The 64,279-nt window shown below is 37.5% G+C and overlaps 1 long non-coding RNA gene across 1 annotated transcript; it reads left to right on the top strand.

The window, feature by feature from the left end:
• Nucleotides 1–5,729: 5,729 nt before the first annotated feature.
• LOC115410100 (uncharacterized) lies at nt 5,730–23,622 on the top strand. The gene is made up of 3 exons (XR_003934054.1): nt 5,730–5,742; nt 14,270–14,273; nt 23,498–23,622. It is a non-coding gene; the product is annotated as an uncharacterized LOC115410100 (long non-coding RNA).
• The last annotated feature ends 40,657 nt before the right edge of the window (nt 23,623–64,279 follow it).

Below are 64,279 nucleotides of genomic sequence, written 5' to 3'. Positions count from 1 at the left end.
TCTAACCCAGAGTGTCCTCTGCCTTTGTCCACTGGTAACCAGGATAGGCTCCCATAACCAGTACATAGTATACGCAGTATACGTACTTATTTTTCAGTCATCATTGCGTATACCCTCTTCTAAATCCCCCTGATGTGCACCATTCAGTTGTATCTGCAGCCAAATTGCCCGTTGTTTCCCTCGGATGGTGAAGCTTTGACCCGCCCTACTCTGCCTCTAATTGGCTAGTACTTGGTGCCTTCACTGATTAGATTGGTTAACTTTAGGCACGAGGACTGATGAGCCAATCAGAGGCAGAGTAGGGCGGGTAAGTGCCACCCCAGCTGATTGACAGTTTACTGCACGTCTCATTGAAAAATGCGCGACTATTGGAAATGCGAACAAGAAAGGCAAAATAAACATCTTTCAAATGAGTGACACATATTGAGAGAACCTACTTTAATGGAATCCAGAATTCTGAGGTAAGTTTTAAGGTGGTTTCAGAACGAGTCAATGTTTTAAACTACTGGACATATGACTGCTCATTTAGAGGAGAGATTTTATCACCAATAGTTAAACTTTGTGAGTAGGCTAACGTTATGAAAGGCTAACATTATGAAAGGCTAATGTTATCCTATGTTTGCCTCATGTTGAATACATTTTCACTCATGCAGCTGCTTGTGCGACCAGTAAAACCTACAAACTGCTCCCAATCAAGTCATGATCATTTTATAATAGTGAGCAAACACTACAGATGGATTTTTGGGTATACTAAATAAAGTAGTCTGACATGTCACTGTTTCTAAAATTGTGTTTTTCTGGACTATTAAAAAAAAAAAAATAGAGTATACCCACTTCTCCAGGGACCACTTCACCACTGCCCAGAACCCTCTCAAGGACGAAGTGGTTCAGAATCAATGAATGAATGAATGACATAATTGACATTGTAATTTAATTCATTGTGGATGTTTATTTAAAGTCTGTTTTGTGTGTGAGAGCAACTAGAAGCACACCAGATATGTTCTATTGTTCATTAATGCACTAGTAGGTTCATTGCTTAATCTAAATTGTTAATCTAAATTGCTTATTGGTTGTTTGTCTCTATATGTTCAGGTTGTTATTGAAAATGAGAATCAGTTCTCAACTAACTTACTTGGTTAAATAAAATAAATAAATAAACAAGTGGTTCCAGGCACAACAAACCCCGCCCCTCATGAATCTCATGCATTGTAGCTTATTTTGGCATCGATCCATCTGATGTCATCATGTCTATGCATGTGCTGATGTCAGTATAGACATAGACAGCATAGACACGTTCCAGCCATTATAAGGAAATGGGAGAGAAAAGATCTTAAAAATTACTAAAAAAAAATTTATCTTTGACCTACTTTTCCCAAAATGTAATCAGATCTATTCTGAGTCACTGACAATCTATAAGCCCAGTTTGGTATGAATTTAACCACTAGTTTTGCTGTTAAAGTGTTAACAAACATACAAACCAAACCAAAAACAATACCCCTTGCCTCACCTTCAGGGGCAGGGTAATAATTAAATTAGAGCAAATCTAAAAAAAATAAAATACTGATTTCACAACCTCATTTCCTGGCTGCCTTGGTGGGGGGGCTTCACAGGTACTGGTAACACAACACATGGAACCCAGATCCCATGTGAAATGATCCAAAACATGAAAAAATAAACAAAATGTGTCGGAATTGGCTTGACCAGTGCCAGACGAAAAAACCATAAATAAATAGAAATGACATCACATCCTACAGAACAGAAAAACTTGCAAAAGTCAAATGAGGTCAAGAAGCATGAGGTACATATGATTAACAGGTTTTAAAATGATTTATGGATATTAAATGCAGTGCTTTTCTACGTCAGCAGATTTTTACCAAGTGAACAACCACAGATGGTCCTGAGCCTGAAGGTGGATTTGATCAACTGTACCGATGCTCCGTTTGACCATTAAACTGACAGGCTGTTCCCAATGGATATAGATTTACAGCACACATACCAACCTCTAGCAAAAGATAAACATTAAAATATGTTTTCTCTGTGTATTTTAAGTGCCCTCTCAGCTAATTCTCCAATATTTTACTGGAAAAACATCAAGCACTGGCCTCGCCCACTTGCTTTTCTCAAGCTCTGAACTTCTTGGCATGTCTTTCGAGTTTCTCCCAACAGGGGCTGCGAAAACAGGCATTAGCATACGTGGGAGGGGAATTTTTTCACATTACTCAGAATCAGATAGCATGCAGCAAACCGTGACATAATTTTATTTATAATGGCTGGAGGCCGAGCGCTGTATAAATGTCATATCCTTATATCTGGGCTATCTGCTTGTCTGCCTGTGGAGCATAAAGAAAGCAGGCCTGGAGGTGGACTGTGCAGGTCTGGTTTGGGCGAGGACTGACCCACAACTCCTAAGAATGTAAATGTTGTTGTAGTTTTAGCCAAACAATCTGATTGGACAATAATGCACTTCAGCTATGGCAATAATTCCCATGAAGCACAGCTTGCCGCGCTCAACTTTCCAACTTCACCCTGAAAGACCCTAACCTCCACCAGTGACCAAAAGCATCTACTGATCTAAAACTTCTGATCCACTAATTCTATCAATCCATGTAAATAATTGGTTTGAAATACAGTTTTTCATCTTTCCGTGGTCATCGGATATGACCCATTTGGACCTTCAGAGGCTCTGTAGTTACCATGGAAACACTATCATCTTCTACAACACAGGTGTCAAACTACCAAAGCCAGCCTGCCAAATGGTCCAATCCGACCTGTGGGATGAAATTGTGAAATGTGAAAATTACACTGAAGGTATTAACAATCAAGGGTTTCGAAATCAGTTTACTTCAGGGTCCACATACAGAACAACTGGATCTGAAGTGGGTCTTGTATTAGTATAAAAAAGTAAAATTACATGAAATTTGTACATTTACAAACCAAAACATGAATAAACTGAATAAATATGAGCAATCTGAAATGGTTTAAGAAAAATAAGTATAATTTGACCAATGTTCTGCCCAAATGTTTAGTGTATGTATTTGTAGATCCACTGTGATCTGTCAGTTGTAATGTACATGTGGGTGCTTCTATGAAACTGGTCTTAAGAACAGGACATGGGGCTAAAAATTCCAACCAGAAATAACTAATGTTGTGAAGCAGGTTTGGAAGCACTTTGGGTCTATTTAAAAAAGAAATATTTCCTGAGATGAAAGAGAAACTATTTTTCAGATAAAACACATTTTTATATTATTTTACTTTATATTTAATACAAAAATCTGTATGTAACATGGTCAGAAGGACACGAAAATTACACGCTACTATTTATATCTCTTTATTCTCTCACAGGTACATTTTGGGAATTAAACTAATTATGCAAGGCAGAGTGTTTCACAAAAATGACCGCTGTTGCAAAATCATTTGCGATTTATATGCGTTTAAATGTTCAGGTTCTGCATGTAACACTAGTGGACACAATGGGTTCCACACCAAACCTGGAATGAGACTGATATTCATGAAAAACCCATGTGTCTGGGTTAGAAAAACCACTAGGATCAACACATTTAACACAGTGTCTTTATTTATAGTATATATATATGACCATTTACAGACATGTTTTCAGATCTAATGCAGCTTTTCATGTCCCAGTTTTGGTCCTATTTTTGGACTCAGTATTTGATTTTGGGATCGCTCAGTGCAAGAGTACAATTTTTTTTTTTGTTTGTTTGTTTTTGCATTTGTCTGAGGTCATCATTAGGTCCATCCTGGGGGGAAATATTTCTACATTTCTTTTTTATCATTAGGTCTAAAAACCTGGAAAATTGCCAGATGCCAAAATGTACCCAATTTCATAAAAGCACCCATGTATAAATGATAAACTGAGGTAGAATGTTGTTAAAATTGCACTTACTTTTCTTAAAACTTTTCAGGTTGTTCATATTTGTTCAAGTACAGTTTGTGGTGGAAACATTTTCATATTGGAATTTTACTTTTTTCACTCTAAAACATACAGAAAACTTTGGAGTTGACAGTACTGATAGGTTCTTATCTTATTATTTAGAGTATTTTACTGGTCTGGCCCACTTGAGATCCTTTTAGGCTTTAAATGAATTAAAATTAAATTAAAATGAGGTTGACACCCCTGTTTCACCAGTAAAACCCATGGAGTTGGATCAATGACAGTGGATGGACACACTTGTTTTTCTGTTCAGTTATTGACATCTTTGTTGATAAAGTTACTTTTTCTTCAGTTTTTTTCTGCTTTTGACATAATGACCGTCAACTTTACCCTGAGCTTTAATGAACATCTACATGATCAGACAATTAAATATAGAAAATATATGATTTACACTGAAAAAAATGCAAAATAAGGAAGATAATATTGGTGATACTGGACACTCGGTTAATGTTCAGTTAATGATATGTGTTATTATATTGTCATTCTTTCTTCATTTTTTCTGTTTTGATACAATAACCTTTGAGTTTACTTTGAGTTTTCATGAATATTTACATGATCAATTAATTAAATATCGGAAAAAATACATGATTTACACTGAAAAAATGCAAAATAAGGAAGATAATATCACATTCAATGGTGATAAATCACTTAAGAAAGGTCAAATATAGAGGAAAAAATCATTTAGGAACTGACACAAAAGTAGCTCTGGGTCTTTATGGGTCAAGGTGAAATCAAAATCCAAATGTTGCTTTTTTTTCTTTCCATAAAACAGCATCACTGATGAGTAGGTAGATGAGGACTTTTACCGTCTACTCTTCTTGTGTCGTCAGTTTCCTTGTACTTTGCTTCTTCCATATGCACTTACACAGACAGGGTGAAACCTGGGCAACACATGTGTCTGATAACATCATTTGAGTTACGGATCAAGCCCTGCCTGCTCTGTGCTGCTTACGTAAAGCTGTAACAAAGCCCATTTAGACAAACAAAATGAGGTAAATTCACCAAAGCCATTTTCTATTTATGCGTAATTAGTCTAATTTCTTTATAAATGGTCAAGCAAGAGAGAGAGAAAAAGGCAGAGACTGCATTTTGTTTGGCTTTGTGGATTTAGATCTATTTGGATATTTTTCCTACATACACTACATGTATATTCACAATCCCACATTAACCCATAAAGACCCAAACAGCCACTGGCAACCAAAATCATCTACTGATCTAAAATGTATAGTAACCTCTTAACCACTAAACCTATTAATATGATAAAATAATTGGTGTGAAATGCAGTTTTTCATCTTTTCATGGTCATCACATATGACCCATTTGGACGTTCAGAGGCTCTATGGTTACCTTGGAAACACCGTCACCTTCTACAACACTGATTCACCAGTAAAACCCATGGAGTTGGATCAATGACAGTGGATGGAAACACTTCTTTTTACAGTCAGTTATTGATATCTTCACTGAAAAGGGAACTTTTTCTTCGTTTTTTTTGCTGTTTCTGATATAATAGCCCTCAACTTTTCTCCGAGCTTTTATGAACATCTGCATGATCAATGAATTAAATATAGGAAAATACCTGATTTTCACTACAAAAAATGTGAACAATAAAGATGATAATATTATAATAAATGGTGATAAATTATTTAAGAAAGGTAAATTAATTTAATTTAATTAAGGAAAATTAATTTTGGAACTGCCACTAAAGTAACACTGGGTCTTTATGGGTTGAAATGAGGTCACATGTAATTTAGTGAAGGCTCACTGTCATTACATTACACATATAAATGTATGTCAAAATGGAAAAAGTTTGAATATAAGAACAGACAGAATTATGTACAGAATGTACGCAGGGGACAGGCAACGCTTCACTTGTTCCATTTGCAGATTTTTTTTGCTTGAATTAAGCACAAAATCTTGAATCAAGCAAAAAAAAAAAAAAAAAAAAAAGAATCTTGAATTAAGCAATAAAATCTGCCAATGGAACAACTGAAAATTATCTTGGTAAGATTTCTTGAAATATGATTTTCAAGATCTAGTGCAGTGCTTCCAACCTTTTTTGGCTCGTGACCCCATTTTAGCATCACACATTTCTGGCGACCCCAGACATTCAAAACAGAGACTTTTTTTTTTGCTAAAATTAATTTGTTTTTCATCATGTAATAGTTTGCTATACTATATTGCAAATAAATGTTAATTTTAGAGGACATTTAGTCTGTATAGTGTATATTATCATGGACGGAGGCAGTAAAGCCAGGTGTAGATTACTGCACAAAGGGAGAATTTTATTTTCCTTGGTCAGGATATGTACAGTCAGTCCAGCTTGGATTTACAAGGCTGACAATTAATACTGAACAAAATCGAACTGAAATTATGAATTATGAAAGAGCTGCAGCATCTGAAACCGACCACAGTGAACATTTGACAGATAAACAGAACCACAGGGCTGCAGTTTCAGCTTCACACTTTGTCATGTCTTTTATGGATTGTGATAGTCTCTGTCAACTCACCATATATTTTTTATTAGTAATTTTATTTTTATTTTTTTTCAATTACTAGAAATTTCAGGTGACCCCATTGGAATTCCAGGAGACCCCAAGTGGGGTCCTGACCACAAGGTTGAAAAGCACTGATCTATTGTCTAAAAATAAGTTCTTATATCTCACTGAAAATGTACTATTTTGCTCATTATGTCTTATTTTAAGTGTGATGAGATATTTTGACTAGAAATTAGAAAAATACATGCAACCCAGTACAGAAAAATACCTAATTTCTCTCCTTTTATTTATTTTAATTCATTTGCACAATTCTATTTTGAAAAACATTTATTTTGAAAAGAGGAAGTGTGAGCCTCTCTCTCTACCTTTATCTTCCGGTTTTCATGGTCACGTTGGGTGATAATGACCTTCTTATTTGTTGTTAAGAGTATTTGTCCCGCCTTCCGAATAGTGGACGGAATCACGCATTAGCTTTTCGGTCTTTTGCACTCTGAGAATGAACGGAAAAGGCTGTTAAACGGTCCGTGTTGAAATATATGGCTCATCTTGTTGATGGGAGCACAAGCTAGAGAGGCTGTGTCCGTTGTGTTCGTGCCAGTGCTTCATCTTAGTGAGTTAAGACCATATGTTGCTAACGAAAACATGCTAGCGCCAAGCTGTTATTAGCATTATGCTAACGCTAATCGTGAGTTTACATTTTCAGTTTAAAAGCAATGTAAAGGTATTTCTGTTTAATGCATGGCTTTGTCAAATGAGATTTAAGTTCACAAAAGTCTTGCGAAGCACTTTTGCTTCTTTTTGCACTATTTTTGGTCCAATGTAATGTTTATTTTAATGCTAAATGCACAATTTGATAATTTACCATGTGAAAGCTTGCACCAATTCCTATGTAATGCTAAACCTAGTAGCACAGATAGGGTTTTACTTAGGGATGCACCGATACCACTTTTTACTAGGTCGAGTACGAGTACTTACAGTTGAGTACTTGCCAATACCAAGAACCGATTTGAGTACTTAATAATCCCATTCCAGTTGTTAGTTCCTTTTGTAAATGTGTTTGTTTTATTGTCGTTGTCATTAGTCTGACTGGAACAAAACGCTGCTACTGACATTTAATGTGTTGGAATGAGCGTTTCTCAATTAATCCACCAGGGGGTGCCGCTGCTAATTAACCATACTAGACAAATACCACGAAGAAGAGGAAAGGTTTTTTTTTTTGAAGAAGAAGAAAGTCAGTAATAACAAACATGGAGATGACAGAAGTAACACTAATGTGATACTAATGTTGCAGTGTTTAAGGTTTAAAAGCTTAGCTTCAGCAGGTAGAGGAAAGATAAATGAGCGATAAGTTTCGTTTTCACTCCCGCTGGCGGCGCTCTGCACCACTCCGTACCCCCAGCCCAGCCCTGGATAGCTGTCATAAATATGTCAGTAGTTTTTCACTAACTCACAGTTGCTCTTCGAACAGATCCTCTACCTCCATGGTTCCTGATGGTATTCTCCGTCTGGGTACACATCCGCCAGCACCATGGAAACGGATGGAATGTACGCAGAGGACGGACAGAACGTTCTGCCCATATCCGTCTGTGTCTTTAACGTTACTTGCAGTCAGCGTTACTTTTATCACCGTTATTTATTTTGACAAATCTTCACACTCCTCACACATTATTCCTCTGCTGCGTACCTGCTGCATTGAACTGTGAATGTCACACGGCCGTAAGTGGTATCGGTGCATTTGTATCGGGTTACTTTTATGAGTACGAATACTAGGGCTGCACGATTAATCGATTTTAAATCGAAATCGGATTTTTTAATTAGTACGATTTTTAAAAAAGGGAAATCGTAAAATCGATTTCATCTCTCTCGTACCTCCAGGCCGCGCGCTTGCGGGCTCCCGTAGGCTCCTCCTCCTATCAGTGACAGCGGTCTGTCACAGAAGTCTGTGTAATGACTGGACTTTAAATGTGTTATTGAGCCCGCAGTACTTATAGCAATGTAAGCCGTGGCTTCACGCACGGATCCCGCAACTGAAATAGAACTGTATGTGGATCACTCATCTTCCGTTGTCCCGGATCCGTACTGTACTGTCTTCTTCCGAACCGGGTCCGAGTCTCGGGGTCATCAGCCTCAGCAGAGGAGCCCACACAGCCCTGTGCCCACACACATCCACCAGCTCCACACATAGAATCCCTCCAGCGTGTCCTGGGTCGGTCTGTTCCATGCACGGATCCCCCAGTTTAAATAGAACCCCATGTGGATCACTCATATTAACGTGGTCAACGCACACACGCACGCACGCACGCACAACTGATGCCTGTCACTGACTTACATTGGTATCACTTCTGTGGGCCCAGATACCCAGGAAAAAACGAACAAACAAGAAAACATATATATATAAACATATATATATATATATATATATATATTTATTTATAATTTAGTCCTCTTACTTGCTAAATTTTTCATTCACAAATGTAAGTTCTGTTACACAAAACCAAATATTATTTATTTTTTGAAAGATGTTGAACTTTATTTAAAGCTGTTAGATAAATGTGGAAACAAAAAGGCTATAAAAAACATAAGTATTTGCTCTGATTTGGACATTGTATTATATAGTGTATTCCCCCTGACAAACTTCTGTTATTTTCTTGTTGTATACATTGTTTGTATACTCTACTTCATTCAATAAAGATTTAATTAAAAATAAAACTTCTGTGGGTTCATCACGTGATCCCATCACAGATTTGAGGTTAGAGCAGTGCCTTGCATTGTTGGCTGCTCACGAAAATGGCATGCTGACTTCTGTTGTCTTTTGTAGTTTTACCCAAAAATCGAAATCAAAATCAAAAATCGAGTTTTTAGAGGAAAAAAATCGGGATTTTTTTTTTTTCCAAAATCGTGCGGCCCTAACGAATACAACTACACACACTGAGTATCGGAGCCGATGCCCGATACTGGTATTGGATCGATGCATCCCTAGTTTTACTGACACAAGCAATGATTTTAAAGGAGAATATTGGAAACTATTGTTTTTCTTCCTCCTTGGTAATGTAATAATTTAGTTGTATTTCATTTCATGATTTACAAAAGTTTAAAAATGGTTATATAATCAATTTCATTGGTTGAACATATTAATCACAATTTCATGGTTGAATAATATAGGGATATAGAGAGGAATTTATTTGTTTTACATGGGTTAAAAAATAATTTCATGTACAACAGAGGATATTTTGAGTTATGCAAAATGCATAAAATGCATGTAAAATAGTGTATTGTTAGAATAGTAATATGATTTTTTTTTTTTAAAAAAGGTAAAACTAAGCTATAGCTATGAGAAGATATTGAAGAATTGACTTCATCTAGCTTTATGCAATACCATTATTGTTGTGCAGGCTAGGTTTTTTTTATGCACTTGCTGATAAAGAAAACCCTGGATTCTCTGCAGACGGAGATGGCGAGCCTGTGCCCAGAACTGAACCAAATCCTCCATTGAAGAGCACCATTCTGGTAACAACTCAAACTACCACCAGGAAAGAACAGAACTTTGACCTAAAAAGAGTTTTGACTTGACTAACAGGACAAACTAAAATATTGAGCTCAATAGGACTTTCATGGGGTTTTATTTCTTTGTATGTCAACTTATTGTCATTGTTAAATTGTAATCTGTTTTATTTCTTTATTTCATCTGTTTCTACAAAATAATAATGATCATTCTTGCTCATTTCCTGGCTTCAGCCATTTCAGTCCATACTCACTTTAGTTCCTATTGTAACCTTCCGAACCTAGCAACTGGTCTATACTTGTGAATTATCCTAAGCTACTAAACGTGAGTCAGGGATTACATACACTTGATTAGATTTTGATTTTTTTTCCTGTGTATGCCCTCATTCTCTCGTCACTTTAGGAATGACTCACAAAGATCAGTAAGGACTGAAATTGTAACTTCAGTGACCAATGTAGAACTGGACTATTATATTAAAACAAACCTGAACTTAGTCAAAGGCAGCCAACTCCTCCAGTGGCTGCCATCGTCTGTAGCTCAGGCTACTGCAGGATCATACAGGTCACAGGTGGTTACATGTCAGGCCAAGCAGCTCCAGATGTATGTCAAAGGACACCTCTCAGTTTCACAACTCACCTCCAGGATAAGTCAACACAGCAGGGAGAGGAAGGACAAATATGGCAATGATGGTAAAAGGAAACTGACTCTATTCTTTTGGTTTAGCTCTGATTTACCTGACTGCACTCAGGCGGTACATAGTCATGATTTTTTTTTTTTTTTTTTTTTATTAGCCCCGTTCTGGCACTGATTTTGTTCAGTGCTGGAGTGCTGTTACATGGTCGTCCTTTTATAATTCTTTCTAAACTGAAGACACTGTTGTAGAGTTGAAAAGATTAGTCGACTTGAGTCCATTAAAAAAACTAAATAAAAAACAATCATACTTTTCTTAAATTAATGCTTTGTTTCCTTAATTTTGCTGCTGTTGTGTTTCACATGGACACTTATTGTGATGCACAAGGCACCAGGACCAACACAAACAGAAGAAACAAGGACTAAAGGGCAGAAAATGTCTAGAAGTTGACTTTACTACATTGGAACCATCACTTACTCCTTTAAACTTTGAAGCTTTAGCACAAATATTATAAATATGAGTCTGTATTCGTTTCAGTTGGATGTTAGTTCGATGTTCATTTGATATAAGTTGAATTCAAATGTGTTAAAAACTGCTTTGTACATGTCATTGGACTTGATGTTGTTTATATCTATAAATATTTTTATGTATACTTTTATACTGTTATTTTTGTTGTTATTTCTATATAGATACATTTTTATAGTTTTACTTTTATACTTTTTGTGGTTGTTGTTTCAGCTTGTTCTGGAATAAAGGACAAGTTGTCATTATCAGACATGTCAGTTTTCTATTTTTTTTTTTTCACCAATTCAAATAAATGTTTAACCAAATCAAAGAAAGCAATCAATTACAAAACTAATTGATAGTTGCAGTTCTACACTGTTACGTTTCTAGTGTAATTTTAGTCAGTTTCTCTTTACTAGACTTATGTGACTCATCAGTCTGTGGTGGCTGTTGTCTGACTCTTCAATTCAAGATGTCCTTACACTGCAAATGATTTGGTTCTTACAATGATAAAAAAGATTCAGACGTGTTGGATAATTTATCTTGGTTTAAGAGTTAATTTCTTGTTTTAAGTGTCATAGATCTGTAGACATGCTTATTTCTAGATTTAACCATCTGAATTCAAGAAATCTTGTCAAGTGAAATGATCTAGCTGCATGGACAGATATTTCACTTGTTTTGAGTTCCTTTTTCCTCAGATTTAGTGTTTTTATCTTGTTTTTAGACACCCCTTTTATTGCACTGTACAATTTTTCCTCTTATTTTTCAATTGGAGACAGATGTGGAATGCAGCAGGACAGTCCAGCAACAGCTGAATGTGACTGTGAAGGAACGCTGTTGGACCTGATGCAGAATAAGGCCTGACATCAGCTGGTAGAAATAACTGGACTTCAGGAAAAAGATTTGAAAGACTTGAAAGATGTCTCCGTCTTCACATTTAGCTTCCCCACAGGTCAGTCAAGTGGACACTTACACAACCCCAGACCATCACAGATGCTACTTTTGTACCTTTCACTGATAACAGTCTGGGTGGTCTTCATCATTGGAAGCTGACATTTATTTTTCCTGAAAACCAGGGTCTCATGTGAGTCATCTGAGGTGAGCTCAGAGGTCCTTATATACAGAATAGATAGAGCAGTGTTTCTCAGCGGGGGTGGTACTGGCCTCCAGGGGGGCAATGGGACACCATTAGGGGGCGTTTGGAATGAGAAAGCGGCGAGGGGGCAGTGAGACCAAATTGGGGGGGGGGGGGGTGTTACTCTGTATAAGTGTCAATATCAAGCAGCATATCATGTCAATGGTAACATCTGTCGTAGCCCCCCCCCCCCCCCCCCCCCCCCCCCCCCCCAAGTCGACAACTTGTTTCAGAGGGGGGATGGACACGACAAGGAGGATAATGGTGAGCCCCACCCCACCCCCCATCGTAGGAGCTTATAATTTTTTTGCAATCAAATTTTTATTTTCATTTAACAAATTAAATCGAACAGAGGTATTTCAGGTTACACAATAGTACTGGAATGGATTCTCAGAGCAAGAATACGGGAGGCTTATGATGCTGTAAAGGGGTGTTTGTTCTAAAAGGGTTTGAACTACTGATATAGAGCTTTGTCCTTATGTAATACAGTTTGAAGCACTAATGGGTGCAGTGGTCATTTCATTGATGTCTAGTCAGTTAAAACATCAAAATTAGATTTGCATAGAGGCATAATTTTCACATTTTCATCAGCTTACACTGTTTGGGGATTTGTGTCACCTTAGAATCCATATAAAGAATGATTTAAATGTGTAAAGATCATTGTTTCTGTCTTTCTCTGTGTCTCTTTCACTAAACTGTCTAAATGGAATTCAACTTGGGGAAATTCCCTTTTCTTTGACACTCAGACGGCTCTGGTTTGTGTTCCTTAAGATAATCAGTGAATTCTAGAGCGGAGCTGAACCTGTAATTACAAGGGAAATTAGCAATAGGCAGTGATTTGTGTCTATATACAGCCCAGCTTTGACAGGGAGGGCGGGGTCACTCCAAAACACTTCTTACACAAGTGAGCCAGTTAAAAAGTGGGGGTTGGCAAGGATGCTGAACGTGCTTTATAATAACCCTCAGGCATTTATGTAATTGTATTACGGCTCAGTTGAAACTGTGTGTAGTGGCTGGGCCTTAGGGGTTTTCAGAGACTGTTGACACTTTATTTAGATCAGCAGAGAATGAATTCAAAGACATAGTTAATTTGCATCCTGTATTACTTTTTCTCCTCCTTAGCTTCCTACCAAATTACATCATGTGGACATGTAAAACATTGGTCATTGCTGAAACTCTGGTTGAGTTCATGCACAAAACCATGAAGTTCTCTTAAGATGCAACAAGAATTATGCCGTGACGCATGTAATCTTAAAGCCATTTGGCCCAAGGAGAGTCCATTGCCCAGAACTCAGTTGAAACACATTTGGTTCATGTGGTTTCGAAAGCTCAAACCGTTTTTAAATGCTCTGTGTTGCTGAATCACTACCAGCTGCCACAGCCATTATCCTGCCAGGTTAGTCACCAACTGATGTGTTAGTTGTGGGCTGTTCCCCAGGCTTCTGCGGCAGATACTGCAGGTTAGTTTAGATAAAGAAACGAGAAGGAAAATCAAAGTAATAAGCAACTAGACAGTCAAGACCCATACCCATATACAGGGTGTCTGTGCAGGTCTTGAAAGTCTTAAAAAGCATGGGTTTTTGAAACACTGTTTTCCAGACCTTTGAAAGTCTGAATCTGAAAGTCCTAGGCTACTTTTACACAGAGATCCCCAGTGTATAGTGTGATGTATAACTTATGTGTCAGAAATACCTCGAGTATAGCTTCTCAGCTAACCTCTTCAGAGTCTTTCACTGTTTCACAAATGTTAACATGGATAGAGTCCTCCACCCAAAGTGACAACCGCTTACGGATCCCTGTGTGGGGGTTGCACACGCAATATGTCATCAAAACATCACACTTTGGTTGCAGAACGGGAGGTGTTCCTTTTACGTAGCGTTCCAGAATCCTGATTCCACCTTTATCTCGGCTCTGTTACTACCTCCAGAGGTGTTCCAGAGCCGCGACAGAGGTGGGACCAAATGATCCACCATTTAGTTTACACAGACGTCGTTCTGGATTAAAGGTGAAATATTCCCGGAATGGGGGTGCTGTGGAAAAGGGGCTTTAGTAAAGTATGGAAAAATGTTTCTCTCATAGTTGAAGTTGAATTTTAGGGTATGCTCAAAGGTGCATAATCTTGTAAGATGAGAAATACACAAGGAAACGTAAAAAACTGGCTCTGATTTCACTAACTAGTCAGTACTGGAATGATTCTGGTGAAACTTGTTTGTGTGATATCCATTTACTTTTGTGGTTTTCATATGTTTTGAAAACGTTTGTCAGTAAAACATAATTTACTGGGAATTATGCATTCATTCATTCATGCAATTATTATAATGAACTTTTCTACTACACACAGCAGGTACAATCTCAACCCAAAAAAGTGGGAGCACAAGTATAAAAGTACATAAAGTCAAGGTCTGGGGGAAAAAACAGCAGTCCTGAAAAAGTCTGAATAATGAGCAAGCACCCTGCATATAGATTGTATCTAACTCACTACATAAGAATTAAGCAGGAAAATGGGATAGTGAATTAGCCCCTTTTCCACCAACTTATTTACCTGGGTAAAAGAATTCCTGATTGCTTTGCATTTCCACCGACACTTGGTTTGTGTTCAGTTAATGATGTATGTTATTAAATAGTCACTTTTTCTTCAGTTTTCTGTTTTGATACAATAACCTTTGAATTTACTCTTGAGTTTTCATGAATATCAACATGATCAGTGAATGAAATCTAGAGAAAAAATACATGATTTACTCTGAAAAATGCAAAATGCAGAGGAATTATTACAATAAATGGTGATAAATCACGTCAGAAAGGTTAAATATAGAGGAAAAATTCATTTGGGAGCTGCCACAAAAGTAGCCCTGGGTCTTTGTGCTTTAACGTAGACAATTTTATGTTTGTTGTCTTATTTTTCTTTGTTTAAAGCCATAGGATGACAACTTCTATGACACTCAAAGGATGAAAATGAAGTGAAAAGATTATATTTAACCTTTATTTAACTGGATAAAGTCCCTTTGAGGTTGAGATGTAAAATGCCATAATATGGTATTTTAGATGTTTTGTTGCACAACTAGAATAGCTGTTAGACATTGCTCTAAAACTTTTGTGTAAAGTCTGTCTGGACCACTTTAAACATGGATGGATTTTAATTTACACAAAAGCAGTCAGCTTCAAATAGCTAAAGTGAATTCACTAGAAACTGTTTTGGTGCATTTCCAAAAGGTAAATGTAGCGCATTAGAAGATCCCCTGTGTGTGACCTGCAGGTATGTGAAGGCCCTGGTCTAAACCTGGACAGGTGTACAGTTGTCTCCTATCCAACGGGGAAGCCCCAGTCGGAGCTAATGACTACTTCTATCAGCTGTTGGCCTGAGTCAGCACGTAATCTCCCTCAACCAAAGCAGATGATTGACACGTCAGCGCCCTTCCCCGTGAACCCCACCAGCCCGTCCAGGTGTGTGAGCCAGGTTAGGTTTGATACTGTGTGTATGTGTGTGTGGACGTGGATGACGCTCGCAGCTGCAGTGTCACTGACATCAGCTTTGAGTGGAGCTCTCTAATTAGACCTGACTGCCCTGTCATCACATACTGCTGTTAGTTACACCCCCCAGCAGCTGTCTCACCTACACACTCACTCACTCAGAGGTGCCCACACCCCACACAGGTGTCCCACAGCTTCAAAAATATCACAGCATGCAGACAAGACATGACAAAGGGTTTGTCTCTTTTCTGTTCCACTTTCATAGACTTACTCAGAAATAGTTGAATGTTTGATTCCTAGAAGGATCCATCTTCTGATGTCATATATTGATCTTCTCCAACTCTCTAAACCTCCAGATGCTGAACTCACCCCCATTTGACATCACGTTGAACCACCAATATTTCCTAAAAATCAAATCAAAGCTCTTATGCAGTTGGATCCACTTCTATATCAGTCATGTATTTAATACTTAAAGCAGTGGTTTCAACCTTTTTTGTCTCCTGACCCCATTTTAACATTTCAGGTGAACCCAGACATTTAAAACAGAATTTTTTGGGTTTTGTTTTTTCTTTTTTTGCTAAAATTGTTTGGTTTTTTTTTTTTGATCATGTAATAATTTGCTATACGATATTTCAAATAAATGTTAATTTTAGAGGACATTTAGTCTATATAATGTATATTATTCTGGACGGAGGCAGTAAAGCCAGGTGTAGATTACTGCACAAAGGAAGAACTTTACTTTCCTTGATCAGGATATATACAGTCAGTCCATCTTGGATTTACAAGGCTGACAATTAATACTGAACAAACAAGAACTCAAACTATGAATTATGAAAGAGCTGCAGCATCTGAAACTGACCACAATGAACATTTGACAGATAAACAGAACCACAGTGCTGCAGTTTCACACTCAGTTTGTCATGTTTTTTATGGATTGGGATTGTCTCTGTCAACTCACCATATTTTTTTATTAGAAACTTTTTTTTTTTTTTTATCAATTCCTAGAAATTTCAGGTGACCCCACATGGGGTCCTGACCCCAAGGTGGAGAAACACTGACTTAAATAGCGCCTTTAATACGTATCCAGCTCCACAGAATGACCAAACATGACCTTTGACCTGAACTCATTTGAATATCATGTTGGAAAATATAGCAAAATCATTAGATTGGACTTTTCAAAGCTAAAAGAACATTCTTGTCCACCTTGTAGATTCTATTGCATGAAATATGTTAAACACATTATATTTATATATCAAATAAGAAGGTTTGAAAATTATACATTACATGCAGAAGTGAATGGAACATCCAACTGATCACCTAAACGTGTTAAAGAAATATGAAAAAAGAATTGTTGCTTAATAAATGTAACATCTACTTTTGTTCCCATTCATGGGCTTTTTACTTAGTATTACAGACATCAGGGTAAAGGATCCATTTTGTTTCAGAGTCCTGCATCACTGGACTTGGTCCAAAATGATTTTGTACACATAATTATCCATTTTACTGAGCCACACACACCTATTTATAAAATAAATAATTAAAAGTGAGCAAAACAGATAGAATACCAGAACATGTCCTATAACATGTCCATAACAAGACAGAATAAAAGGGGAAATATCCAAACTATTGGTAACCAGTGGAACGTTTTCAGCAAAGGTCACAATCATGACTGGAACTGTGAGTCATCACATAATTGTAATGATCAGATCTGATGCATTTACATGTACTTCAGAACTGCCATAATCCCAAAACCCTAGTTTACATGTTTCAGTCCATTATTGGATTTCTTTCAGAGTACGCACGTAGGCTCCGTAGTTACTGTGGAAACTCCATCATCTTCTACAACACTGATTCACCAGTAAAACCCATGGAGTTGGATCAATGACAGTGGATGGACACACTGGGTTTATGTTCAGTTAATCAGAGATTTACTGAGAAAGTCACTTTTTCTTCAGTTTTCTCTGTTTCTGATAGAATAACCTTCAACTTTAATCAGAGCTTTAATGAACATTTACATGATCAGTGAATTAAATACAGGAAAATATGTGATTTTCACTGAAAAAACACAGAGTACAGAGGATGATATAGTAATAAATGGAGATAAATCACTTAAAAAAGATGAAATCTAGAGAGAAATCCAATGTGTCCTAGGTCTTCCCTGAGGTCTCCTCCCAGTTGGACATACCCGGAACACCTCCCCAGGGAGGCATCCAGGAGGCATCTGAAACAGATACCTGAGCCACCTTCACTGACCCCTCTAGATGTGGAGGAGCAGTGGCTCTACGCCGAGCTCCTCCCTCCCACCAAGATGTATTTTTTTTAAATAACAAATGAGATTTTGAGGAATTATTCCTGACCTTGATCTTTGACCTAGAATGATCACAAGGCCAACAATTTTATAATTAGTCATCGGGAATTTGCATGGATACATAAAAATCAGGGCAATTTTACTGAAGTCAAATCCAATCTAATCCAATCCCATTTTATTTATAACGCTCTAAATCAGAACAAGTTATCTTCCATTTAGATCCGGTCTAAACCAGACTCTTAATAAGCCAATTCACAGACACCAACAGAATCCTTTAGCCACTGTCACTTGGTGACAGTGGCTGGAAAAACTACCTTTAACAGGCAGAAACCTGGAGCAGACCCCGACTCTGGAGGATGGACGTCTGTTTAAGTGTTGGATGCTACACCAGCCAACCAGAGAGAAAACTGTCAAGACAAAGACTGACAAAGCCTCGAGTCATACCAGACTATTTCATAGACTGAAACAACTGATATAACATTAACCCATAAAAACCCAGTGCTACTTTTGTGTCAGTTCCCAAATTAACCCTTTCATGCATAGTGGTCACTACAGTGGACAGCTGTTCAATGGGGTTCTGTTGTATATTTATGGGTTTTGTTGTTTCAGTTCTATATCAGCCAACAGGGTGGACACTTACGCACCATCCCATAATACACTGACATTCAGACCATTACTGTAAATTTGCAGTTCTAGATAAACCTGATCTGCAGTAACATGTTTGAGTGTAAAAAAAATTGCTAATTGTTATTAGACTTTAATTAACTGTTTTGTTTTTTTAAACAAAAAGTTTTATTATTATTATTATTATTATTATTATTATTATTATTATTATTATTATTATTATTATTATTATTATTTTATTTATTTATTTATTTATTTATTTATTTATGCATAAGATCTCCATGCAGGTATGTTAAAATGTGAGAAAACATCAGATTAGTAGCATTAAATATGTTTTTATTTCACAGTTTTCAGGCAGTATTTCAGTTAATACATGTTTCTTTACTTCTAAAATTAAACGCGTTGTGTCAAACTGAGTGGATATTTTGTAACTCCATGAAAAATAGGTTCATAAAAATGTTTCATACTTTTTTTCATACCTAAAGAGGAATAAAAACACTCAGGAAAAAACAAATATTCATTAATGTTCTCAGAATTTATACATGAAAGGGTTAATTTTTCTTATATTTAACCTTTGTTATGTAATTTATCACCATTTGTTGAATAATATCTTTATTTTGTGTTTTCCCAGTAAAAATCAGGTATTTTCCAGTATTTAATCCACTGATCATGTAGATGTTTATAAAAGCTCAGATTAAAGTTGAGGGTTATTATTTTAGAAATGCAGAAAACCGAAGAAAAAGTGGCTTATTCAGCAAAGATATAAATCACAACTTGGGATGTAACGATTACCGGTATAACGATAAACCACGGTAAAATTCCCGACTTGTAGGATTACCGTTTAAATTCCAACTGTCATGATAACCGTGTTTGATTACCGCAGTTTCAACACAAACTTCATATGGAAAATGGTCAAATAATGGCTAAAAGGTGCCATCTCTAATACACACTTGTATGTTTGATGTTTTCATGTTAATATTTGAATGTTTCTGCCAGAAGAAAGTACATTGTGTCTATTATTTTATTTGGGTTTTTTTTGTTTGTTTGTTTGTTTTTTTCAAAATACAACTTGGTTATATTATTTCAGGTTGTGTATAAGTACTTTTTGAACATTCTGAGCACATTTCAACAATACCGTGATAATAATGATAACTGTTATAATTTTGGTCACAATAACCGTGATATGAAATTTTCATATCGTTACATCCCTAATCACAACATAAACCCAGTGTGTGCATCCACTGTCATGGATCCAACTCCATTGAGTTTACTGGTGAATCAGTGTTGTAGAAGATGACGGTGTTTCCATGGTAACAACAGAGCCTCTGAACGTCCAAGTGGGTCATATCTCATGACCATGAAAAGATGACAAACTATTTTACACCAATTATTTGCATGTACTGATAGGATTAGTGGATCAACAGGTATTAAACAGTTTAGATCAGTAGATGGTTTTGGTGGACAGTGGATGTTTGGGTCTTTAAGGGTTAAATGATAACAGATTAAAGGCTAACTTAACATTACTGCATATTGTAGTTTAAAGTGTACACATAACAGTTCTGATATTGTCTGATTTTAGAGAACCATCTAAGGGTCACATGGTTAATAAGTCATTGTGCCACTTTATGCATCACACTATTTCATTTGGTCGACTACAGTATTGAGTTGCAGTATTTAGTCTATTATCTGCCCTGCCATCCCACACTGTGCCCATCTTCCTATTCCCACCCACATAAAACCAGACTGTTGGAACAGCGAACGCCACCACTGCCAAGTCTCCTGACTGACTTCCTCCAAAAACACTGTAATCTTGTTTGTGCTGCCAATTTGAGGGTTAACGACACAACTCTGGTGTTTAACTAAAGGCCTTTTATCATTCCTCCACTGACCTCAATGTCTCCACGGGGACCTAATGATGACATCATTAACAAGCGCCCAGCGTTTGCTGGTTGATAATCCCTGAGATCATGTACTGTAAATGACGAGAGCCAATACCGACGGTGGGCGTGAGAGACAGGAAAAGAGATGGAGCGAAGAAGAGAGGGGCAGTGACAACAGTTAAAGACCGACTTAAAGTAATGCAATTCTGTTTGTGGTGCCCACGGCTTTGACAAATGACATTACAAAAAATTTAACAAGAACATTTCTTTCCTGGAACATTGTCTCCATTACTCTGGATAATCCACAGATGTCACTGAACTGTGAATTTCAAAATCCAGTAAAGTCTAATGATAATAGAAACCTTCAGTTACTCTGAACTACAGGATCCATAACAACAGACAAATATACAGTCCACTCCATGTCCAATAGGTGGATCTATAGCTGGGTTTCCATTACAGTTATCCGCAAAATAAAAGCGATATTTCTACAAGACAAGAATACAGGCTGCACTCAAAATCTAAATGTTCTCTTTGAAGAGATTTCCACCTGTAGAAAGATTAACATACATACAATAATGCAAAAAAACAAATGTAAAATAAAATAGAAAATAAACAAAACACTGGAAATGAACAGCATTAACTTTTCTCACATGTGCAAAATCTATTTTCAGTGTCAAAAACACCGCTTGAAATATTATGACACCTTTTCTTCTTCTTTTAGTGTCTGTTTCTTTTTACATTGGTACTGATGGATACACGAAGGAATCACTTTATTATTGACCCATTTATTTAGGATGACATGTGGATTCATATGGTGATGACACACTATCAAGTAGCATCGAAATAATTAACAATTTCCATCAAACGTATTAAAACAAAAGTAATGAAAATGGAACTGTAGAGGGCACCGACAATTGTGTTAGCCCTGATGTGTCTGTGGTCGGCGTTCTGAATGTATGATTTATTTTAAATATTCATAAAAATTCAACTGTTTGATCAATAGGAAACTATAGAAGCATATTACATTCACATAAAAAAATGGCTCTTTTTCTGAATTAACAGTATAATTTTCTTGTAATTATGAGAAAAAATAACTTACAAAAAAAAATTCCGCTCTATTTTTCTAAGTCAGTGGGACAGTGGTGCCTCTTTATCCAAGCAGAAGTTCTTCATTGTAGGAAACAACCATGCCCCGACTTCTACATTTAATTCAGTTTTATTTCAGTTTGGGTTTGAGACATTGGGAGATACTCATGTCTTTAATATGGAAGGGTATTGCATTCACATGAAAAAATTTTTATCGGCTCGGTTTTTCTGAATTAATGAGATAATTATCTCATAATTACGAGATAATTATCGCATTAATTCAGAGAAACCGAGCCGATTAAAATTTTTTCATGTGAATGCAATATGCTTCCATAGGAAACATTTCAGAACATGCTGATAGAATAGACCTTGTGCTTTCCTTAGACATCTGAGCATGCTCAGTACACCCCCGCCACCTGTGAAATGCGGGGCAAAAAACAATATACTCAATATAAAAATAGTCAGTTTAGGCTTTTGTTTTTGCACCATTTTCCTTATTATTTTTTGTTTTTACTGTTGTTTGAAGTGTTGTCGTGATTTTCCTTTTTTTTTTTTTTTTTTTACTGTTTTTACTGAGTTTTGACCATGTAACTGCTTTTTGGAGTTTAACCAGGTGTCAAAAAGCAGCTGGACTGATTTAGAAAAAAAAGATCCAAAACATAAACTACTGGGCCCAAATTAAAATCCTTGTTGGTGTTCACTGTTCCAGTTCACAGTTGATGTTCAACATCCTAAATCTCTTATTGATGTCCATTCTAGTGCCTTATTTAGTCCAAACCTGTCAAACTTCAATTCCTCTTTTTGTCTTTTTCTGTTATTCCACCTGTTTCGACCCTAAAACACATAGTAAAACAAAACCACAGAAGAAAAGGAACACAAGCACAAACTCACAGCAGCTTTAGTGAACCTGTAAACAGACACAGATTCACAGCAGCACCTTTACCTGGAATCATGTCTCAGGGGTTAAAGGGTTAAACCATTATTCAAGTACTTTATTCACTTGATCAATTCTAATGTACTTTCTCTGCACAGTAAATTTATTTAGGAGGCATCACTATAAAAGTTTCTGTAACAACACCAAATAATAAGATAATTGAACAGAAATATGTGCCGTCAAAATATTTCACTCAGACTCTGCTGAGTCTGAAAAGTCCCTTTTTTTTCTAACTGCACTGAATTCTTAAACTTTTTTGTCGTCTCAAAGGCAGCAGTAATTATTCATCTTAAAACATAGTATTTCTTTGCACTTTGCAGCCTATGTTACTACACCAAGATTAAAAACCTGTTCAAATCTACTTTCTTTAATTTGATATTCACAGCAGCATTTACCTGGAGTCATGTCTCAGGGGTTAAAGGGTTACATAACTCGTATCTGTTTTCTGCATACAGAACAGTCCACAACTTCTTTCTGAACTTCTTTGTTTGTTTCCCTTCTATCCAGTGTCTGAACATATGGCCGCTCCACCTGAATCTCCCCCCAACACTTGTTTCCAAACTTCCCACTCATGGCACATGTATGTTTATGGTGCAGTGAGTGGGATCTGTATCTATGGCTTGATGTGCACATGATTTTACCACCCAGTTCTCTTCGGATCTACACGAGGACGAGCTACAAGTGATGATTATTTTACTTCTGGAGGAGTAAAACTTGTTTATCTGACAATAAATTTAATTCCAGCAAACAGCCGGCGCCTGTAGAGTCGCAGGCCGTGTAAACCTCGACTAGATACCCAGCTCCTACCTGTTGCACAATACGGTTTTATTTATGCCTGTAATTATCCCCTTCCTGTTACAGACGTGCTGAGGCACACATCTCCTGCTGCTCAGTCAGCTGAGCTTTTACATGGGGCTGTACTACCCCCATCAGGCCTCAATAGGAACTGCAGCTTTAGAGCAAAATCTCATATTTAAGGGGCTCATATTTCTCTCAACTCACTTTTATTAGTCTTTGGTTCATTTATTTGTGTATTTGGACCCTAATGGTTCATACAGTTTGAATTTGAACCCTCCAGGTGCTGCAAAACTATATTTGTATTCATTTGGGAAAAATCGAGTGGATTTCTACAACCTGTTTTTAATTCCTGCTTAATTTGTTACATCTATAACTAGTTACATCATGACATTTACACATATAAGGTCCAGACTTCAGACGAACATTTCTCAGAGTACGACATAATTGTTTGTCAGCAGCAGCGGTTGTAGTCCATACTGAAAATGTGTCCAAACTTGGAGCCCATTACCTAAAATGTTCAGTTGTTGGTTGAATGGGACAGAGCAGCACAGTGTACAACCTGGAGGGCAGTGGCGTGCACAGACATTTAGAGGGGCAGGTCCTCAGCCAACGAAAAAGGGCACCCCTCTCCCGAGTTCGACAATCCTGATCTGCAGTGTTTTCATAAATATTGGTCCACAATAACTTGCCATCACTGTTTATTCAGTATTACACATATGTTAGCATTCTACAAAACAATGTACTGCTACTGCAATGGCCTTACACTTTTCACACTAAATAACTAGAAAAAATCAAAGTGGCTGAAGTGGCTCATTTGCATTTAAAGGGCCAGCGCTCCAAACTACCTTTCTGGTGTCATTACTCAGAAATAGGGTTGAAGATGGACCTGTGGAGTTGAGTTAATGAAGAATTCAGACCCAAGCAGAGCATTTACAGTTTATGGAGACCACGGGAAAATGTTGAAAAATGAAGAATTCCATTTTTTTTAAAAAAAGCAAAATATCACTCCTTTAAGATATGATATAGTAGAATTTGGATGAAAACACACAGGTCCAGGAACTTCCTGTAGTAACTTCACTTGCAGTAGGTTCACGCACATTTAATTGCACCTATGTTGGAATAAAGTAATACAAATTCATGGAATTCCAACTTGTAGCTGTTCTATACTAATGTATCCTACACTACTACATCATCATTTATCTGAGTGTGTAGGTAAGGATCTATCTGTACTTAATCCATTTTTTTTAATTTCATTTATTTTTCAACTTGTAAAACTCCAAAAAAAAAAAAAAAAAAAAAAAAGTGTACAGTAGCTTAATATTAGAGTCAGTCTCTGGGGTGCATTTGTTTTATTTTATGTCATATTGGTTGAGTTCACACTTAAATGTAACTTCCTTCTAAGCCTTTTCAAATTGATCTGTTCTGGTTCTAAAAAAAAGTCTTAAATAATGCCATAACAGAATATATTCACACTGTGGCCATTTTCCTCCCATCCTCCTCCGTGGAAATCACTGCCTTTTCACTGTTTTGCACTTTCTTGCCAACTGAAAAGACAATGGATGGCCAAAATCCAGTGGGATGTCAGACCATATTTCAAAGAAAAAGAATACATTTGATAACCGTTTGGTGTTACACAACAGATAACGTTAGTGTTCAGCCACTTCCTAACTAATAGTATGAAGTGATAGCATTATGTAATACATTAAAAAAAGGGATAAATTGCTTCTGAAATACCTGTTTTGTTGTTTTCACCTGGTGAAGAGCATGCAGAAACCTTTGTGTTGTTTGTAATCCTATTAAATGGTGACGTTAACACAGAAGTGATTAAATTGTAATATTAGCTGTGTTGTCATAGCAGCATAAGATCATTATTTTTATGCTCTGTGTCTTTGGTGTTCAATTAGAACCCACCATGAAATGACACCATAACCAATGCAACAGGTGTGTTAATAGTTACTAAAACTATGAACCTCATGCTTTTGTGTGCTGTTGTGCACTGAGCTATTGCATTCTAATTTCATTTTGATGCAAATCTTAATGACAACTAAAGTATGTCTAAGTTTATGTCTTTGTCTGCAAAATCCACATACCAGGTTAACTTCCACTTAGTTCACACATGAACCACTATTTTAACCCACGGAGACCCAGTGCTACTTTTGTGGATATTATAAAAACACATTTTCCCTCTATTTAACCTTTCTTAATAATATTATTACCATTTATTATAATATTAGCCCCTGCATTTTGTGTAAATCAGATATTTTCCTATATTTAATTTACTAATTATGTAGATATTCATAAAAGTTCAGATTAAAGTTGAGGGTTATTATGTCAGAAAACTGAAGAAAAAGGGGATTTTATCAGCAAAGACGTCATTAACTGAACATAAACCAAATGTCTCCATCCACTGTCATTTATTGAACGGGTGATAAATAATAGTTTTTTTTACTGATGAATCGATGTCGTAGAAGTTGGCTGTGTTTCCACGGTAACTATGGAGCCTCTGAACATTCAAATGGGTCATATCTGATGACCATGAAAAGATGACAAACTGTATTTTACACCAGTTATTTACACGGATTAATAGGTTTAGTGGATCAGAAGTTGTTAAACATTTTAGATCGGTAGATTATTTTGGTCACCAGTGGTTGTTTGGGTCTTTATGGGTTAAAATGGTAACGTAGTCTAATTGTAACTTAGCACAGGTAAATGACATTTGCTGAGGAAATGTAATGTATTTTTATTTGCATCACAGCCTGTCATTTTGTAGATTTTATCATTGTATATGTGTTCTACAACTACGGTTGTGCATTGGCAAGAATCTGGCGATACGATATAAATCACAATATTAGGACCACGATATGATATATTGCGATATATCACAAAAGTATTATAATATTTTTTGTTTGTTTTGTTTCTTCTTCTAACAGAATATTTCCTGGAAAAATGTAATTATACCAGAAATATGCATAAATACTAAACACATTTTTATTTGAGCAGATCAGGATCTAATGCTATAAAACAAAACTTTCCTCTGTAAAAACAAATTTTGTTATAAATAATACTAATAAATAAATAAAATTATGTTTACAGACATTACAGTTTAGAAGAGAAATAAAAGAAATACAAAAAAGAAAAAGAAGAACATGAACCTCCACCATATCTCCATTTGAATAAATACCTAAAAATATTGATACTGTACTTTTTACTTTCGACATAGTATTATGAAATGATATATCACGATATATTGTGGAACCGTTATTTTCTTACACGCCTATCCTACACATTTTTTTTTTTTGTTATAGGAGCCTTTAAATTCACTGACCATAAAGTTAGAATAATGTTTATTTGTTTGTTTTTGTTTGTTTCGTTTTATTTATTTATTTTTAGTTTTGATTATTATCTGGTATTAATATCTGGTAGGGTAAGTTGTAAATGGGTATTATCATATTTGTGTATATAGGAAAAAGGATGTGTGATATTATTATTATTATTATTATTATTATTATTATTATTATTATTGTTGTTGTTGTTGTTGTTGTTGTTATTATTATTATTATTATTATTATTATTGTTGTTATTATTATTATTATTATTATTATTATTATTATTATATTGATATTCATACAAAATAGTAATTGCTACATAGTGATCATAAGGAATAGAAATTGGGGTAGGAGTACATAAGTTTTTACTTCTTCCTACTCCTTTTTGAGCATGTATAATTTCATTTCATTTGTTTTATTTATTATTATTATTATTATTATTATTATTATTATTCATTTATTTATTTATTTTGTTGTTGTTTGCTTATCAATCATTTATGTACCAGTACTTATATTTTGTTGGTTGATTTTTGTTTTGACTTCACTTTCGACATGTTTGAAATAAAGATTTCATTCATTCATTCAATGTTGTTTTCAGACACATTTCTCTTTTTATTCCTATTTATACACATTAATCACCTTTAACCCGGTACAACGATTACACAGTGAGTCCCAGTTACACTTTATCTATCAAGAATAAATCACATTGTTTCAATCCTTTTATGAGAAATGGTAGAAGTATCTTTTTCCAACTTTATGGCCAACAGTGAACATACCTACACCTCTTCAAATAACTTCCCTTTTTTTCTCCAACAGTCCCATTCCTTTCACCCAACTCTGTATCTGACGGTTTTTCTTGCCTCTGAGATTAATTTCCATGATCTGTTGCCTTCACTTTAATAAATCAAATACTTGTACTCACTTGTATTTGAAATATCCCAGTATGAAGAAGGCACTTGTGCGCCTCACTCCACACTTCAGCCTGGCTTTGTAGTTTAACACGAAGCGGTGTTCAAAAATAAATTGAGTGAGTTTTCTGCCACGACACTCATTGTAAATCGTTGTGGATAGGAGCGATCAGAAAAGTGCCTGAGCTGCCTGGGTTTTCTCTCCCAGTAGTTGGAACAAAAGCAGCAACAATGCTCAAATGTGCTGCCAGAACGAAACTGCAGAGGAAAGCCGGAACAGATGTCTGATGGGAGAAATGCTGCGGGTTGTGCCAAACCTTCAGGGAATTTCACACTGACAGAAGACAAGAAATGTCAGAAATGAGAAACAGAGAAGAAAAAGGATGCGCTAGAAACTCACTAAGCGGCACATTTATCTCATTACACTGGAGATTGATTTGGTCTTGCAGGAGAAGTGCTGCCATTAGGCTCCAGTCAGGCCTTCCTAGTAGCTAATGTGGATCCACGTAATGGAGCTACTACGTAACTGAATGAGGTTAAAGCCAAATTTAGATACTGTGTCACTTTATCTGCTCAATACAAAGCCTAGCACAGTGGTTCCCAATCTTTTTTGGCTTGTGACCCCATTTTAACATCACAAATTTCTGGCGACCCCAGACATTCAAAACGGAGACTTTTTTTTTTTGTTTGCTAAAATTTGTTTTTGATCATGTAATAGTTTGCTATACTATGTCGCAAAAAAACGTTCATTTTACACGACATTAAGGCTATATAATGTATATTATTGTGGACAGAGGCAGAAAAGCCAAGTGTAGATTGCTGCACAAAGTGAGAATTTTGTATAGTCAGTCCAAAGGCTGCAAATTAATACTGAAAAAACAATAACTCAAACTATGAATTATGAAAGAGCTGCAGCATCTGAAACCAGCCACAATGAACATTTGAAAGAAACAGAACCACAGTGCTTCAGTTTCAGACTCACAGTTTGTCATGTTTTTTATAGATTGTGATTGTCTCTCACAACTCACCATATATTTTTTATTAGTAAGTTTTTATTTTATTTTTATCAATTACAAGAAATTTCAGACGACCCCATTTGAATTCCAGGTGACCCCACGTGGGGTCCTGACCCCAAGGTTGAAAAACACTGGCCTAGCAGGTGTCCAGTACCTATGTTTTCCATCATAACATGACAGTTATTTTACATTAAAACCATAGCCATGGAATCAACACGGATAAAAACCTGCATTTCAGATATTCATATTATTACATCTAAAAGTTAGTTTAAGGCAGGGGTGTCAAACTCTTTTTAGCTCAGTGGGCCGGACTAGTAAAATAATAACATAGTAATCTAAAAATAATCTGAACTCCAAACATTTCTTGATATTTTAGAGTGAAAAACATAAATTACATAAAGAAAATGTTTACATCTGCAAACTATCCTTTAAAAAATGTGAATAACTTGATATCTTTTATGAAAAGTAAGTGCAGTTTTAACAATATGTCTATAACTTATCGCAGTGGATCTAAAAATACACAAAACATTTAGCAACGGGCAGAATATTGGTAAAATTGCACTTAATTCTCTTAAGGCATTTCAAGTTTTTCATATTTGTTGAGGTTATTGTGAGAGGATAGTTCGTAAATGTAAACATTTTCATGTAATTTGACTATTTTTACATTAAAACAAAGAGAAAAAATTGTAGTTGTGATTATTTAGAGGTTATTATGATGGCATTTTACTGGTCTGACCTTATTGAGATCCTTTTGGTCTGTGTGTGACCCCTAAACTTAAACGACTTCCGCACCTTTGACATGTCTTATCTTCAGTGTCATTTTTACATTTCACAGATTCATCCCACTGGTCGGTTTGGACCCTTTTGGTTCACTGTTCCAACAGCAGCTCAGTCCCCATAGACTATCGTGTTCAAATGTCCAATCTTCCACCTGAACACAACACAAAATACTTTTGGTCTTTATTCTACTTTCCCCCTTTCATGACAAATGTATGAGGAGTGAATTAGAAACAAATCAACCATTTCCATTATATTAAGACTGAACTTCATTCTTACTTAATGTAAGGCATGGCTGGTGGGTGTCTGTCCACGTCCGTTTCTCAATAAGCGTTCTTGTCTGTTCTTCCGTTCTAATGATCGTCATCAGTCAGGGCTCAAGTGCTGTTCCAAATGAAAGTTCGCATAAACCAAGAACGCACTGGACTACCCGGATGTTGTTCTTGTCTGCTTGCTTAAACCAAGGATGCACTGGTTGGTGACTCTTGTAGACTTGGCTGGGAAATATCCCAAGATGCACTTCGTACTACTCTCGAATTCTACAGTGGCTTCTGTGAAAACTTATTTCAGAAATGTTTTATTGAGTAGATGACCGTGAGAGGCAGAATAGCGAGAAATACTTCTTCATTATCATGATGTGGGATTCAACGAAATTTCTTCAAGTTTTGAAAAAAACATATGAAATGTATAAATGACATGTAAATAGTAGTACAAATGTATTGAAATCAAATTGAGTGACATTGTGTTGATTTAAGGGAAATATATTTGGGAGCTGATGATCTGAGGTGCCAATAAGGGGGAGTAAACATGACAAATTCATGGGGCCCAGTATTTGTTGGGGGCCCAGTGGACATAGAAGTTGTGAAAATTTGATGTAAGATCTGCTGTATTGGAGAGGTGTAGAAGTCAGGAGGTGAACATTAAAAGCATGTTAAATTTCGTTTTCGTGATATCGTAAGTGACGTTCCAACAGATAGAGAAGATAGTCAATTTCAGTAGGGTCCACAACAATTATGCTTTTATCGATATCCCAGCTGCTGACAAAAATACAGCAGAGACAGGGCAGAAAGTTAGCAAGTACCAGCCATTTCAATTACAGATAGACTCACGTTCTTAGTTAGTCCGTTCTCTGAGATCGTTCTTACCAGGACCGTACTCCCAAACTTGATATAGAGAAAAGGCTCATGTCTTCTGTGTGGGCTATTATTGACGGCTGGCTTAGCCTAGCTTTTTTAGGTCAGACATTCAGAACTCCTGTTTATTGAACAAAACAGTTATTTTTCCTTACAGCCACCTCTTCTGTAGTTGTCTAAAATGAGTAATGAGACCAGAGCTTCATTATAAAATGCTGCTTGTCAGTGTAACTTGCCATCATTAGCTAATGTTAGCATTATTTCAGCTAGTGTGCTAATTAATCCAGCTAGTGTAAATGAGTTTGTTCATATATTACATAAAGTTGACTTTTCTGTTATCTGTTATATTTAACACAGCTGTATGTGTGAACAAATGTATTAAATGGCAGATGTTACTCAGTGGAGTAAACATGACAGTCTGATTCAGAGCGGGCACTTGTTTTAGTTAAAGTTAGCATTAGCTTGGTGAGCTGCACGTTTTGTGTAAACATGGGCACTTGTTTCCAAAAAAGGAGGATGTCAACAATGATCTCAAGGCCTCAAACCAGTGAGGATGACGTCACAGAGGCTCCGTCTACTGTTTATGTCTATGACTGTTTATGCTTGAACATTATATACAAAATACGAGGGGGCTTCAAAAAGAACATAGCTTTGACATGGTTTAAATCACATGGCCCTCAGTTTTACACAGATGGACTTCAAGGCTGGTATGAGTGCTTGCAGAACTATGCTGCCCTGGATGAAGCATATTGTATTGAAAAATAAACATAATTACTTAAACTGTTTTTTAAATCTATCCTTTTTCTACAAACTTTTTGAAGCTGCCTCATGTATAGGCCAAGCACCGGTAAACTTCATAATACAATCCTCTGATAGTCTTTTTCATGCAACTCTTTAATCCATAAAGATCAATGAATTTTTCTCTCTGTTTTAACTTTTCAGTGATTTCTCACCAGTTATGACAATACTATCCCGTGTGTTTCATGTTTTTTTTTTTTTCAGTTAAAATCAGGTATTTTCCTATATTTAATTCATTGATCATGTAGATGTTCATAAAAGCTCAAAGTAAAGTCAATGGTTATTATATCGAAAAAATGAAAACTGGAGTAAAAAAAAAAAACAGACTTTTTCAGTAAAATATATCATTAACTGAACATAAACCCAGTGTGTCTGTCCAGTCATTGATAGGGGTGTGTATTGGCAAGAATCTGGCAATATGGTACAAATTACAATACTAGGATCATGATACGATATATCAGGATATATCAGGATATATCATGATACTGTTAAAAAGGCAATTATTGTTTGTTTCTTTTTTTAAATGATTATTTCTTTTAAGAATTGAATTACACCAGAAATATGTACAAATACTAAACACATTTTTATTTGATCACAACAGGATCTAATGCTAACTCACAAAATGTCCCTGTGTTCAAACTTAAATTCTGTTTTACAGACATTACAGTTTAAGATCCTGTTCAAATGTTCATATTCTATTAGTTCAGAACTAACATCAGAATGTTATTTTAGTTCAATCCCAACAAAGGAACGAACATTATTTAATAAAAGAGTGTTAAATAATAAATAAAACATAAGCAAAAAAGAAAAACAAAAATGAACCTCTGCCATATCTGCATTTGAATAAATACCTAAAAATATCGATACAGTACTTTTTCATATCAGTACAGTATTGTGAAATGAAATATCACAATATATTGCAGAACCAATATTTTCTTACACCCCTAGTCATTGATCCAACTCTATGGGTTTTACTGGTGAATCAATGAGCCCATTTACATCCACACCAATACACTGATCATTATTCATTTTCTGGAATTATCAGATTATTCCAGTGATCATGTAAACAGTATAATCTGATCGGCTTTATCCGATAACAGCAGTTACAAGATTATGAGAAATCGGATTAACGCACTTAGATTTCTCCCCAATGCTCTGATGTCTTCATGCATGTATACAGGTTAATTTGATTGATTTATTTATTTAAAAAAAAAAAAATCTATATAAACCGAAGTTATGCAGCGACAACATGAGCCTAAGGAAAAAGGTGAACAAATTTTGAAATGAAATGAAGGATAGCAGTAACATGTGACCTATTTTGTTGCCTTATTAGCTCTTCCCACATTAGGACAGCTAATGCTGACACTGTAGGTGTTGCCATGGGCAACAATACAAGACTGGATGTTTTGAAAATGACAGGAAGTGTGCGTTTTACATCATAATATATGTACGTACTCCAAAAGAAATCAAATAATGGACTGAAACATGTAAACTAGGGTTTTTCGACTATCGCATTTCTGAAGTGCATGTAAATGGGTCGCATCTGATTATGGCAATTATCGGATTACTCCCAGTTATCGGATTTTTATGGTCATGTAAACAGGTTCAATGTTGTAGAAGATAATGGTGTTTCCATGGTAACTATAGAACCTCTCAATGTCATGGGTCATATCTGATGACCATGAAAAGATGACAAACTGTATTTTACACCAATTATTTACATGTATTGATAGGATTAATGGATCAACAGGTATTAAACAGTTTAGATCAGTAGGTGGTTTTGGTCGATGGTTGTTTGGGTCTTTATGGGTTAAACATATCTACAGAATAGCTGTATTATGTGTAATTTCCATATAAAACTTGAAAATATCCGTTTTTGAGTCCCAGTTACAGTTTATCTGTAGAGAAAAAATAATATTTTCAAGTCATTTCTTGACAAGATTTTATTACAACTTAATGGGCAACAGTAGGAAAGTAATACCGTTTTCAGATCTATTAATGAGGAAAGGGTTGAGGAAATAAGCATTACAGTTAAGACAAAAAATGCCACACTAAATTTCACAATGTATCTGCCATCATCTCCTCAGAACACTGTGATTTGACTCTTAATCGCTGAACAGAACATCTAAGCGTCACAATATGAACTATGTGCGTCTGTGAAAATCAGTTTGAATAAAACCAGGGCTCACATACTGTACTCTACTGGTTTTAAAAATGAATTCAAGAAACTTGTATGGTTTGTTTATATTGTTCTTGGCACTTTTTTCCCTTTTAACAAAACCAAGAATAAGTGGCGGGACGGTCTCTCTGAACTCTCAGCCAAGCTTGGATGTTAAAGCCAACAACGTAATAGGATATGGTTTGGGCAAATGTTGGCATTTTAAACCTTTGGACAAAAATCAAATGTCTTTTTTTTCTTTTTAAGAGGAATGAATCCTCCCCAAACTCCAAATACACACACACACACACACACACACACACACAAATCCAGCTGTTTCTTCCATGTCCCATATTATATGGCTAAAGACAAAACTGGTTGATTATATTTGGCAGAATTTTTCCTCTTTGTTCTGAATTTTGTGTAAAGATGTTATCAAGTGACTTTGTAGGGGTGACAGTGGTTCAGACTGAGTAGCTCTGGTGTTTACAGGCCATCTAATATTTTTTTACAATGCACTGATTAGTAAAAATTGAAGCCAGTTATTTTGAAAAGATACCGGCATTTTATTATTGTTCATAGAGGTACAGATAGAAACATTCTGCATCTGAAAATAAGATGTATTTTAGATCATGTGTCCAGCTATTTCATTAATGTTTGCACAATGTTCTCCCTCTTTTAAGGTTTAGTCTCCACCAAGAAGCATCCTCCAGGGCTGAAAAATGAAACCAGGAGTCAAAATCTGCAGGTTTTCAAAGGGTGTTGAGACTTTGTTCAAAAGTGAGGTAGCCCTTAGGAGTCTGAGTCTATTTGGGCTGTTTTTGAATGCTTTTAATTTGAAATGTTATGGACTAGAACACAGGTGTAAAACTCCGGTCTTCGAGGGCTGGTATCCTACATGGTTTAGATGTTTCCCTCTTCCATCAAACCTGATTCAATTAATGATCAGCTCATCTTCAAATTCTGCAGAAGCCTGATAATGATGTAACGGCTTCCAGGTGTGATGAAAGAGGGAAACATCTAAAATATGCAGGATACCGGCCCTCGAGGGCCGGAGTTTGACACCCCTGGACTAGAAGAACCAATCAACACACTATTCAAAAATATTAGAAATATAATAGAAACAAAATATGAGAAAAAGTATGAAAATACAGGGGGATAAATCTTAAAACTCTAGAGTTTACAAATCTGCATTTAATACTTTAAAAAAGTCTTTAAAAGGTATTACATTAGATATGGTGGGTCTTAAGTTCTCTTGCCATAAAGTTGTTGGCTGTGTTGTGTTTGTGTCTGTTAAATGTCCAAGCTGCAAAAAAAGTAACGTTAGTCGACTCGGTTCCATCCGTTCCAACCCGACAAATTATACTGAAATTAGGAACCAATTATTGGTAACATTGCAGCCTCGGTGAGAAATGATCACAGAACACTGAGTTCTGTTTACAGTATGTATGTAATATTCAATCTCTACTGATGGAAATAAATACATTTTCTCAAATTGTAGGAGTCATGAGTTTTTGCCAGTATGGCCATGAAATGGACATTAAATTTGGTTCTAAGTCGTCTTAAAAAGGTCTTAAAATGTCTTCACTTTAACCTGTAGGAACCCTGATTAAGAGAAATATGAGCAAAAAAGGGGACTGTATAAAGTGGTGGCAAGATAGATAATAATAATAATAATAATAATAATAATAATAATAATAATACAAAGATAAGTGATCGGATGCATAGTCAAAGTTTCAGTTTCCTATTGTGAGTTATTCATATATTTTTCCTTCCACTCCACTAATAAGACAGTAAGTGAATTCTGTCAGTAAATTTGCTAACAGTTAATTATAATACCTGGCCTCATAGAGTAAATTAGGACCAGTAGTTAATATTGGCATGCATTTCTTTTTGATTTTTAGGTGTTGACCATCAAGCACTAGTTATTGTGTTCACATATTACACGAAGAAATGACAGTTATGAATGATAACTGTATGTGCTCACATTTATTGAGGAGCTAAAATTACTTAAACATGACAGTCTTGGTCCATATGTTTTTTTTTTTCTAGGTAAGTTAGCACTGAAGTTTATCCCTTGTACTTTGCAAGCACAAAATGAAAGAAAAATTTGGTTGCCGTCTTGAGATTTGAGAAGAGCATGGGTGATTATGGAGGAGCTGATGATACCATAGTTTATTTGCTGTGAATCTAAATAATGCCCTTAACGCTATGAAACCATTTGTATCATATTTGCTACACCAGGCTCTGAGACCTCTACCTAATCAACAAGATCAATTCTTTCCTTAGAAATCTGTTGAATATGACCGATGACTGACGATATGTGTTTTCTACCCCCTGGTGGATTATCATCCTACTGCAGCCAGTGGAAGGGCTTTTTTTTTGTGAATTTTGTTAAAAGATCTAATAAACAGGGCAACACGGTGGTGCAGTGGCTAGCACTCGTGCCTCACAGCAAGAAGGTCCTGGGTTCGATTCCAACACCAGTCGACGGGGGGTGGGACCTTTCTGTGTGGAGTTTGCATGTTCTCCCCGTGTCTGCGTGGGTTCTCTCCGGGTACTCCGGCTTCCTTCCACCATCCAAAGACATGCACTGATAGGTTAATTGGTTAATCTAAATTGCCCATAGGTGTGAATGTGAGAGTGATTGTTTGTCTCTATAGCAGTGGTTCTTAACCTTGTTGGAGGTACTGAACCCCACCAGTTTCATATGTGCATTCACCGAACCCTTCTTTATTAAAAAAATAAAACATGATTTTTTTCAAATTCAAGACGCAGGCATATGTTTTACTGGTGCACAAAATGAACTGTGCATTAACATCACTGTGTTCAAAGAACAAACCCAATACAGTGCATGAGCTCACAACAAATTCCATACCTTTTCACAAAGACATGACCTTTTTTAAGACTACCACACTGAAATGGTTTTAATTTTTAACCTTATGTATTCCAATAAAGAACTTATTGTATTTATGCTATTTATCATTTTTAACATTTTAACACACACCCATCACCTAATTTCCATCAGGCTACAATAATAATGAATATTTACTGCAAATCAGTGTGACTTCTGCTTTTGCCTTTGACAGACCAGTTCAGAAATACGTGGCTTCACCTTGGCAAGTGTCACTCTCTGTCTCCATCCGCGACGGTGCGTCGGTCGTCACATGATTGTAACTGACCAGTGCGGTGACCGAAAAATGTAAACAAATGCTACACATGGCTGCCTCCGTGGTTAACAGGAGGTAGCAAAAGTCATAACAACGATGTGGAAAATAATTCGTCAGACGAGTGGAAGAGATTATAAACACTTCTGGACTGTGTTGTAGTGCTATAAGCAACAACAATACACCACATATATTGGATGTCAATCAGAGAAAGAGTCTCCGAAGCGGTTTGTGTACATACACGGACCTAGCCCGACACACACACCCGACTAATGAGTCTTGACCTCCGCCGAACCCCTGAGACTGACTCACCGAACCCCTAGGGTTCGATCGAACCCAAGTTAAGAACCACTGCTCTATATGTTCAGCCCTGCGATGAACTGTCGACTTGTCCAGGGTGTACCCTGCCTTCGCCCCTGTGTAGCTGGGATAGGCTCCAAGCGACCCCCGTGACCCTAGTGAGGATAAAGTGGGTTCAGAAAATGAATGAATGAATCTAATAAACATCTCAGTTTCAAAAAATATGACCAAGGGTCCTGTAGTCCAACAGCATATTTAATGACATTAATTGACATTCTGAAGGTCAAAGGTCATGGTACCAAATGAAAGCCCATATGTGACTTCCTATCTATCGCCAATAGTAATTATATCAATATCTTCAACTGTTTTCAAGTTATAGCACTTTGACATGTGTCCCATTATAAACCAATGGGTATTTTTAAAAATTAAGAAATTCATTCATTTGAACAAACTTGGTAGACCTTACCCCAAAGATGTGCCACAACAAATATCAAGTCATTTTGAAAAATTGTTTACAGACGGACAGACGACAAACAGATGACAACTGATACTGATAGTCCATTGGACCCTCGGGCTATTGGACTAAAAATTACAATTTTACAGCCAGTTTTTGATGGGTTAGGTTTTATAGAGTTAAAGAGATTTCTGAAAATATAGTGGAGTCAAGAATGATGGCGCCTTTTATATAACTGAGTCCTAAAAATATTGACTCCAGTATTCTGATGGGATCCTGTTAAAGTGTTTATGTTTATATATCATAGATAATGTGTTTTAAAGGAAAGCTGCAAACCAGGCCACGTTCAGTCTCTTAGCTGACTTTTGGAGCTGGATGCAGATTTTTTGGACTCACATCCCCAAAAACAAAACCACTGATTTGGCAGCCCTGTGCTTCAGTAGAACACTGTAGGAATATGCAGAAGTAGTGTTGACAACTGGCTTCAGGCTGCATTTTAGGAACAAATCGCAGAAGCTGTAACTATTGTACGATGCAGGATCAGCTGCCTCTGTGTGAGGAACCGACAGTAGAGCTCCATACCATAAATACAGAAGTGCGTCCATAAACACAAGTGAAGTGGACTTTAAAATAACACGGGTGCTGTCCTGCTATGTGACGTCCACACAGTAGGGCCCCGGACTCCTCTGTTTTTCTTGGACCAGCTACAGCCGTACACAGATGACCCCAGTGAACCGTAGAGTTAATGATGTGGTTTGTGTGCACAATTCAACTGTTCACTCTAAACGACAGTTTAAGTTTTGATGCTAAAAAGTTGTTTAACCCATAAAGACCCAGTGCTATAACTGTGGCAGCTCCCAAATGAGGCTCCCACTTTAAGTCTCTATTTCACCTTTCTTAAGTGATTTATCACCATTTATTATAGTATTATCCTCTTTTCAGTGTAAATCATATATTTTCCTGTATTTAATTCACTCATCATGTAGATGTTCATGAAAGCTCAGATTAAAGTTAGGGTTATTATATACATTTACTTTTATTGTTATTTATGCACCTCCATTCTACTGGAAAATTACATTTGTACTTGCACATTACAGTTTATTATTGCACCTTACTGTTAAATTATCCGGATTCCTGACCCAATTCTGTTTGTACTTACTTGTAATTTATTGTGTATAGTTGTGTTTGCTGTTGTGTTCAATTGTCCTTTTTTTACAATTGATTTTTTTTACTATGTCAAATGCTGTTGCTGCACTGTATCTATCTCTGTCCATCTGTCTATCCATCTATGAAACTGAAAAACTGAAGAAAAAGTGACTAGTCAAACTACATGGGTTTATTATTTTTTCTTCAGTTTTCTTCAGTTTGTGGCTTATTTTGTTGTTACTTAATTTTCTTACTCATTTTGTTCTTTTTATTGATTATTTTAGCTGTTTTTGTTCATTTTTTTGCTTAATTTATAATTTTTTAAAACTTATTTTCAGACCATTTTTTCTTATTTTTGTTGTTATTTATTATTTTTGTAATTTGTGTATGTATTATTGTTTATTTTATTTACTATTTAATATATATAATCCAAAGAATAAGTGTGTCCACCCATTGTCATTGATCCAACTCCATGGGTTTTACTGGTGAATCAATGTTGGAGAAGATGACAATGTTTCCACGATAACTACAGAGCCTCTGAACGTCCAAATGGGTCATATTCGATGACCATGAAAAGATGATAAACTGTATTTTACACCAATTATTTACATGAATTGATAGGATTATTGGATCAACAGGTATTAAACAGTTTAGAACAGTAGATGTTTGGGTTGTTAATGGCTGTTTGGGCCTTAAGGGTTAAAATACATTTTAACAACTTAATTATAGATTGTTCATGTAGACTGAAAATTACAAAATGTTCTGGTTCTAAATGTTCCTGTTTTACTGTGACTTGTTGTCATCTCCTAAGTGGACCGTAAGGTTAAAAACTAAACCAAACTGAAGAAAATGAAGAGAAAAACTAGACAAACCAATAAATAACTAACCTCAGTAACTGGTCCAGAGTGTCTCTTTCGGGTCACTTTAGCCGGTCACCGAGCCCAGATAAAGGAGGACGGTTGGAATTGAGACATTAAAAAAAGAATAGTATAGTATAGTTCATTTGTAGTTCTAAACATATTTAGGCTGTTTTTATTTTCCCTTTTTGTTTCTAACAATCTTACTCCTCTGTTCTACATCGTTCAATACAATTACATGAACATTTACAATTATACAAATTAGGTGATGTCATTCAGCAACCTCTAGTCACTTTTAGGACAAAGAATAGATAATTTCTTTACTAAGAAGTTGGAAACACTGGTTTAAGCTGTGACGGCCCCGCACCTTCCGGGCACTAGAGGCGCTGTCAGTTTCTGTTGCAGGTGGCGACGGCATAATTAGTGACACCTGTGACGGTCCAGCCCTGACTATATAAGCAGCTCGTCCGGGATGATCATTGGCTCTCTGGTTCTCGGGCTCTCTGGTTCTCGGGCTCTCTGGTTCTCGGGCTCTCTGGTTGTCTCTCTCTGGTCCGGCCTGGTCTACACGCTCTCTGTCTGGTCTGGTCTCGGTGCTGCTGGCTGTCTGGTCTGGTCCTGCTCTGCCCTGCTTTGCTCCTCCTGGCTGGCGTTTCTGCAGCATTCCGTGTTTTTGTTATTATTAATTTATTTAATAAATCTTTGTTACTTTTTCACCACCTCCGTCTCCATTCTGGTCACCACCTCAGAGCCGGGTTGTGACAAGTGGGGGCTCGTCCGTTTGGTTTCCTTGATCATGTGACAAGTGGGGGCTCGTCCGTTTGGTTTCCTTGATCACATGACAAGTGGAGGTTGTCCGGTCCTTGGTCCATGTGACAAGCGGAGGTTTGTTTGATTCATTCATTTTTTCATTAGCGGTAGTCTCAGCCGTGTGGGCGGAGACTACATGATTTTGTGAATGACTGGTTGTAGTAGTGTCCACGTGACGTGGCGGTCGGGTGTGTTTTTTCATTGTGCATGTGTGCGCAATCTGTCTGCTTTTGGAGACTTGAGGTGAGTCTGTTTGTGTGTAGAGCGAGCCGGATGTGTGTTTTGTTAATGTTCAGCTGAGTTTAAACTCTGAGCTCTGTTCATGTCCTTTCACACTGGTGTGTCGCTGCTGTCTGGTCCCTGTAGGTTCAGAGCGTCTTCCCCTTTGGAATTCGCTGGGGGGGCTCTTTCTTAGGTGGTGTTGACCGTGGGTAGAGCAGTTGTCTCGGGAGCACGTCCGATGTTTTAGTTGAAGTCGCCGTTTATCCGGTTGCTTCACTATGCATGCGGGATTCAGTGCATAAATACCCACCACCAGTAGACACCTGAAGACTAGGGAGGAACTTAGAGAAGTTTCTGCTAGGCAGCTAGAGGGACTGGCTGCGGTGGCTTTGAGGTGTGTTCTGGCTTTTGGCTCAGGAGTTTCAGGTGAGTTTTAGTGGTTTTTTCTGGTAGGTTGACTGAAAATGGCCTCGGTAGAGGATTTCCTGTCTGCTCCTTCAGAGGAGTGGTTAGACAGCTGTTCCAGAGAGCAACTGGTTAAAGTGGCTGAACATTTTGATTTGGATGTCGGTGATAAGCGGCAGAAAGTCGTTATGAGACAGATTATTAAAGGCAATCTGTTGGATTGCCTTTAATTCTTTAATTTTAATTAATAATTTAATTTTAATTTTAATTTTAATTTTCTTTAATTCGAAGGTTCTTCGGTCTAAGCCTCAGGTTGGCTTGACCGTAGATTCTGGTGCTGCGTTGGTCTCTGATGTGGGAGACGCAGACTTAACGTTTGAGCAGCGCAGGGAATTGCTTTTACTGCAGCTGGAGCTTAAACGGCTAGATCTGGATGAACGAAGACTGAGTTTAAGTCAGGGTAGTGGACCCGGTCCTACTCAGTCCTCTGAGGTTCCGCGTTTCGATGTGGTTACCAACTTACGTTTGGTCCCTCAGTTTTGTGAACGGGACCCAGACACATTTTTTTCTTTGTTTGAGCGAGTGGCTGACAGCTGGAACTGGTCTGACGCAGAGCGCACGCTGCTGCTCCAGTGCGTCCTGACAGGGAAGGCGCAGGAAGCGTATTCTGCTCTGAGTCTGGCAGAGAGTAAAGTTTACGGATCTGTTAAAAAGGCTGTGTTAAAGGCGTATGAGCTGGTGCCTGAGGCATACCGTCAGCGGTTCCGCACCTGGCAGAAACACAGTGGGCAGACTCATATGGAGTTTGCTAGAGACTTACTTACACACTTTAATCGGTGGTGTTTGTCATTGGGTGTTGAGTCTTATGAAGCACTATGTGAGTTGATAGTGTTGGAGCAATTTAAAAACACCGTTCCTCCACACATAGCTGTTCATATTGACGAGCGCAAAGTGAAAACTGTGACCGAAGCGGCTGCGCTCGCGGATGAGTACGTGCTGACGCACAGAGGCCGTCAGTTTAGTGGTGGTGTAGACCCCGAGGACAGCAGGTTCCGTTTGTCTGGTAGACAACGGGAGGCTGGGTCTGGATCCTGGATACAGGACGCATCACCACGTTTTCCAACTAACGCTAAGGTATGTAATTATTGCAGAGGCAGGGGCCACTGGAAAGCAGAATGTCCACGCAGATCTGGTAAAAATGCGCAGGTTAAGCCCGTGGTTCTGGCTGCTCCTGTGACACGCTCTGTTTCCGTGGACAACTGTGGGGTCAGTCTCAATCCTATTCAGGCTACTTCCTGTGTGCCCTGTAATGACGTTAAATCTATGAATGATTGTGGTTTAGCGCAATCTGATTTTTCTGCGTTCATTTCAGATGGTCATGTGTCTTTAGTGGGCACTGATGTTTCCACTCCAGTGAAAATCCTACGTGACACAGGTGCATTCCATTCTTTTATTCTGGGTTCTGTGTTACCGTTTTCTGACAGCACAGCGACTGGAGATTTCGTTCTGGTCCGAGGAATGGGGTTGACGGTCGTACCTGCTCCCATTCATAAACTCCATCTTAGTTGTGGGCTGGTGACAGGTGAGGTGGTTATGGGGGTGCGTCCTGCCCTGCCTGTTCCCGGAGTACATGTTGTTCTGGGTAATGACCTGGCTGGTAGCAGGGTATGGGTTGATGCTCCGCTTTCCCCGGTTGTGACGTTTTTTCCATCTGTCCCCAAAATGCCTGAACAGTCAGTCCAGGACGAATCTGATGTGTACCCGGCATGTGTGGTTACTCGCGCTCAGAGTAAAAATCAGTCTGAGGCGGAGCATTGTGAGGATGTCCGTGACACATGTGCTTTTGCTGTACCTGACTCACTTCTGTCTGTTTCCCGTAGTGAGCTGGTCGCAGAACAGCGTGCTGATCCAACTCTCTGTGAGCTTGTGCGTAAGGTGCTATCATCTGCTGAAGGTAACAGTGCGGCTCAGTGTTATTTACTGCTGGATGACCTGTTGGTGCGTAAATGGACGCCCCACTGTGACAGTTTCTTTGGTGAACCGGTGATTCAAGTTGTTGTTCCCTCAAAATTCAGGGAGGAGGTGCTTAGGACTTCTCATGATCAGTCAGGACATTTAGGGGTTCACAAGACTTATAACTACATTCTTAAGTATTTTTTTTGGCCCCGTATGAAAAAAGATGTCTCAAACTACATCAAATCATGTCACACGTGTCAAATTACAGGTAAACCAAATCAAACCATTAAACCAGCTCCTTTGGCTCCGATTCCAGTTGCGGCTCAACCTTTTGAGCACCTGATTATTGATTGTGTTGGCCCATTACCACGTTCCAAATCAGGTAACTGTTATTTACTCACCGTCATGTGTCAGACAACGAGGTATCCAGCTGCTTATCCGCTTCGCACAATAACAGCGAAGGCTGTGGTTAAAGCCTTAACACAGTTTATTTCAGTGTTTGGAATCCCTAAAATAATTCAGAGTGACCAGGGTACAAATTTCTCCTCAAATTTATTCTCACAGGTTCTTAAACAGCTAGGCGTGAAACATAACAAAGCTTCTGCATATCATGCACAGAGCCAAGGTGCGTTAGAACGATTCCATCAAACCCTTAAGTCTCTGTTGCGCAGTTATTGCGTAGAGTTGGATCAGGACTGGGATGAGGGGTTGCCATGGTTATTGTTAGCTGCCAGAGGGGTGGTGCAGGAGAGCACTGGTTTTAGTCCGAATGACCTGGTGTTTGGTCACGCAGTTCGCGGCCCATTGACTCCCCTCCGTGACTCTGTGGTTCCGTCTGAACCTCCTCAGTCTCTAGTTAATTATGTGCAGGGGTTTCGACGTCGTTTGCTTTTGGCTGTGGAGATGGCTAGGGGAAATCTAGCCTGTGCACAAAGTAAAATGAAAAGATTATATGACAGGAAAGCTGAAATTCGGGTATTTTCTCCTGGTGATCAGGTTCTGGCTTTATTACCGCTGGTGAACTCACCGTTCCAGGCTAACTTTCAGGGTCCATTTTCAGTTTTGCAGCGGACTTCAGATGTCAATTATTTACTGTCCACTCCAGGTCGCAGGAAGAAAAAACAGCTGTGTCATGTTAACCTGCTGAAGCCGTACCACCCCCGTGAGTTCCAGTCCTTTGAGGGCAGGGGGAGTGCGCAACAGCAGGACGCAACACCTGAGCTTGCTGTTGCTGCCGCTGATGTGTGTTCAGTAAATGTCACACCTGTTGTGGTACAGAATGATGAAGTCCGTGCACCTGATGAAAGTATGTTGTGTGGCAGACTGAAAAATTCTGAAACACTGAATAATCTTAATCTTTTACTGGGTCACCTTCCCACTGATCGGTACGCAGAATTATCTGACCTTATTATGAGTTTTCTGTGTTTGTTTGGTGATGTCCCATCACGCACTCATCTGATAGAGCATGATGTTGAGGTGGGAGACGCACAGCCAATCCGTCAGCGGTTCTATCGAGTTTCAGAAGAAAAACGTAAGGTTATGGAAAGTGAAGTAAAATATTTAATGGATAATGGGTTAGCCAAACCTTCAGCTTCAGGCTGGGCTTCACCTTGTTTGTTGGTGGACAAGGCAAATAAAACTCCAAGGTTTTGTACAGATTACAGGAAAGTGAACAGTGTCACAAAACCAGACGCTTACCCGTTGCCACGTATGGATGATTGTGTTGACCAAGTGGGTTCAGCACAATTTGTTAGCAAATTTGATTTGCTTAAAGGCTATTGGCAAGTTCCACTGTCAAAGAGAGCAAAGGAAATTTCAGCTTTTATTACACCTTTTGGCTTATTTTCTTATACAGTGATGAGCTTTGGTCTGCGTAATGCACCAGCCACGTTCCAGCGCCTGATGAACACCGTGGTTTCGGGGTTAGAAGGCTGTGCTGTGTATCTAGATGATGTCGTGGTCTACAGCAACACCTGGAGTGAACACGTGAGTCGCATCAGAAAACTGTTTGAGCGGTTACGTGATGCCAACTTAACTGTTAACCTGGCGAAATGCGAGTTTGCAAAAGCCACCGTCACCTACCTGGGAAAAGTGGTGGGTCAGGGGCAAGTGCGACCCATCCAGGCCAAGGTGGAGGCAATTTCCCACTATCCTGTGCCGACCACCAAAAAGGAACTCATGCGTTTCCTGGGGTTAGTCGGTTATTACCGTTGTTTTTGTAAAAACTTTTCCACCATAGTTGCTCCCTTGACAGACCTGTTAAAGGCGAGGGCAAAATTCATCTGGTCTAACTCCTGTCAGCAGGCTTTTGACAGCGTAAAGACTGTTCTGTGTTCTCCTCCGGTCCTCGCGGCTCCCCGTTTGGATCAGCCCTTTCAGCTGCACGTGGATGCGAGTGACGTCGGAGCAGGTGCTGTGCTGCTTCAGACAGGAAGTGATGGCATTGACCATCCTGTTAGTTTTTTTTCAAAGAAGTTCAATGGGTACCAGATTAACTATTCAGTCATAGAGAAAGAAACTCTGGCTCTGGTGTGGGCTCTCCAGCATTTTGAAATCTATCTGGACTGTAGTGTCCCACTGATCATTTACACTGATCATAACCCAATCACATTCTTGAACTCTTTGATCTGTCCGAACCGTAGACTGATGCGGTGGTTCCTGTTTTTACAGGCGTATAGTTTAGACATTCGCCACATTAAAGGCTCTGAAAATGTTGTGGCGGATGCTCTGTCTCGAGCCTGATTTTTTTTTATTTCATTCCCCCATCTCTCTCAACCCGCTTGCTTCCACCTGTCCCTCTCACTCTTAAATTGCTTCTCCAGGCGCCGGAGTTGCTGGGTGGCCGGATAGGGATGGTAGGCAGGTGCTGGTTTTAAGAGACTGGGGTAAGCATAAAATCAAAATTGATGCTGAGTGAATGTTTTGAATATTTTGTGTAACCCATTTTCTTTCAGTCGGTCCTCTTGGAGAGAGGCCCTTTCTTTTTGTGGGGGGGTGTGACGGCCCCGCACCTTCCGGGCACTAGAGGCGCTGTCAGTTTCTGTTGCAGGTGGCGACGGCATAATTAGTGACACCTGTGACGGTCCAGCCCTGACTATATAAGCAGCTCGTCCGGGATGATCATTGGCTCTCTGGTTCTCGGGCTCTCTGGTTGTCTCTCTCTGGTCCGGCCTGGTCTACACGCTCTCTGTCGGGTCTGGTCTCGGTGCTGCTGGCTGTCTGGTCTGGTCCTGCTCTGCCCTGCTTTGCTCCTCCTGGCTGGCGTTTCTGCAGCATTCCGTGTTTTTGTTATTATTAATTTATTTAATAAATCTTTGTTACTTTTTCACCACCTCCGTCTCCATTCTGGTCACCACCTCAGAGCCGGGTTGTGACAAAGCAAATTAACAAATCACGTAGCATTTTACTTGCATTTTATCAAATGTCCCCGTTTGTTCTCATGTCCAGCTCTAGGCTTCTGTCCCGGGCCTTAGGTATTATAAAGGACCCTACTGGTCACCCCGGTGCTGGTCTTTTTGTTCTTCCATTCGGCAGACCCTATCATTCTATCAAATGTTCTACCTCTCGGTCTGCCAACAGTTTCTTTCCCAGTGCTGTGCGTAGCCTTAACAACTCCATATCACATACTTAACAATGTATGGTGTGTGTTTTATTTTTGTATTTGTGTATAAATAACACACTTTATATTCATGCGCTTTGTCCAAGTGAGTATCGGTTGATCTACGGGGGCACTTGTCTTTTCAGCTTACCGGCCGACAGACTGTAAGCTATTGTCGTCATGCGGCGTCCGTCGTCGTTGTCTGTCATCCGTTACAAAAATTTCAATCGTCTTCTTCTCCGAAACTACAATTCCGATTGACTTCAAACTTGGTATACAGCTTCTTTATGATGTCAACAAAAGTTAGTGAAATTATTTGGATCCGAATCTGATTCTGGATTTGGTGCCACTTTGAAAAATTTCCCCATTATAAGCGATAGGAAGTGGATCGATGCAATAACTCAGTAAATATAAATGATATCCAGTGTAAATTTCTACAGTACAGCCCTGATGGGGAGATGACCAAAACATAACGGCCACATGCTGATCAGGATCTTCTTCTGGATCTGGGAACTTACGGAAAATTTTACATGGGCTCTTATGGGGAAAAAATTTCAATCGTCTTCTTCTCTGAAACTACAGTTCTGATTGACTTCAAACTTGGTATACAGCTTCTTCATGATGATGTCAAAGTATTACAAAGTATTACAGTTATTTCAATCCAGATCTGATTCTGGAGTTGGTGCAACTTTGAAAAATTTTCCCATTATAACAGATAGGAAGTGGATTGATACAATAAATCAGTATCAATGATATCAAATTGGAATTTGAATTTTTTTACAGATCTGATTGGAATATGACCAAAACATGGACTATTTCTGTAATATAATAAATACACAGAACTGGGCGATAATAAATGGCATCTGGATACATTTCCCAAAGCTACAGGGCCATTGGTCCTATTTTTGTTCCTCTTATTCATGTAATTTTTCATTGTTTTTTTTTTTTTTACCTTGTACTGTCTTTTATGTATTCTTATGCTGAGCTCTTGCAACTTGTTTACCAATGCAGTTTTTCTGCAAATGGTAAATAAACTGATTCTGATTCTGAAGGGGGTTTATAAATGAAACATCAGTTTTTCACTATCACCTCTGCTGCTGTCGGTGAAGGACAGCAGCTGATTTAGAGGGTTTTATATTCAGTTTGTCTTGGACAGCAGCGAGTGAAGATACCTCATCCCTCTCCTTTACCTCACCTCTTGCGTTACCTTAAAAACATGCATCTCACTCCATTTCTGCGACTTGTCCACTTCCAGCTACTACGATCACATCAGATGTCACTTTAAACTTCATCCACAATGTGTTTAGTGAAAGAAAAGCATTTGTGTGAATTTTAAGAAGCACAAAACTGAGAACAGACGACAGGAAACGACTCGGATCCTCTAGTCTATCGTAGACATTAGGTATCACTGATGTCTGTTAAATCCATAAAACAATGATGTAAGTCAGAAGTCAGAGCTTGTTTTTTCTTTCTAGTTCATTTTTGGCATGAATTATAGACAGCACTGTCAGGGAAAGACAGTCAACTGGTATTTATCATAAAGACAAGACTGTCCCTCGGCATGACTAATCTTCTGTCTGTTTATTTCTGCTACTTCCATATTGTACACTTTTACGACTAACAAGAGTCCCATTTGTTGTTGATCATCCCATGAACCCCACATTCCCAAAAAGTCATCAAGAAGAGAATTTATCCCGTAAATCTTCCCTTTTATGGTATTCAAACCAAACCTCCATATTGTGAAACTGTTGAGCCTTTTTGTCTCCACATGTGGAAGTAAAGGTGGCTGTGTTTTTGTCTGCATTTTGTTTAGAATTTCACTTGAATGATTAACCCGGTGTTTTTCAACCTTGGGGTCAGGATTGGAATTCAAATAGGTTGGCCTGAAATTTCTTGTAATTGATAAAAAAAACAACAACTTACTAATACAAAATATATGGTGAGTTGACAGACAATCCTAATCAATAACAGACAAACTGTGAGTCTGAAACTGCAGCACTGTGGTTCTGTTCATCTGTCAAATGTTTATTGTGGTCGGTTTCAGATGCTGCAGCTCTTTCATAATTAATAGTTTGAGTTCTTGTTTGTTCAGTATTAGTTGTCAGCCTTGCAAATCCAAGCTGGACTGACTGTACATATCCTGACCAAGGAAAATCCAATTCTCCCTTTGTGCAGTAATCTACACCTGGATTTACTGCCTCCGTCCACAATAATATACATTATATAGACTAAATGTCATCTAAAATTAACATTTATTTGCAACATAGTATAGCAAACTATTACATGATAAGAAACAAATTAATTTTAGTAAAAAACAAAAAAAGCCAGAAAGAAAGTCTCTGTTTTGAATGTCTGGGGTCGCTAGAAATTTATGACATTAAAATGGGGTCAGGAGACAAAAAAGGCTGGAAATCACTGGATAAATACCCAAACATCCACCACTGACAAAAAGCATCTACTGATCTAAACTGTTTAATACCTGTTGATCCATTAATCCTATCAATACATGTAAATAACTGATTGTAAATAATGACAGAAACACTGTCATCCTCTACAACAATGATTCACCAGTAAAACCCATAAAGTTTGATATATGACAGTGGGTGGAAATATTTATTTTTACATTCATATAATGATATATTATGTTGAAAAAGTCACATTTTCTTCAGATTTCCCTGTTTCTTTGTTCTGTATCTGATAAATCGATGGTGATGAATCAAATGAAGATAAAAACTAAACAAACCAATACAAAACTAACCTCAGTAACTGGTCCAGAATGTGTCTTTTGGGTCACTTTAGACCAGTGGTTCCTGACCTTATTTTAACATCACAAATTTCTGGAACATTTGACAGATAAACAGAACCACAGTGCTGCAGTTTCAGACTCAGTTTGTCATGTCTGTTATGTATTGGGACTTTCTCTCTCCACTCACCATATATTTATTAGTAAGGTTTTTTTATTTCTATTTATATCAATTACTAGAAATTTCAGGCAACCCCATGTGGGGTCCTGACCCCAAGGTTGAAAACACTGATTTAGCCGGTCCCCAAGGAGGACCGATGGAATTAGAACATTAAAAAAAACAAGAATTGACAGTGTTTTTTGTTTTATTTGTAGTTCTAAACATATTTAGGGTATTTTTTACACTCACTTTTTGTCTCTAATACAGTGTTATTAGTCTCTCCTACATTGTTCATTACAATTACATGTACATTTGCAATTATACAAATTAAGTGATGATGTCATTCAGCAACTTCCTGTGAATTTGCACATTTTCTTCAGTTTTCTCTGTTTTTGATATAATAACCCTCAGCTTTAATCTGATAAATAAATGTTGATGAATCACTTAAGAAAGGTTAAATACAGAGAAAAATTCATTTGGGAACTGCCACAAAAGTAGCACTGGGCCTTTATGGGTTAAAATTAGATATTATCACTTGAACAGTGATTTAATGCATTTACCTGCTATTTTGCTTGAAACATTACACAATGATAAAAGATAAATTAAATTATTACAGTTATACAGTTCTGGTGCAGAATATGGCATATTCAGTTATTTGTGTGTTCATTATCGGTACCATATCTCATTCCAAAGCAGCAGACGATTTTTCAGGATTTTGTTGGTGTACCGCCAACTTGGGTCGAGCCAGCCAAACAGTAATCGACCATTTTCTCACATCTGATGAAGTGAAAACGGCCAAACACTTGGCCTCAGTGTTAAAGTATTTGACAGTGTTGATTCGCCGCCTCTATCCACTGCTTTGGCAGGAGCGAGGCAGTGGAGTAGTAAAACATAAAGAGTAGTCAGTCTCTATCAGTGGATGTCATAAGGAGTAAATAATAGCTTTAAAAATCTTTCTTTGTATATTTGTTTTAGGTTAATAGAGGAGTTTTTCCCAAATCCATCAATGCCAACACTCCCCAACTGCCCTAAAGTAGAGAGAGCATGACTGAAAGGGATCTGTATTAATTAGAACTAATCAGCATTAGTTCATAGAGATGATAAGACGATAACACATAACATTTTACCCAGTCTTACAGCTGCAGTGCCTGATGATTCCAGAATTCTCTTTCACATTATAGTAATTCCAGTGATCTGAGAGGTCACAACACTTCTGCATCTACTTTCAGGCTGGAAAACGTCTACGCTTTGATGCACTGATGTGTTGCTACAGGTGTTATCATGTTAAATACATGATCAACATCAGTAATTACCAATCACTGAAAAAATTCCGGTATGTTTGAACCCTCTGCTGCTCTACTGCATTGAGTCTCACCTGGCCTGGTCACATCTCACTGTGGAAGGAAAATCTCCCACTAAACTTTAAGGAAATATTGACAAAACTATTGGGACACATCATGTCTTCAGCTGTAAGATGCCCTGTTCATGCTGATTTGAGATAGAAACATGAATATTTATGATATTTATGCCAATATAAAACTTTATTATGACATTAATTATTATTGGTCTGTATCCCAGACCCCTGTATGAAAAGGAACACCTGAATTCAGTGTGTCCACATACTTTTGTCCATATAGTGGATGACTTAGGCAATTATGATATGAGGCTAACGATGTGATGTAATAGACAATACAGAACTGAGGACTCATTTTCATTTTATTTCTAAATCTGCCGTATTTGATGGCTGTTCTGACCTCACCTATGAACATAGTAGCTTGAGATTTGATTTTAACACTCACTGGGTACGGTTACATGATGTTTTTTAAATCCGATTTATTTTGTCATAAGAAATTAATTCGGAACCAAAGTATTTTCTCTTCTGTTTACATGGAAATGTTAAACCTGAACAAAGGTTTACACCAGGTATTAATGAGGTAGATAAGTGAGCAGAAGGGTTTGCGCTGCAGTGCTCACGTTGCCTTGTTCTCACAGCCCTTCTGTTAGCTTAGCTTAGCATAGTCACTGCATTTCCATGGTCACATGTAGCCAGTTTTTTAAAGGTGATTTGTTGTCTTTTGTAAGTGATTTTCTGAAATCCGATTCTCCCTAATTATTTCTTTAGATCCACGACTTACTGCACTCATACAGTCTTGGGACTGTTGTGTTGATGGAAGTTGGAAAATCTTTTTGTTGGAAGGGATGCATGCGCTAAATTAGCTTTGCTTTACCGTTTTAGCTTTGCATTAGTTTTTATTTACCAAGATTTTATTAGTGCAGTAAGTCACATGGCCATGATTTGAGCCTCAATTTGTGATCATACTGACCCCAGCGGACTAAAGTAATGATTAGGGAGAACTGAATTCCACAAAGTCACTCATAAAATACTACGAATCACCTATAAAAGCCTGGCTACGTCTGACCAGAGGAATGAAGCCATTATGCTAAAGTAGGCTAAGCTAAGCTAACGGAAGGGCTGCGAGAACAAGGCAATGGGTGCGCTGCAGTGCAAACTGTTTAGCCCACTTATCGAACTCATTAGTGCATGACAAATGAATAAAAAACAAGTGTTGAACTGTTCCTTCAGGGTTTTCCAGGCTGGTAGATCCCATCAGAATAGCCCACTGGAACGGTTTGGTAAGACTAGACTGCATTGCATATTCTTCCGCCAGCGCAGAATGTGTGCGTCATCGCGACAGGACAAGACAATGAGCATGTGCAGAATGAAAGGAATAAAGTCCAAACGGAATAAAGGGTTTACATGTACGAGGAGTAATTTAGATTGGAATTAAAAGGGGATTAAACCAGTGACTTTAATCAGGTTTAAATTTAATCCGAACTATTCTTTTTCAACTGGAATAAGGTGTTTACATGGGCATCTGAAATAGGATCTAACCTTTAATCAGATTAAACCAGGAATAAAAGTTGTCATGTAAACGCACCGACTGTTCCTCCATTTTTCTTATCAGACTTGTTTATATTCACTCCACCAGAGCCTTAAAAACAATGGGACGGTAGAAACATGTTGACATGGACTGATTTTGAGATGGATTTGCATCTGAATCACTGCATCATTGTGTTTATTTTTGGCATATTTTTAACTTCTTCCATTTGTTTTTCTTCCATTGTTTATTGTCGACAGTTACCTTGCATAACTTTCTGTAATTGCTCTCGAAGTCTGATCCATCCAAATCGGTTTTTTTTTTCCCACTGTAAATGAAGTCATCGCTGCTTCTTACGTACCTCTGTTGGTTGAACCAAAGACGAGCTGCAAGTGTGGTCTTTAAATTTGGATTGGATCATAGACCGAAACCCCCGAGCAAGTGAGGTCGGTTTGATAGTGTCCAAAGTTACACAGCTACATTTATCATCTCTGGAGTGGATGTGAACACGCTGCCAGTTTGGACACAATCTCATATTGTACAATGAGAACTGGCTTCAGCAAATTTTCCTAATAAGTGTCTTAACTGCAGTTCATTCACAGCTGCCAGTGCTGTTTCTGTGATGTACTGAATGTGTTTTATTGAACTAGGAAACAACATATTTAATATTCACCAAGAAAGTTCAACTGTCACCACCTACTTCAACATGTCACTATGGTTCTCGTCCCCACAGTGAGCCGACTATCACCCTGTGGCACAAACTTCCTTTCGATGCAGTGCTTGGGGAGTCGCTGGGACGCCATCCCAGACAGCGTGGGCCCACTGCAGTTTGCCAACCACCATATCACACACACACTTCACACCACCCGGGTCCATCTGGACAATCAAAACTGCTATGCCAGGCGGTTATTTGTGGATTACAGCTCAGCATTTAACACTGTCATCCCATTAAAGCGGGTCCAAAAACTGTTAGCTCTTGGAGTCAGTGCAACCCTATGCAACTGAATCCTGGATTTACTCCGCAGCAGACCATAACAAGTGCGAATAGGCGGAAAAATCTCCACCCTGATCCTCCAAACTGGTCCCAACAGGGCAGTGTTCTGAGGACACATCTGTATTCCCTGTTCATATATGCATGCTCCAATACCAATGTAAAATCTGATGACAAACCCAGCATCGCAGGCCTGATCATGATGATGACATGGCCAAGAAAGAGGTGGAGACAATGATCTGTGTGTTACAGCTGCAGGAGTTAGAAACAAGGAGAATCTGAAAGTATGGAAATGGTAGTAGCAGTAGTTTATTTGGTTGTTGATTACTTTAAACAACAAACAAAAACAACATATCCATTGTTCCATCTACAATGTGACAGAAAAATATTCAAGAAGAGAGTTTTTCAGATCTAGTTAGAAGATTTTTGTTTAACATTATTGGCAAAAAAACTGTTTCTATATCCTAGTATTTGTCTTAACAGTCTGAAAGAGAGAAAAAAAAAGAAATTTTTTTATCCCTTTACAGTGATCATTCTTTTTTACATCTGACTTTTCCCAAAGCAAATGTAATTTCCTCTTTTAAAATAAAAGTTGAATTTATAAGCAACAGACAGTAACGTTGCATAATGTAATGCATTCCAATTTTTTTTAAAATTCCTATTTGTACAATTTAGATAAGAGTGAACAAGTAATCACCAAAATCCAAACCAATCACCCAGGAATGTTTGAGGGTCTTATTGTATCTGCATAGTTTGCATTGAATTACGGCTAACCACACACAAAGTAGCTTAATTTGTAGTCATCACCAAGACATTCCAATCAAAGCAGAAATTAACAACTGAAACATGAACACTAACTGAAATTTCGAGACAATCAAATGACTGCAGATCTACAGAACATCAACACGTTGTTTAGAAAGTGCCTCAGGTCTAAATCTGTTCCCTCCTATCATCCCTCTCTCCTCATAAACGTGGCTGTGATGTCATGTGTTTGACAGAAAAACCTCTGACGTGTCTGTCTGTGCAGGAACAGTCCATTCTTCAGTCGGTGTTTGTCAGTACAGCGGCTGTGCACATTAACCCATCACCTCTACTTTGCTGTAAGTTTGGACATATCTTCTGAATGTTTAAATAAGCGTCATCGCTCAATAAAGATTTGATGGAGACTACTAGGCAATCTGAGCAGTGATAAACATTCCTCCAATGTAATTATCCTTTAAAGAAGAAGTTAAGTAGCAGCAGTTGTTCCAAAGCCAAACCTCACACCTCGCTCAAACCCATAGATGTCTATCTGTGTGTGAGTCAGAAGGAAAGTTGGAGTTGGCAGGGGCAAAAGATTTTTTAGTCATTAATTAAATGTAACTGCAATCTAACCAGACTGTTATCAGCCTCTGCTCAAACAAACGTTTGGGTTGAAACTCAAGATCTTCTACTCCATTTGGCCTCAGCTGTTCCACTCACACTTATATAAACACGTTATAAATCCTTCCAACTACGAGATCTGCACACACTCACGCACATACAGTATCTCAGTTGGGCACTTATTTATAAATGAGGCCTGTCTTAGAGGCTTTGCAACAAAACCACAATCTGTCTAAAGCAAAAAGCCATAGATGTAAAGAGCCTTGACCATTATTTATCTTTGTTTTCCATTTTCAGCCTTGTTTCTGCTTAATATTTTCTGCCTATTCACTTCATGCTAATAAATATTATCAATACAACATATTACAATAAGATCTAAGTCAAATATTGTATTTGTTCCCAGCTATTAATATAGTGTTACTGAAATGAGCCTTTTCAGGTCTGAAAATGCACAGTATTTTTTTTGCAATGCTTCCTCAGTTTAACAGTTACTAATAGGGGTGTAACAAAAAAATGACAAAGTAAAATTCAAAGATGAACGTAATAAAAATCAAGTTAAAAAAAAAACTTTCAAGAAGGGGTGCCTCGCACCGAGACTGATGATTACGAAGAAAATACATTTGTGTGTTTCTTTCATCACACTGCTGCACTTTTGGCTGTGTTTACCTCCATCTTGCCACTGATTCAAACAGAATTATGGGAGATTTCTCCTACCCCTCCGTTCAGTGTGGTCCTGAAATATCTCCGTTTCGAGGGCCAAACAGCCCTCCGCCTTAGCCCTTCCCCTCTGTCTAATTGAGAATTGAGACAACACTACCCTTCCACGTGTACACACAAAACCGAGGTGTGGGGGTAAGGGGGAGGGGCTAAGGGGTGAATTGGGATTCAGCCTTTGTTTAGTGCTTACAAAGTATAAATACTTTCTACACGTCTGTAATCTCACAGAGTTAACTTCCTACCCTGAATTTACAATTGCTACAATACTGTTCAAGAAGACATCAAGAGGATTCTGAAAATAATCTCATGACCCCCACTTCGTAAACCCCCAGTTTAACCCTTTATATGGCAATCATAGAAATACCAATGTGATATCGTGAATTGCGTACAGATAAGACACCACTTTTAATTGGCATGTTATCTCTATGCATTATAAGCTTTCCACATGTATGTTCACACTGCATCAAATATCACACGATTAGCGGTTAGGGTTAGGGTTAGCAGTTACAGATATGCGAACTGGAGATCTTGACGTACATTGACACACGATCAAATGGCGTTGAATAACGTGAAAGGACGAAAATGTGTACGTATAGCACGCCAAATGCCATAAGAACTGCATGACATACAATGTGATTTCATGAGCTCAGTCTGGAAATACTCTGAAATTTCAACCTTAGCGTGTTATCGAAGGACATAACAAGACTTTATTACTTTTGTGACTTTTGTATTTTCAGGTAGAAAATCAAGATAAATGAAGTTACCATATTTAGTTCCCTGCCCATAAGGGGCAAAAAACCCAAAAAACAATAAATATATTTAAAAATACATGTACGGGGAAAGGAACTAGCCTGGTCAGCCATCCGTCTTTCTCTATGAAAAATTTGTTGGGAATCGCAAAGCTTGAATCCAAATATGAAGGCGGGACTAACAGGCACAGAGTAAACCAATCACAGATAAGATAGACGTAACGCTTTTGTCAGAGAAATTTAAGAATACAGGGTGTAATCTGTTACTCAATCCGTATTTTTGAATCAAGTAGACAACCAACAACAGTTTTAAAAAGATTTGCGGACTTGGAACTGACTTTGACTTGCGACAAAAATAAGTATGACACTTTGCGAAACACCCGCCCCTCAGACTTGTGATTGGTCGGTACAGAATAGATTGCACATATTTCACAGTGATCGGCCCAATTCCAGACTGTTTTCTCAGTATTGAATAGACTAAGAAATGCAGATGGCTGGCCAGGCTAGAAGGGAACATGTAACGTTAGAACATCACTTTTAGAGCATTTCAACATAAGTGCTGGTCCAGACCCCTGTCCACATCCACATGATCCCTATGAACATCATTCCTTACATTAGTACCATTACTTCATGGTACCGAACAAAGCAGGTCCACTCACTGTTCATGCAGAGGTGGACCTTACAGACCCTGGAGACCACATTGGACCTCAGATTGTTGACTCACTGTCCTCTCTAGGGGTATAAGAAAATATCGGTTCTGCAATATATCACGATATTTCATTTCACAATACTGTATTGATATTAAATACTGTATTGATATTTTTAGGTATTTATTCAAATGCAGATATGGTGGAGGTTCATTTTTGTTTTTTGATTTTCTTTATTGTTTATATTTTATTTATTATTTTTTAACACTGTTTTATTATATAATGGTTATTTGAAGCATCCTAAAAGCACTTTTACTGTCTGAGAGGCAGATGTTAGTTTCTTTGGTGGGATCACACAAAAATAATGTTATGATGTTAGTTATGAACTAATAGAATATGAATATTTGAGCAGGATCTTCAACTAATGTCTGTAAAACAGAATTGAAGTTTTAACAAAGAAAAGTTTTGTGATATAGCATTAGATCCTGTTGTGATCAAATAAAAATGTGTTTAGTATTTCTGCATATTTCAGGTGTAATTCAATTCTTCAAGTAAATAATCATTTAAAAAAAAAAGAAACAAACAAAAAAATTGCCTTTTTAGCTTACTGGCCGACAGGCCCTAAGCTATTGTCGTCATGAGGCGTCTGTCGTCGTCGTCTGTCGTCGTTACAAAACTTTCAGTTGTCTTCTTCTCCGAAACCACAATTCCGATTGACTTCAGACTTGGTATACAGCTTCTTTATAATGATGTCAACAAAAGTTAGTGAAACTGTTTGGATCCGGATCTGATTCTGGATTTGGTGTGACTTTGAAAAATTTCTCCATTATTAGAGATAGGAAGTGGATCAATGCAATAACTCAGTAAATATAAATGATATCAAGTGTAAATTTCTCCAGTCCAGCCCTGATGGGGAGATGACCAAAACATACTGTCCACATGCTGATCAGGATCTTCTTCTGGATCCAGGAACTGATGGAAAATTTTACATGGGCTCTTATGGGGAAAACATTTCAATCGTCTTCTTCTCCCAAACTCCAGTTCTGATTGACTTCAAACTTGGTATACAGCTTCTGTATGATGATGTCAACACAAGGCGTTGAAATTATTTGGATCCGGATCTGATTCTGGATTTTCCCATTATAAGAGATAGGAAGTGGATTGATACAATAAATCAGTAAGTATCAATGATATCAGGTTGGAATTTGAATTTTTTACAGATCGGATTGGAATATGACCAAAACATGGGCTATTTCTGTAATAGAATAAATATACAGAACTGGGTGATAATAAATAGCATCTGGAACATTTCCCAAAGCTTTTCATTTGGCTGGTAAGCTACAGGGCCATTGGTCCTATTTTTAACAGTATCATGATATATCGTGATATATCATATCGTGATCCTAGTATTGTGATTTGTGTCGTATCACCAGATTCTTGTCAATACACAACCCTAGTCCTCACTGTAACTGTCTTGTAATAGATGTGGAAATTAACAGAAATAGTTGTAATGTTCTGCTTCTATTATTCAAGAAGAAACTCCTGAACGTTTGGGCTAGCTTCAACAGGGAGCCGCCTCATTTATTAGCGTACTCTCACAGCACAGAAAAACTCTGTAAACATGTCATTCTTGTTTGTCTGAAAACCATGTGTAAGCATCTTTCAGTAAAGGTTATACTGCCACCTTCTGGACACATCATATAGTACTATCATTACAATCGTCACTTGCCTGATAAAGGGTTAAGGAACTGGTAGCATCAGATTATTGTTAAGTAAAGGTTGTGCAGTCTGTGTCTGCAGACTCTCAAACCAGTGAATAAGTCCTTTTGTAGCCTGAAGGTAATATCACTGCGTCAGTTCTGATACGTTTGCATTAGTCTTTGGGTACAGGATGATATGAGCCCGTATGTTCATCCCCTTAAACAGCAGTGAAGTGGTTTTTCTAAAATGATCTGCTGTGGTTTACGATATGTCTTTGTCCGTTTAAAGACTTCGTAGAAGACAAGAGCCATTCCTGAACCCTGCCAACAGCACAGACTGATGAGGATGAAAGAATGCAGAGCATGTGGTGTAAAAATTACCCGCTGGTCATCCAGAGTCCCATTAAAAACTCAGCACTACAACGCAGAAAGGAGAGGAGGGTGATGATGAAAAATGGATTTTTGTGGTGGATGAATTCCATATGCAGCTCTCCACTCAGACTGGAGAAACAGACCTGGATCAGATTCCCAATTCCAAATCCCAATCCTAGACCATCAGCGAGGAAGGAGGAGGGAACTGACCACAAATCAGCGTCTAAAGTTTCTTTATCCGCTGCCGTCAAGCTTTTATAGATCACATTTTTGCATAGAATTTACATTTAATCCAATATGACATGGAAAGAGTGTTAGTGTACTCTGGTTTTTCTACTGGACACTTTGACATCCATTCTGACGAGACTCCAGCCTGATTTGGTACCAGAACCAGGTCGACAATGAGACTTTAAGTCCCTCCAGCTTTTAGGTGTTACTAGACATCTCAGATATTCAAAAGAAGTCAAACTGATCTGATAAGCACTGAAATTTGACATTTGCATGTGTTCTTTATTTTATTTCTACAAACTTTTTTTTTTTTTTTTTTTTTAATATCCAATCCAATCCATCTTTATTTGTAAAGCACCATAAAACAACCACAGTGGACCAAAGTGCTGTACAGAAAAAAATAAAACAAAAAACAAATTAACAAAGTAAAATATAAGAATAGATTAAAAGACATAGAACAACTGTAAAAAACAAAAGGAAAAAAAAAAAATATTAATTAATAACATTTCAGAAGAATAGATAAAACCTATAGATATTGTACTTCTATTTTCTTATAATATTTCTTATACTGTTCTTTCAGAGTTTGTGCTGCTATTGGAACCTCAATTTCCCGAGGACTCGGCCCAAGGGATCAATAAGTTTTATCGAATCAAATTAAATTGAATTTATTGGTTTTTGCAGCTTTTCCAACAACAGAATCATTTCAGCTCACCTCGACTCAATTCAGTATTTCCACTGTGTGAGAGCAAAGACAACAAGGGACAGTCTTATCTCATTTATAATCCCACCGTCACCAAGGTCCCATGCAGTCCAAGGTGATAGTGTAAACATAATTTAACACCATGTAAATCTGATTCCTTGAACCAGGATCAGTGCTGCATTAATATATAATATGTCATAATGTTTGGACATGGGACACCAAGTCCAGTGGACAGGAAATCTGTCAAAATGTTGAAGCGAATTTTCAAACCAGGTCTATCTTGAAAAATAAACAAGATATTTTGTTATAGTACAGCAACTATATTCTTACCTGAAAAATCTTAACATAATGTTTAATTTTAGAAATTCTAACTTAATTTCCATCCTTGTCACTGAAAAGATAATGTCACAGTAGTTTATGCTGCAATGCTGTGATAACAAACCCACTGATGTAAATTTAACACTTTTGTTGCTACATTTAGCAATTTTTCAGACTACCCTTGCAACTTTTCTTTTCTTTTCTTTTCAAAAAGCACCTTGTAACAAATTTAGGTACTTCTAAAATTTCCTTGGAAACTTTTTGCAACTTTTGCAAAGTGACTCAAACACTAAAACACACACATACAATTGCGGAAAAAATTATTAGACCATCAAAAGTCATCAAAAACAATGGTTATGCAATCCAGTTCTAACTCCTGAGTGTATCATGTGACTAAAACAGACAGAAAAGAAAACATGGAATGTCTAAAAGCACTGTTTTTGTCAGTACAATGCCATAGATATTGATGGAAGAACTGAAGGGATTTTGGTTATTATCAAGAAAACATGTTAAATGGATAGATATTAGCTCTGAAATTAAACTACTATGAACTGTTTTTGTTGTTATCATTATATTTGTCCAAACAAATGTACCTTTAGTTGTACCAGGCATGAAAATGAACAAGAAATTGAAGAAAACAAATGTGGTCTAATAATTTTTTCAGTGACTGTATTTTCCTCTAAATGATACAAAATTATGTCCTTTCCACGTCATGTAAAAAAGTGTTTCCATCTTTGACACTTTGTTGGTAAATTTTGTGATTTTTCAGACCCCTCTAGAGACTCTTTGTAAAAAAAACCAAACAAAAAAAAACAACCAGTGACAAATGAGTCAACTTTTGCTGGTGTTAATGGAGACTTTTAGAGACTCTGAGACTCTGAAAAGCCTGTGTCATTGCCTGTCTAAAAGTAATCACCGCACTGAATATAAATGACAAATGAAGCTAAAAACTAAACAAACAAACAAACAAGTAAATAAAAACACTCATCTAAATAACTGGTCCAGAGTGTCTCTTCTGGGTCACTTTACCCGGTCCCCAAGCCCGGATAAAGGAGGACAGTTGGAATTGAGACATTAAAAAAAATTAGAATAAACAGAGTGTAGTTCATTTGTAGTTCTAAACAGATTTAGAATGTTTTTATTCTTACTTTTTGTCTCTAACACAATGTTATGACCCTATATAATAGTAACTTCCAGTGACTTTTAGGACAAACAGTAGACACTTTCTTTATTGAGGAGTTGGAAACACTGAACCAATTGTACTGAGTGGAACATTACAGTCACTGAAAAAATTATTAGACCACCTCTTGTTTTCTTCAATTTCTTGTTCATTTGAATGCCTGGTACAACTAAAGGTACATTTGTTTGGACAAATATATTGATAACAACAAAAATAGCTCATAGTAGTTTCATTTCAGAGCTGATATCTATCCATTTTCCATGTTTTCTTGATAAAAACCAAAATCACTTCAGTTCTTCCATCAATATCTATGGCATTGTACTGACAAAAACAGTGCTTTTAGACATTCCATGTGTTCTTTTCTTTCTGTTTCAGTCACATGATACACACAGGAGTTAGGACTGGATTACATAACAATTGCTTTTGATGACTTTTGATGGTCTAAACATTTTTTCCACGACTATACACCTGTAGTCATAAAGGTGCATGCTGGGATGCCCTGGTGGGTAATCCAGTAGAGTCCGTCTCACATAGACTAAGGTGTTATTGTACCAACCTAAATTATTATATATATTTTTTTCATCACGTACTGTGTGCTGTTGGCCAAACTGAGGCGAGCTGTGCCAAATCCAGTTGAGACAGGTTGAATCAAGCTGATGTTTGTAGTAGTAGTGTTATTGGACTACATGTCCCATAATGCTTTGTACCTACAGGTTGTATTGATCTTCCTGGTTTATAGTAAACACTTTTCTCCTAACAAGAGTCCACCATGTCCTGTGCTCTTATTATATAATGTTGGCCGTGGAAAAGTGGTATTTTCACGGGAATAATACTACAACGTGTCATTGCGCTACCATGCTAGGCTAGCTCTTGTACCAGACATAACACACAACAAGTGGCTGTCATTGGATGCCATCTTTGAACACAGTATAGAGATATGTAGAAACCAATAATGTAGTAACAACTGATAACGTAATAAATTTGCCATTTTAAAAATGTAATAGGGCAATAACGTAATAACTGGCCAATAACATAATAAAAGTCCTGAACCAATAATGTAATAACTTTTGGCCAATAACGTAATAACTTATTACATTATTGCGAGAGAAACACAGACAAAGAGAGAGACAGAGACAGTGTGCATTTTCACAGTTATATCCAGAAATAACAAGTTAAACAAGAAAAGCACTCAGAGAGCACAGACCTCCGCCAAGACAGAACTCCCCCCCCCCCCCCCCCCCCCCCCCCGATCACCACCAAAATTTAATCAGTTGTTCCTTGTGCCAGTATCAACATTTCCTGAAAATTTCACGAAAATCCGTCTAGAACTTTTTGAGTTATCTTGCTAACAAACAAACAAGCAAACACGCAAACACACAAAGCAAAGTGATCACAACACCTCTTGGCGGAGGTAATAATAATAAAGTGATATTAGTATATTATTACGTTATTGGCTCAGTTAATACATTTGCAAATATTTTTTTTTTTTTTACCAGGCAAATAACGTAATAATTTATGTTATTGGCCAGAAGTTATTACGTTATCGGTTCAGGACTTTTATTACGTTATTGGCCAGATATTATGTTATTGGCTTATTACATTTTAAAAATGGCAAATTGATTGCGTTACCGGCCATTATTACGTTATCAGCCATTATTATGTTATTGGCTTCACCAAAATACACCTTCCTTTTGCCGCTCTCTCCTTTCTGTTCACATCAGAGGACTGAATGTACTCACCATTCTGCACTGCTGCAGAACAGAGAAGCTAAAATATGACTATGGGAGCTATCATCATGCATCTATAATAACCACAGTGGAGGCATTGGAGTCACATTTTAGAGAATCCTGACGGTGACGGAGCAGCAAAACCATGAGATACAGAAGTTTTGTTTCCCCTTAGACCACTTAAATGTCAACATACTGAAAGGTAGTTCTGGATTTTTACCCAGCGATGACAAAAAACTGTCACCCACTGAAGCGTTTAACAGATCTATGGTCCACCAACTGCAACCACATGTATATCTTTAATCTTTTTCACCTCCACAAGCCTTAAAAAACATAGAGAGCCAGTGTATATGACTTCTGTTCTGGGCTTCTTAGTTAAGACAGAAAAGAGGAATCAGTTGTGATCGACATGAAAAACAATTCTGTTGTCACGTCAAGTCAGCTTTATTTATCAAGCACCTAAAAAAACAACTAGGGATGCACCGATACAAGTATCAGGTATCGGGTCCGATACTCAGCGTGTGTACTTGTACTTGTACTCATAAAAGCACTCCAATACAACCACACCGATACCACTTACAGCAGCGTGACTTTGGCAGTTCACTGCAGCAGATACAAGGAGGAGGAGTAATGTCAGCTGTGTGGAGATTTAACGAAATAAATGACAATGACAAAAGTAACGTTAACCCTCCGGTATCCGGGTGCGCCTTTTAGGCACACTTTGCACTTTTAGTTAAAAAACTTCATATTATTTTTCACAATTTAAATAAGATTAGAATTCAAAAGTTCATTTTTGCATGATCTTTAAAATTCTGGCCACCAACCAAAATTTGCACATTGTAAAAACAAAAGAAAGTTACAAGACTAGCATCTGTCTCCCAAGTGTGCCTAAAACGCACTATTTCTTCGATTTGATACGTATGATTAGGTCTGACTTTGATTTACAAAATTAAAATCAAATTAGAGCAGAAAAATAAATCAATATATAATATTTAATAGTTTGATTTATGGGTGTGCATTTTACGCACACTTGGTGACAGATGCTAGTATTTTTGAACATTTGACCTAGCGCCAAAAATAATAATGCAAATTAACCCTTTCATGCATGAATTATGAGAACATTAATTTTTTTTTTCCTAAGTGTTTTTATTCCTCATTAGGCATGAAAAAAAAGGATGAAACACTTTTATGAACCTGTTTTTCATGGAGTTACAAAAATATCCACTCAGTTGGACACAACCCGTTTAATTTTAGAAGCAAAGAAACATGTATTTCCTGAAATACTGTGTGAAAACTGAAATAAAAACATGTTTAATGCTGCTAATCTGATGTTTTCTCACATTTTAACATACCTGCATGGAGATGGTATACAAAAAAAAAAACTTTTTGTTTAAAAAAAAACCCAAAACAATTAATTACAGTCTAATAACAATTAGCCATTTTTTACACTCAAACATG

The sequence above is a fragment of the Sphaeramia orbicularis genome, chromosome 19 (assembly GCF_902148855.1).
Source record: "Sphaeramia orbicularis chromosome 19, fSphaOr1.1, whole genome shotgun sequence".
In the NCBI taxonomy this organism is placed as follows: domain Eukaryota; kingdom Metazoa; phylum Chordata; class Actinopteri; order Kurtiformes; family Apogonidae; genus Sphaeramia; species Sphaeramia orbicularis.
This window is presented reverse-complemented; position numbering and strand designations above follow the sequence as displayed.